General features: G+C 39.7%; 2 protein-coding genes across 3 annotated transcripts; one reads left to right on the top strand and one right to left on the bottom strand.

Annotated features, from left to right (window-relative positions):
* Window positions 1-25,249: 25,249 nt before the first annotated feature.
* On the bottom strand, window positions 25,250-28,783 carry LOC107806707 (uncharacterized). 2 transcript variants are annotated; one of them, XM_016630927.2, is made up of 5 exons: window positions 28,462-28,783; window positions 28,158-28,205; window positions 27,925-28,047; window positions 26,351-26,594; window positions 25,250-26,273 (listed from the first exon to the last, which is right to left on the bottom strand). In XM_016630927.2, the coding sequence occupies exons 1-5, from the start codon at window positions 28,509-28,511 to the stop codon at window positions 25,458-25,460; spliced, it is 1,281 nt and encodes a 426-aa protein (XP_016486413.2). In that variant the 5' UTR covers window positions 28,512-28,783; the 3' UTR covers window positions 25,250-25,457. The 2 variants fall into 2 exon arrangements, with proteins under 2 accessions (XP_016486413.2, XP_016486414.2); XM_016630928.2 differs by lacking the exons at window positions 27,925-28,047; window positions 28,158-28,205 and having other exon boundaries at window positions 28,462-28,647.
* Window positions 28,784-64,890: 36,107 nt separating this feature from the next.
* LOC107806706 (mitochondrial import inner membrane translocase subunit TIM17-2) lies at window positions 64,891-71,275 on the top strand. The gene is made up of 3 exons (XM_016630926.2): window positions 64,891-65,035; window positions 66,051-66,913; window positions 70,973-71,275. Exon 2 carries the CDS (start codon window positions 66,178-66,180, stop codon window positions 66,886-66,888), a length of 711 nt encoding a protein of 236 aa, XP_016486412.1. The 5' UTR covers window positions 64,891-65,035; window positions 66,051-66,177; the 3' UTR covers window positions 66,889-66,913; window positions 70,973-71,275.
* The last annotated feature ends 814 nt before the right edge of the window (window positions 71,276-72,089 follow it).

The raw sequence follows: 72,089 nt of genomic DNA on the forward strand, positions 1-72,089 counted from the left end.
GGGACTTACGCCCCGTGTCTCGAGACTTTCGCCTCGCCCCGTATTAAGTAAAACACCCCCGCCTTTTAAAACATTCATTCTAACCATTTCAAATGATAGCGTGCTCATTAAAACAACAGATGTTGGTCAAGTCGGGTTGTTAATTTCACTCATTCTAACCATTTCAAATGATAGCACGCGCATTAAAACAACAGATGTTGGTCAAGTCAGGTTGTGGTTGATTTTTCCTTTTTCCTTCAATTCTACGAATATGGTTTCGATAGTCATCACTGGCAGAGAGAATGTTAGATTGCCAGTACTGTGTGTGGAATGGGGTTAATATTATTGACATTTTTGGGAGGGTTGGGGAAATCTGTTAGCTATATAGTGGAGCTCTCCGTGTCCCTTGGTCCACTCTCCCTTTTCTAGTTTAATACCTCACTTTTTTCTTGTTCGGTGCGTTAAGAGACATAATGGCGGGTGGAACAACTGAGAATATTGATATTCAGCCTCTCATTTTTTGTTTTATCTATTAGTTTTAAAAGAGAACACAACAGTATTTAAGGCAGTCAAGTAGACTTATTTGAGGTCATAATGGACTCTATTCTGGCAGTATATGGTGACATAACTAGAATAGCATGAGAACCATGAGCTCTGATGAATCAATCTTGTTTGTCCTGTGGTTAATTAGTTGGACAACTTTTGTCAGTGAAAAAACTTGTAAATTTAGTGCTTTGAGCTTTCAGAAAATATTTTGAGGTTATGAATGCATATGCCCTTCTACACAAGGACAAGTTTATGTGCTGAGCTTCATCTTTCTCATTTCTATTACTCCTTAACTAATTTATTACATATAGAAGTTGCTGAGCAAGAGGAAGGAGGTGAAGACACGTGAACAAGAACGTGGCACAACCTGCAACAAATTAAAGCCTAGGATCCTGATAGAACTGGATCTGAATTCAATATAGCCAAGTACATTTTTTCTATTTCTTCTTATGCATTTTGCTTGTGGAAAATATGAATCAAACCAGTAGTACTGTTATATATGTTTGTCTGACAGATTATATCATTTTAAGGAAAAGGTCCAAAATTGCTCCTCTGCTATGGTATATTGTTTACTTCTGTCACCTATTATACTTTTCGTCCAAATCTATCCCTATCGTTAATAAAGTTTACATAATTTCCCCGGACCCTAACGGATATACACCGTTAGTTGACCCCTCAATTTTTTGCATGTCAGCTGCAAGTCAGTAGGTCCCATACCAATCCCTCTAATATTTTGCATTTGAATAGTTGACCAAAAAAAAAGTTCTCATTTCCCCGTACAATCTCCTTACCCCACCCCCTAAAAACAAAATCCTTTCCCAACACTTTTTCATTTGTTTTGATTCTTTGCCTTTAACCATTGTAGAGATTATACCTCCACCAAAATGAAATCTAGTCTTCTTCTCCAATTAACAAATCATCCCCCCAATTTTAATACCCGGTTCGAATTAAAACGGACCATAACTTTTACCCATAACTCGGACCCAGTTTTTCTCGAAACTTATTGAATTCTACAACCAAACACATGGAAGGTCCCACACATTGCCGCCGTGTAAGGATTTGGAAGCATAAGGTGGCGATGGAAGTAAAAAAATATTTCTGGTTCGTCGACTCATCTGCAACCGGTTCAAATCGGGGCCGGTTCATAGCGTCGACGTCGTGTTAGGCGGCGAAGTAAAAGATAGATTGAATAAGGAGGTAGAGGAAGATGAAGCAAGTGCTTGACGCTGCTAAGAACACCAATCCGTACAGAGTTCGAACCGCCATAGAAGAAATTCTGGATTTTGATTGGAAAGAGATTTGAGATTTAGATCTGGAAAGTAGTGGCGGGGAAGTTCAACTTTAATAGTTTAATGTATTAATTTCAAACTAATTGGATCGTAAGAGTTATATGGAGTCCAAAACTGGCAGTGTGTGGGACCTACTGGAATCATCATTGAAGGAGCTGTAGGAGAGATCGAAAACATAAGATGGGTATTCTGATTTGCTGAAGTTTGAGCTAAGTGTTTTGGAGTTTGTTGGGTATATTCATGTGGGGAAGTTGTGGATCATCTGAGTTTATTTGGTTAAAAATTTTGTTTGGATCAAAATATTTGAAGGAAAGATGAAGACGCATTGAGGAAGAAGAAGAAACAACCTTTTTGGGATTTTTTTAATTTGCTGATTTAGTAAATAAGTGTAATAAATAATATATAATTTTAAATCGTCACATGGACTCTTACATGACACTTTAATAAATGCAATAACTAAGATATTATTAAAAGTGGTGATATGGACTCCACCTTGGTATTTTATTTGGTGGGGTCGAGTGACTTGGCAGCTGATATGGAGAAAATTAAGGGGGTCAACTATCACGTTGTAGATCCGTTAGGGTTAGAGGCAATTATGCAAACTTTGTTAACGGTAAGGATAGATTTGGACGAAAAGTATAACGGGTGGCAGAAGTAAACAATATACTATAGTAGAGGGGTAATTTTAGACCTTTTCCCATCATTTTATCATATGATCCTTTGAAATACTGAGTAATTAACATAGGTGCCGGTTGCACGCTAATTTTGTCTATTGTTTACCGTAAAAATGGTAATAACAATTAAATTTGTTAATGGGACTCTAAAAATACGTGATATATTTTTATGCTAGTTGTTAGAGCAGTGGATGCTGGATATGTGAAGTTTAACGACGAAATACAAACTAAAACGAGGTTATAATCTAACCGAGGAGTTAGCCGTCCGAGCCTCGGGCTAACTGCTGAAAGGCCTCGAGGTCGATGCCTGGGCTCGAGCTCGAGCTATCGGGGGTAACCGGGAAGGGGATACAGTTAGGATATAATTAAAAGGAGGCTCTTTTTGGCCAATATCAAGCAATAAATGAAGAACAAGTATGAAAGCAATAAATGAAAGCGGTAGTATAAAATTGCAAGTTAGAGAGAGAGAGAGAGAGAGAGAGAGAGAGAGAGAGAGAGAGAGAGAGAGAGAGAGAGAGAGAGAGTTGTTATTGAATCTTGTGTAGCATAGTTGGAGCAACAGCCACCCCTTACAAAGTGGTGAGGATCCCCTTTATATAGGAGGGGAAATACAACATAGTACAGAATGCATTAATTGCAAAGACACGGAGGTGGGACGGCTAGACATGATATTAGGCTCTACCGATGTTATTTGCTCACCTCGGGAATCTCCCACCCTCGGGATTATCGTTGGGTCGAGCATAAATGAACCTCAAGGGAGAGAACTCGACCGCAACCCCACAGCCTCAAGATATCGATATGACTCCCCGAAGACACCATAATGGCGAGAAATTGGACCCTCCGATTTCATTGTATATAGATAGTCTCCGCGTTTCCTGGAATGAAGTAATAGGAAACGATTTTGAGCCGTCGTTAAGAGGACATCATTGTCCTTATGTCAACCGATAAGAGCATTAAATGTCATGTTCTAGAAAACCATGCAAAGGTCACCGTCAAATGCGATAATTGAGGAACCCACGAACTGCCATTGGCTCGTCCTTTTCGCTGCCCAAGTGATTCCTATAAATGCATCGACTGTTTGATACTTCTTACTTTCACCCCATCTCCAAATTCACGAGTCAGAATCCATTGTCTTTTATACTTTTTCATATTTTCTAGAGAAATTTTTACCATTGATATGGCTAAGACTTCCAGAATGGTTCCTCGGCAGAACGAAGTTGCATCATCATCTCAATCATCTAAAGAGAAAGCCAGAGTGATTCCTTCCTTGAAACAGTGTACCCCACCTAACCTCGATATATCAAAGGATTTTAACATGGATGCCACTTCATCCACACCGGGCCGGTGTGAACACGTGTCTCGATACATTAGCATCATGACCAACATACGAATGGTGAGGACAGACTACCGATGGAACGACGCAATGGAGGTGAAGATTCCCGGTTCTAACGAGAATATAACAGATCATAAGGCCGGCTTTCTTTACATGTATACATACCCGTTCACCTTGGGCCCTGACAATTCTTCTAAATCTTCTCCCCGGAGATAAACCCAGTCATTCTTGACTTCTGTGACAAGTACCAAGTGACGCTTGGTCAGATCTATCCTTCTTTTTGGAGGATAGTATTGATGCTCTGCCATTTCACCGAAGGGGCTGGGGGGTGAGACCTTTACCCTCAATCATCTGATCAAGATGTATAGCCCTCAATTCTATCGAGGTTTGATCAAGCTCCATCACCGGTCCAAGAAATCATTTTTCTCGAGCATCGACGAGGGAAAGGACCGAGGGTAGATGAGCAGATTTGTCCGGGTAAAGACCTTGAATATCATCTAGCCCGGAGGATTCCCTTTCCGGAGAGATGGAACATGCAACATAAGCAATTTTTCCCTTAATGACTTGTTATTACTTTTCTTTTGAAATAACAATCTCTTTGTGCATCCTGTAGCCGTTGCTTGGTACCCCGAGGTAGTTTCGGATTTGTCGGGGTGGATCGAGCGGTTGGACAAGGCATTCCCATATCTCGTTTGATCTTGGATCGGCCTGGCCAAGGGGCGATGGGTGGCCAAGAATCATGATAGAGTTTCTTTATCGCCTACACCTTGTATTTGTGTTTCTACCTGTGCCCTTGGTGTTGACATCTTGCGGTTACTGCGTTTGTGCAGGTCTTGGCAAGAATATGCAGATGAGGCCGCCCCCAGGCCTCAAAGTAGAGGCTTTGGATCCCGGCAAGGGCAAAAAGAGAAAAGGCAAGGCAATTAACGCCCTTCCTACGGTAAAGAAACCCAGGTCACTCAAGCATCGAGCTGTTGCTAGGACTTCTACTTCAACTTTAAGGGTGAATCCTGACACCGAGGAAGAGGATAATGATGAATGCCAGTTTTTGCGGAAGACGAGATCGAATGTGAGAGCCTCGCAGGTGTCTCAATCGGAGGCTGCTGAGTCCGGAACGGCTAACTCCGGTTGGTCTCGTAAACCTTTCCATTGGGGGGACCACTGCCATCGATCCTGAAGGGTCAGGACCCGAAGCTTTTCAGGAACAGGGGTTGCCTTTTGGAGAAGTCGGCGACATAAATGACTTTATCTTATTCTTCCAGGTCTCGTCAGGGGAACTGAGGGACGCTCAAGAAGTGGTCGGTGTCAAAGCAGGGATTCCTTTCCAAAGGGGAGGTTCTATTGCCAACATATTTGACGATGTTAGTGATAGTGCCGATCTTGATGTTCCCGACGCTGTCAAGGCGGTGGAGAAATTCATGCGGCAGGTGATAGCCATCTCTCATGCCTTTTTTTATCCTTCTGGCGTCATTCTCTGTCTTTCTAACTTTTCCGCTATGCCGCAGTGCAAGGATATGTACGATCATGCCTTTATTCGGCTCCACGAGGAGCTTTTTTACAATGAAAAGGAGTGTAAGAAACTTACCTCGATGTTGCGGGATTTAGAGGCTCGCTCTGCCCGGGGAGGGAAAGAACTTGGAGAGCTCTGAGCTGCTTTGGAGATGGCACTCCGGGAAAAGACCGACCTTGCTGCGCAGGTATTTTGCCTTGCTTGTACCTGACTTCTGCTCCCGTATTCCGACATAATTGGCTTACCTTTCTTTTGTTGGTCGAGCAGAATGGTTCACAGATTAACCAACTGAACACAGAGGTCTTTGGGCTGAGGAAGCAGAATGAAGTAGTGACTGGGGAGCTGGCAACATCCCAGGATCTTCTCAAGGATGCTCGTAAGGAGGTTGTCGCTTTGGCTGTGGCTAAGTCCGAGGTTGAACGAAACACTGCCACTTATCTGGAGGACGCATCCACAGCACATAAAATAGCTCGTGACATATCGATCGCAGCTGAGTAGAAGCTAACTTGAGCTATTAAGCATGCTAAGGTGGAGGCAAGGAGAGAGACCTTGGAGGAAATCGGAGCCAGAGGTATCGACCTATCAGCTGATCTCGAGGAAGCCGCAAATTGGAGAGAGAACTGGAACTTTTGATTACCCCCGATGAGGGCGAAACAGGTACCTTGTATTTCACGCTGCTTGCACTCCTTTTTTACCCCGGCGTCTTGATGTTTTGATATTTCAGTTGGAGGACAAGGCAAAGGAGCTGGGATAGCTCTGGGGTGAGGTTGGTCGAGCCAAACGCGAATTCAACGAGCTACATGCGCATGTAAGTGCCCATTTTGAGGCTAAAGAGAGGGCTCTAGACATGGTTTCTACTCTTGAGGCGCAAATCCAGACCATTCGCGCAAATGATTCTACTCGGGCGAATATGATCGCAAAGATCTCGTGCGAGCTTTCGAAGGCGAAGACCGGGGTGGTGAATGTACAGGTCGAGGTTGTGATGACCAATACCAGGGCGAGACAGAAAGTGGCGGCCTATTCGAAGAGCGCTGCCGTTGCTAAAGCTAAACTGAAGAGAACCCTTGATCGTGCAAGAAGTAGCAAGGAGTATGCAAGGTGCAGACCTCGAAGGAAGTTCTCGAGGATATTCATGCTAGGGATTTGATCTCTCGGGGGAGATCGAGCAAGCCAAAGGGGAGGAGTATGATGTCAAGTTCCTTCTGTCCGATACTGAGGATGGCGAGGAGGGGGCCGCCGGGCCGTAGTCACCGATGGGGGAACGTTTATTTCCTGCCTCGCTCTTGTGTACATAGCATTCATAATATGTTGTAGACGGAACTTGTTTTTCACCGCCTGTATGTAAGAAAAAGGGGAACCCCGCAATGTGCGTCTTCTGTATTTCTGTTTGCCAAGATTTCAATCGGGTTGATTCGACTTTTGAATTAGTAGGAATCTTCTAAACCCGTGATACGGTCTTGAGGTTCATTAGGTTGGAGACAACAACTTCTATCTTTTGCCCTTGGGCATACACATTTTAACTGTTTTGGGTTCAGTCTCCGAGTCGGGCTTTGACTCGAGCTCAATCGACCCTCAAGTTTTATATCTGCATGGGCTGGCGACAATGGCTCTTATGCTTTGGGTCGAAGCGACCTTTTATGTATGTGACCTTGAGGCTCATGAAGCTGGTGGTGATGGTCCTGCACTTTTGACCTTAGGCATGTATAGTTAGCTATTATGGATTCGCTCTCCGAATGGGGTTACAACTCGAGCTCACTTTGACCGTCAAGCTTTCAAATTTTTAAGTTGGCGACAGTGACTCTTACGCTTTTGATCGTTGCGACCGTTTAGTGTATGGCCCTGAGGCTCATTTGGCTGGCAACAATGGCTCTTACGCTTTTTCCCTTGGGCATATATAGGCTTTGTTTTCCTCTCGTTAAGGACTTTTTGAAATGATTTTGCCTGATCCGTCATCGGTTCAGGAAGAACCTCGATTTCAAGTCATTTGCGGCGCTGTTCGAGTACTTCGGAAGGTTTAGCTCATAGGCTGAGTAGCTCGAAGCCTTATGATTTGGAGCAGACATGGTCGAAGCTCGTTTGCCTATTGAGGGTAGCCTACTTTAATCGATTCTTTTCGAAGTGGATTCGATGTAATGGCCTGTGATTTTGTAGCGACGGTCGGGCATCCCCGAGTTGGGTTAATTTGGTTGGTGCAGCCGTATTGACCGTAGTCATTTGTGTTTGGCCAGAGCTATTTGTGATCTCGAGTGTGGTAGTTTAGGTGTCTACATCGAGGGTGTGCCCTTTCGGGAGTCTTACAAATCTGACATATAGCCTAAACTTCGGGATCGAGTTTTATCATGTAGTAAGGTCTTACAAAATTTTCATGCCTATTAAGCTCTTACAGTTTTTTCATGCCTGTTGAGGTCTTACAGTTTTTTCATGCTCGTTGATGTCTTACAGTTTTTTCATGCCTATTGAGGTCTTAAAGTTTTTCGTTGTCATGTAAAATAGATCTTGCTAGATCGAGTTTGCCCGCTCGGGGTCTTACGACCTCGGGTTTTTTAGTGAATGGAGATTGGCGACAGTCTTCGAGTCATCGAGTTTGCTTAGGATCGAAGGTCGTTACTCATGAGCTTGGAATTGCCTCATTGAGGACTTATGAGCATGGAGTCCCGACCCTGAGGCCATGCGAGTATCAAATTGTTGACGCTAGTCTCCGAGTATTTCAGGACGTACTCGATGAAGGGATCCTTGCTATGAACATGCTGAATTTTCTTTGGAGTACGAGATGCTTTTGGCGAAAGATATTCTTTGATTGTTTGGCGTAAATACATATCCTTGTGTCGCCGTAAGCCCGACTTATGCGGACACGGTTCGTTCGACCATTTGGCCCGGTACATTATTTCCTATTGGAACCTCGTTTGTCATTTCCTGGTACAAGGTTGATTGCGAAGGAAACCCTGTAAGCTTGTTGAGTTCTTCTTAGGTAGCGCGCGGACATTGCCTCATTAAAAACCTTGCCGGCAAAAACCCATTTCGGGATAAAAACTCGATCGAAGGAAAAGAGTGCAATGGAAGCTTTGAAGCCTCAGGGCCCTGGAGCCGGATCGACGTCCCGACTGCCTTAGTCATTAGCCTGCACAAGAGTTACCATGAAGTAAAAAATAGAAAGAGGAAGATATTATTATACCTTAGTGGTGATGGCGCTCTTGGGTTCATGCATTCGTTTGGCGGATGCAATGTGGTCCTTTATTTGAATATGGCCGAGGGCGTGCATCAAAAAATCATGTGGATGACATGTTGGGGCTCGTCTACTTTGTTCTTTTTGGTTGTTTCTCTTTCTCAGGACTGGTTTTTAGCTCGGTTGCTAAGGAATTCCCGAAAGTGCCCGTTATCAAGTAGTCGGGACACTTCCTCTCGGAGTTACCTGCAATCCTCAGTTTTGTGCCCGTTCGAGTTGTGAAACTCGCATATCAAATTGTAGCTCCTTTGGGAAGGATTCAAGTGTATAGGCCTGGGCCATCTGGCGTCCCTGATTTTGCTGATGGCGAACACGATATCCGATACATCGATGTTGAAGTTGAATTCTAATAGGCGAGGTGCCCCCGCTGGCCTCGTATCCCCGTCGAAGCCACCTTTGTTGATGCGTCCCCGGGGGTTCTATCCTCTGTTCACCAATCGATCGTTGCGAGTTAGATTGCATCTGGGAGCATTACTCCTATCATCGGGGTATGGCTGGTACCTCTCTTTATTCAATTTTTACTCATTCGCTAGGAGTCTGCTCGGATATACTGAGCCCGATGGGGCTCCCAACTGGTCATCCTCGACCCTGATCTTTGAATGGTACCGATTGTGGACGTCTGACCAAGTTACGGCGGGATATTTGATCAGATTATCTTTCAGCTGCCATAAGGCCACTGAGATTCGTTCATTCAGGCCTTGAGTGAAGGCCTGCATGGCCCAGGCGTCGGATACCGGGGGTAGTTCCATTCATTCCGTTTGGAAACAAGACACGAATTCCCACAGCATTTCGTTCTACGTCGGACTTCCTTGTTGCTACCTTGATGGCACCGGCGTGCGCCTTTATGAAGGAATCTGCTAGCATGGCAAATGAATCTATGGAGTTGGGAGCTAGGTTGTGATACCACATCATGTCCCCCTTCGAGAGCGTTTCTCCGAACTTCTTCAGTAAGACGAAATCGATCTCGTCGTCTTTTATGTCATTGCCTTTCACCGCGCACGTATATGCAGTGACGTGTTCGTTGAGATCTGCGGTCCCGTTGTATTTTGGTAGTTCTGGCATTCTGAAGTTCTTTGGAATGGGTTTCGGAGCCGCTTCCTCTAGGAATGGCCATTGTACGAACTTCTTCGAATCTACACCCTTCAGGACCTGGGGTGCACCCGAAATTTGGTCGACTCTAAAGTTATAGGTTTCGACCTTCTTATCGTTGGCTGCTATCATTTTATCGCCTGACTCAATCCGTTTGGTGAGGTCCTCCAGCATTTTCACGTTGGCAGGATCGGCTACTGATCCGTTGTTGATCAATCTCTCCGGTACCTGTTCGGCTGGGGGAGTAGTTTCCGATGCCACTGTGATGGGAGTCTTCGGGTGGCTTTGCAACTGAGCGATAGCCAACTGTTGTGCCTGCAACATTTTCGAAAATAACATGAAGACTAACTTCCTGTTCTTCCCGGGCTGGGGTTTTTTGGGCTTCCTGTTAGTCGTCATGTCGTATGCTCCCACCGGTGTGCGAGGTTTCGTCGACCTGTTGTGCGTCCTGCGGATTCGCATTCGCTGGAATTGATCCGGGCGCGTTATCAGGGTTCTGCGGTGGCGCGCCAATAACTGGAACAACCACACCGTTTTTCCCGTGGTTTTCGAGGTTGTCATTCTCGACTCTTTTACTGAGCCGGACATTTTGACCTGAAATCAAAATATCTTGGACAAGAAAAAGTGTGAAAGATAACTTGCGTTGTGTAACGAAACCAGCAAGAAAAAAATCACTATTATTTTTAGCCCCACGGTGGGCGCCAAATTGTTTACCCTGAAAATAGTAATAACAATTAAATTTGCTAATGGGACTCTAAAAATACGTGATATATTTTTATGCTAGTTGTTAGAGCAGTGGATGCTGGATATGTGAAGTTTAACGACGAAATACAAACTAAAACGGGGTTATAATCAAACCGAGGAGCTAGCCGTCCGGGCCTCGGGCTAACCGATGCCTAGGCTTGAGCTCGAGCTCGAGCTATCGGGGTAACTGGGAAGGGATACAGTTAGGATATAATTAAAAGGAGGCTCTCTATGGCCAATATCAAGCAATAAATGAAGAACAAGTATGAAAGCAATAAATGGAAGCGGTGGCCCCGAGTGAGTAAGTTGCAGAGAAAAGAGAGAGTTGTTATTGATCTTGTGTAGAATAGTTGGAGCAACAGCCTCCCCTTACAAAGTGGTGAGGATCCCCTTTTTATAGGAGGAGAAATACAACATAGTACAGAATGCATTAATTGCAAAGACACGGAGATGGGACGGTTAGACATGATATTAGACTCTATTGATGCTATCTGCTCGCCTCGGAAATCTCCCACCCTCGGGATTATCGTTGGGTCGAGCGTAAATGAACCTCGAGGGAGAGAACTCGACCGCAACCCCACAGCCTCGAGATATCGATATGACTCCCCGAAGACACCTTAATGGAGAGAAATCGTACCCTCCAATTTCAGCGTATACATCTATGAATGATTTTACAATTGTTGGGATTTGCTGTAGAACTGTTAATGTTAATAAAGGTGCGTGTCTTTTCCCTTTGCAGTGTCTCAACGTCAATGGAAGTGACCTAATCAAGTGTCAGTTTTACATGGATATGTTGTGCGAGTGTCACAGAAACCCTACCACTGGATTGATTGCTTAGTCTTGCAAGCCGAATGGACCTTGACCCACCTTAATATTGTGATGACGACTAGTTTCGTTTGATAGAGTAGCTTTGTTTAGCTATCACTAGGTTGTCATTTATGGTTGGTACTGTCATTTAAGTATATCCGCTAGTTGTTTAGTTAGTGAAGAGTCTCTTATAATTCTTATGGTTGGTTGGCATCGGCATCGCAATAAATTTATGAATTGGTCGTATTTCAGCGGCTATTTGAATATATCTCGTTTGCAATGTTCCTTTTATGCTTAATCTTTATGCATCCTCCATCAGCTCTAGATGGAGCCTGCATAGCAAAATGAATCAATGAGAATTAATCTACACAACGTTTAACCGTGTATTTAGGCCCACCAGTATTTTCCCTTGTACTTCTGCTGGGTGTGTGGAGTACGGAACCTAAATGTTGTTTTTGACTCAAAATATATTTTTAAGTGTAAAAAAAGTTATTTTTCTATATAAAATGCGGTACTATACCGCGTTTTACGTTAACGGCTGTTTGGACCGTTAAGATAAAATGCAGTATGTAACTGCGATTTATATAAAACGCGGTTATATACCGCGATTGATAGGGAGCTGAAAAGACTGGTATATAAAACGTGGTCTATTACTACGATTTATATAAAGCGCGGTAATGAACCACGTTTTATATGTTAAGTGGGCTTACCAATAATTATTCTGCACTTAACTGATATAACAAAATTCAAATATGTAAAACGCTTTTTAAAACCGCATTTTAGTTCCAAAAATTTGACCCCCCGGATTGGGCATTGCCTTATAGAAATGCATTAAGGGTTATGAGAATTATCATTCAGAAATACTCCAACTTCTTGATAAATTTTTCTTGTTGTTAAATTCACAAGGTTTGTTCATAATGTCTGAAGAGCAAAAAGTAAGGATTTCATTATATTGGGGGGTGAGGTTGTGGTGGCGAATAATTCACTGAGCTATAATTTATCTCCAAAGAGTCATGTTAAGTTGCCACTTACAATGGAGTACGATAGACTGGTATCATTGTTATGCAATAAAATGAGATTGAGCAAATGTTCGGTGAATCTTAAACTAACCGGAAGATATCCGTATTATGTGACTCCGCAGGGATTTGCTTGTTATTCTGAGCTTAACATCGAAGACGATGAAACTCTGAGAAATTTTTTGGGAATTCCGGATGAATACAAGGAATTTATTGTGATAAAAGTGTTGGAAATGTACGTCAAGGCTGAAGACATTCTCAATAATGAGATTGCGCAAAGCAGAGATAACCCTCAATCATCGGGTGGTTATTATGGAGCAATTTTAGCCGAACAGGTTCCGGCTGAAAGAGTTTAATCGGATCTTAACTTATCTCCGTGCGCGAACGAGGAGCGAGGAAATAATTTCTCTCCTACTTTACATAATCCACAAGATGACTGGTAAACTTCAATTTTCTTTTTTGTTACGATGTTTTTTTTTGTTGAATTGAATTTGTATTAACACTCATATATTCCACAGAGGGTACCGTCCGGATATGAATTTTACAAGTTATGACCCCACACCCAGTTGGAATATGCGTAATTTTGGCGTGTTGGATCACTGTGGTCCATCCGGGAGTCATCACCAACAGGAAAATGTCCATCATGGAATGTCAACACTGTACGACTTTTAAGTGAAGTGATATAGCTATATGTAAAGTATTTATCAATTTGAGTAGCTTATCATTTTGTTATTTGTGTAGTGAAAACGAGCAACTTGATGGTCCTGACCTTACTCAATTTCCCGTAGACGACGTATTTACTCGGATTTGGCAGATACGTAGAGTCAAGAAGATAATAGTAATTTTGACAACAACGCCAATGAGTCTGGAGATGACATACATTTCCCTGACGAAGGTGATGATGATGAGGAAATGAATGTCGAACCTGAGCTGACGAGGGAGCATGCTCTTCCACCCCCCGTTAGACCAAGAGTGTACGAGTCCCACGTGCTATTTCATTCAAGGCATATTCCCTACCTTGGATAATTTGCCAAGTATGCCCGATGTAGATGCCCTCACAAAGGATGCTGACGAATTTCAGTCAGCAAAGTGGGATGAGTCTAGGTTAACGCTATTGGTAAAGGGCATGTATTTTTCCGATAAAGCTCGCCTAACCAGGACTGTAAAAATGTACAGCGTAAGAGAGTGTCGTGAGATGACGGTATGTGAGTCAACTCCGAAGGTATACAAGGTCGTATGTCGTAGATACCTTATGGGTTGTAATTGAATGTTGCGTGCGAGCAAGAAGGAAACAGGGTTGTGGAAAGTGGGTAAATATATTAGCACCCACGTTTGTGAAATGAACACATTCAATGAGAATCACTTTAACTTAGATGTAGACTTGATTTCTCTTGTCTTGATTCCACACTTGGAAGTGTCCATTAGGTACAAGATCAAAGCGTGTATTATATCCGTCCACCAGGAATATGGGTGTACTATTACCAAAAGAAAGGCATATCTCGGGTGCAAACATGCATTTGAAATTATTTATGGTGTCTGGGATAAGTTATTTTCATCTCTACCCAAGTACATGGCCGTACTGAAACAATTTAACCCCGGGACTGTTGTTGAATGGAATCATGAGCGAAGTCCGAGAATACCAGAATATATATTCAGATACGTGTTCTTGGCATTTAAACCAGCAATTGATGGTTTTGTGCATTGTAGTCCGGTAATTTTCATAGACGGTACTCATGTCTATGGAAAGTATGATATTAAATTGTTGATCGATGTTGCAGTAGATGTCAATGGACAAATATTTCCACTAGCTTTTTCCATTTGTGCCAATGAAAGTGAAGAGAAGTGGATGTTATTTTTGAACCACTTGAAGCAGCACGTTGTCAAATACCGTTCAGATATTTGTCTAATATCTGATTAGCATGGTGGTATTTTAAGTTCTATATGGAATTTGCCTGAATGGCAGGAAACCTATGCATACCACCGTTACTGTGTGAGGCACCTGAAGGCCAGTTTCCAAAAGAAATATCCCACCAAGGAATTGCATGATTTAATGTGGATGGCTGCAACTGAGCACCAGCAGTGCAAATTCAGGAGGCGCATGGAAGCGATCCGACAGTTAGACGAAAGAGCTTATAATTGGGAATTGACTGATGGGACATGAGCTTCACCAGTGGACATTGCATGATGATGGTGGCAGACGATGGAAAGCCCTGGTCGGAGTCATTCAATGAGTTATTGAAGTTTGCATATAGATTGCTTGTCACTGCCATGGTCCGGTTGACATTCAAACAGATGGCGGAGAGGTTTGTTGAAAGGCATAGAGCTACATGGGAATTGATGGATAGGGGCGTTGAATTTATGCCAATACCGATAAGAAGATTTGAGAAATACAGGAGGCGATTACATTGACATTCATATTTACAGTATGATTACGATCGTGGTGTTTTTGAAGTTTTCATCGCTATCCGTGGACACAGGGGAAATAATCTACACACCGTGAATGAAGCCAGCAGGTTGTGTTCATGTGGAAAATGGACCATATACCACATGTTGTGGGCACATGCCATGAAGTGCTTTCAATAAGTTGGTTTAGGGGCAACCAACTATGTTGATAAGCAATACAACATTGCTGCATACGTAAACACATATAGTGGAAAGTTGCAGTCATTGGGTGCTGAGCATTATTGGCCGTCGGAACCATTTAAAATGTTGTGTTACAAGGACTATTTGTGCAAGCTGCAAGTACAAAAAAGAATGCGTATACGAAACCAAATGGATATTAGTGATACTGTTTGTGTGCGTAAATGTGGCATATCCTCACAAACAGGACACGACCGTCGTAAATGTCCTTCAGCTGGTTAGGGTGGCGGTGGTAATCCAGCGCCTGGTGTATGTTTGCCTAATGTACCCAATTATCAAGGATACACCTAGTGTTTTGTTTTCGTAATGTTTTTTGTAATAAGTGTCTGTACTTGTTTATGTTGCAAGATGTATCAAATAAAATTATGTTCCACAACTTTGTTACATCTTATTATCTAAAATTATTAGAAAACTAAAATGTCAGAGGAGGAAGATGTTTGGGATGATGGCCTTTTGAATTGGGATGATGATATGATAGTTCCAACATTCAACTTATTAGTGTTAGTAAAGAAGAACAATATGAAGATTGAAATTTCATAACATAATACTTCAAGAGAAAAAGCACAACAATCATAACTAAAGCAACATACATGAAAATAAAAGATAATAAAAGGATAAAACAAAACAAACACATCCTAGTACTAAGTAAAAAATGGATTAGTACAATCAGGATATCTGTCTCCCTTCACGTCCACAATGAAGATAGCACGCAATGGTGAAACATAAACCAACGTAAATTTGACGATAAAACATCGACTGATAAAATTCTCCAACACAAAAAGTCTCCAGCCTACCTTGAACCTTCTTTGATCACCAACACTCATATTTACATACCACTCTTTGCCACAATGGTGAAGATACGCGTGTTCTAATATTGGAGGAAGATGCTTGCAGATTTTTCTTGGAATATACTTTTTAAAAATATGCATTACTATTAAGTTACGAAAAATATGAAACTGAATAAAGATATACAATGCTGATGTATATATATTTTCTGGAGTTAAGGTATAAGAAACAAAAATATTTTGTATCAAAAAGAATCTTTAACACCCCAAGCATATCGCGGTTAAATACTACATTTTGCGTTAAGTACTACGTTTTCTGGGTTGCCTTGCCTATAAATAACGGGCGCATTCTAGTTATTTTATGTGCTTAACAATAATCAATAGCAAATATTTCCATAAAAGTAAGGTTTTTTATGCTTTAGCAAATGTCCGATTCCCTTTATGTACCAAGGTGTGAGTGCGGAAAAAATTGAATGATGAACGACTGTTGGGATGATGGTGAAGTTGGACGCCACTACTCGATGTGTATGAACAAGTTTTATAGGGTTCCTGACGAATCTGTTTGCAATTTTGAGGTATAGATTGATGAACCCTGTCAGCAGGAATATTACAAAGAAAAGTTGTAGTATCTTCATTATTTGACCAGAAAACAGTGGGAATATAAACGACAATACAAACGAGAAGTCTCGGAGTTGAAGGAGAAACTCAAAGAGGTAGAAGAAGAAAAAATAAGCTGGAAGAAAACTTTATGTGGTTGGAGCAGAGAATACTAGGCGGTGTTGACTATACAATGACATGTACGTGTTGAGCGTAGTAGTGTATCTTTATGTTTCCCATGTCATGTGTTTTTATTAGTTGTACTGAATTTAAGTTATGTTAAGTTTCTATGTTTGTGTTTGTGTTGTAGTGTTAAAATAAAGAAGAAATGGGGTAATAAAAACATAATGCACATATTATGTAAGCATAAAAAAGTATTGTTATTATTTACATAAAATAAAAAAATCAATGTGTCCCACAACCTTTTTGCTTCAATGCAGCCGTTGGCCTGAGGCATACCCCCTCCCGCCCGGATACACTATCAGGATCATCCTCATCATATTGCCTCTTTGTATGAGGATGCGCTGCAGCATGATCGTCAGTTGGGCTAGCAGGATTAGTAGAAGGGGTCATCGGTCTATCAGCAACCTACAAAACAATAAGTAAGCTTAATATATGAAAATGTATATTAGTAATGTACGTGTTAAGTCAAAAACATTTTCTTACCATGGTCTTGTCGGGCTCCTGAATATAAGCATTTGTGGTGTCCTCAGCTATAACGACCCGGCCGATCGTTTTTAGAATTAATGACCTGATCCCCTATTAACTGCTTTTCCCGTATTTATTTCTGCTATTTTGATTTGTCGGAATGTTCAGGTTTGAGTTTCGGAGAGTTTTTAGACACTTAGTCCCTAAATGAGAGCTTAAGTTTGGAAAATTTGACTGTAGTCGGAATAGTGTGAAGATGACCTTGGAATGAAATTCTGATGGTTCCGTTAGCTCCGTTGGGTGATTTCAGGTTTGTGAGCAGATTTTATTTTAGAGGCCCGTAACTAATTTAGGCTTGAAATGCCGAAAGTCAAATTTTTGAAGTTTCCGGTTCGATAATGAGATTTTGATTCGAGGGTAGGAATGGAATACCAGAAGTTGGAGTAGCTCCGTAGGATTGAATGTGATGTGTGTGAAAAATTTCAAGTCATTCGGACGAGGTTTGATAGACTTTTTGATCGAAAGCGTATTTTGAGAGTTTTTGAAGTTCTTAGGCTTGAATCCGATGCTAATTGGTTGATTCGATGTTGTTTGAGGTGTTTTGGAGATTCGTATAAGTTTGGATAGTAGTATATGACTTGTCCGTGCATTTGGTTGAGGTCCCGGGGGCCTCGGGATGATTTTGGGTGGTTAACGGGAAGTTGGAACTTGGAGTTTGCAGCTGAAGTTCTTTGGGCTGTTGTCATAACCGCATCTAGGTTGAGAGGCCGCAGATGCGGAGTAAAGCTGCAGAAGCGGACAAACAAAAAGTAGGGCAGGGACCATAGAAGCGGATGGATTAACACACCTGCGGGACCGCAGATGCAACATCTGGGTCGCAGGTGCGGATATGGAACTTTTAAGTGAGAACCGCAGAAGCGGTATCGCAGATGCGATGGGTGGACCGCAAATGCGGTGTTTATGGGCAGAAAATAGGAATTTTGAGGGTTTAGTTTCAAAAGTTGGAAATTCGATTTGGAACTCGGGAGAGGGAGATTTTGGAAGGAATTTGAAGAAGAAATCAGTGGGTAACACTTCCTTAACCCTTTCTAGTTGTATTTCACTAATCTATTGTTAGTTTTATCATTTAATTTCGGATTGGAGATGAAATTTGGGGAAAAGTTGGAAGAAAGTTCTTAGACCTAGAATTCAAATTTTGATTGAGAATTTGACATTGGATTTGGATAATCTTGGTATGCATGAACTCGTGAAAGTATGAGGATTCTGAAAATATAAATTTTACCCGATTCCGAGACGTGGGGCTGAGGGGCGTTTTGGTCATTTTACCTAATTTCGCGTATTAGCTTAGAATTTATTTGTAGAATCAGTTGCTTGAAGTGTTATTTACAGTATGCAATTGAATTTAATAGATTCGTGCCATTTTGAGTCGAATACTCGTGGCAAAAACGTGGTTTCGGGTTGATTTTGAGCTGATTCGAGGTATGTGGCTTGCCTAACCTTGTGTGGGGGACATTTTCCTTATGATTTGGTATTATTGATAATTGAAATGTCTTGTACGTGAGGTGACGAGTGCGTACTTGTGCTAATTGTTGAAAATCCGGTTTTCATTAAGTAATTACTAGCATGTTTCTTTTTCTGTTTATACTACTTGCAAATTTAAGCATGTTGTTAGCTTAGAAAAAACATGTCTAATTGACTTAATTGCCTTACTTGCTCAAACTGCCTTATTTGGATTATGTGCAGCATGCTAGGTTAGAAATACCTGTCTTACATTAGTATGGAACTTGAATTGAACTGTGTACTATTATTGTTGTTGCTGTGTGTTTACTTTGGGACTATGAGACGGTATCCCGGGAGATCCCCCTGTATGTTTACTTTGGGACTACAGAATGGTATTCTGGGAGATCTCCCTGTACATTTACATTGGAACTACGGGACTGCACACGGTAGATTCCCCCTGTACTGAGTATTTATATTTGGGACTATGGATCAGTATTCCGGGAGATCCCTCGCATTATGAGATGGACTATGGGACGATATCCCGGGAGATCCACTAGATATTTATGTTTGAGACTACAGATTGTTATCCTTGTACTAAGCTATATCTCTTTCTATGTTACTTTGCCTCTGTGGTAGTTGTTGTTGTCCTTATTATTCTGTATTTAATTCTTATTATTATCTTTCAACATGACTGCTCTATCGTATGCTGTCATACCTTATATTTTAGTTTAACCTAAGTAGGGCCCTGACCTTCCTCGTTAATACCCGACCGAGGTTAGGCTTGACACTTACTAAGTACCGTTGTGATGTACTCATGCCCTTTCTGCGCATGTTTTTCATGTGCAGATCCAGGTACTTCCACTTAGACTTATCACGCTTGAGACGAGGCGCTTGTAGAGACTCCGAGGTATATCTGTCGCGTCCGCAGACCGAAGAGTCCCTTTCTACTCTGCCTTTTAAGTATTAGACCTTCTATATTTTCTTTCCTTTGTTAGCTATTCTAGAGTTAGATACTTGTAGGCATTCAAAGGCTTGTGATCATAAGATTCCGGGTTTTGGAAAATGTATTTAGATTTCGAGAGTTGATATTATGTATGCCGAGCGGCACTTTTAAACACTGTTTTATTTCACTATTTTGTTATTATTATTTCTTCTGCAAAATTGGTTTATTTTTTGCATTGTTAGGCTTAATGAGTTGTAGAGACTAGGTGCCGTCACGATGGTTCACGGAGGGTGAACCGAGGTCGTGACATCAGCATCGCACAAAATGGCCTCCGTGACGGGCTAGGATGAAGCCTTAATAAGAAAATTTAAAAAAACATTATGGAGAATCAAAGAGAAAAAAAATTAAAATTTAATAATAATACAAACATACTTGCGCCTGTGATAGAACCACAGCACCTATCAACAATGAACCAAAACTCAACCTGCACCCACCATCCACGTCTCGAGTGGCCAATCCTCAACTGCGGTCGATGGGCCTGAAAAGAACTGCTCCCAATCTCCGGTGAAGCTCGTGCGCATAATCAATAATGGATCTGACAGGGTCACATGCGATGCTGGCAGCACCAACTGAAGGCTGTACGAGAGCATGTTGCTGGGATGATCGTCTAGCTGAGGAATGTAACCCGGCAGATCAGCTCCAACCTCCTCATCAGATGCCTCAACAGGTGCCTCAACGCTCCTTGTTGGGGACCACCTCCTCGCCGGCCTCACGACCCCGTGGGGTAGCCTTGCCTCGTGGGACATCCCTGCCTCGTCCCCATCCCCTCGGGCGTGCCACAAGCCTACCCCGATGGTAGTGCTCTGGTGCCATATAACCAGGGTCGTGATCTAAGCACTCGCCCTCTCTGGCTCGCTGTAGTGTTCGGGCAGCCAGCTCTGTCACCTATCGACCATACTGCTGCAAAGTGACCGCTTGATCGCTGTCATGTTGCTGCATTTGCAATCCCAACTGGTGGACTAAATGAAGACCAATATCTTGCACAACATGTAAAATATAAATTACATAACGTTATATCACAGTTATAAGTAAGAATGTCAAATAACATACCAGTGCCTCGTGCCACCCATAGTATGGAACGTACTAACCGCCAGCTCGATGGTTGGGGTTCCCGATGATAAATCGGGTAATGCCGCGATACTAGGGCATATATTCATGCTCAGTATCTTGCAGACTCGGTGAAGGGGGGAGGCGGAATCAGGTTAGCTCGCCAGTCCCATGTATCGATCTGCTCCTCTAGCCATGCCAAAAATACATTGTCCACTTTGGTCTAATCATCCCGCTGGTAATGTGTGGTCTCCCAGGCGGGCGGTTTCGGTGGGAGCTTCGGCCTGCCAAACTGGTGAAGTACCCGCTCAGTGGCATGATGCTCCACAATATCAAGGCAGAACAACGGGACGAAATCACCCCACAGAAGTCGGCCGGTCGAGCAATAATCGGGCAAGCTAGCTATCATCGCATCGTTGTATGGCGTCCAGATGAACTATTAACGAAGAACAGGAAAAGTCAGTACACGGCATTTGTGTTTGAAGCAATGACAACTAAACTTAGATATACATTTACATGTGCGCCATCCAGCAAATCCAATATATCTCTACACAAGGAGAAATTATGATAAGCCTCGTTCTCACGCGTATGTCCCTGTCGGAGTACCCACCTCCTAGCTAGAGGGAGCAACTTCGATGGTACAACTGGAACTAATGGTGGTAGAGGTGGCTGGAATTGCAGAAACCTCTCCCAAGCCCAAACCTAACATAAAAACTTGACGTCAAATTTAAGATATATTTTTACTAGGTATGTTAAAATGAATAGAGTATTCGAATATGTTGTCACCTGTAGTAGCGGCAAGAATCCAGCAACCTCACACTAGGTGCCCATACTCACCCAGCACTTGCATCTGTACAAGTAGGAGAGAATAGCAGAGCCCTAGCTGTACTGGGGTAAATCATCTAGCCGCTCAAGATGATAAAGAAATCTCAAGTTGACTAGGTTCCCCGAAGTGTTCCGGAACAAGACCTCTCCAAACAACAGCAGTAGAAGCAACCTCGTATACCGGTCGACATGATAATCCGGTATATCGTCATCGATCAGAGGATGCATTTAGTCATCAAGGGAAAATGACTGGCCCCATGCAGTATAGTCTCATCCTCTGGCCGGAAAGCAGTGAGCCGCTGCAGCGTGTCCAGGTATATACCACGTGTTATCTCTCTCATGCTAGACAGCAATGAAACGGTCAGTCCATCAATGGGGATCCCATGCAAAACTTCCACATCCTGCAGTGTGACAGTGGCCTCGCCAATGGGCAGGTAGAAAGTGTGCGTATCCAGCCTCCACCGCTCTATCAGGGCCGTGATCAAAGACCAATCGAGCTGCAGCCGCCCGATCTCAATCATCCTGTAGAAACCAGTGTCCCGCATGCACGCGACTACACGGGCATGGAGAACTCTGCCATGCAGAAAATCCCACATATCGTCCACTCTCCTGGCGCAGAGAGTCTGGGTCAGTAACTCACCCTCCCATATGTGGGTTGACCTATGGTCGCCTTGTAACGAGAGTAGTTGATCACTAAAAGGTCCGGGATGAATAGGCGGCGCCTCCATGTCGTCTACTGTAAATTAAACAATATTAATTAAATGTTAGTTTTATAATTTTATATGTTTGTTTTTGGATTGTAGTTTTATTATAATTTTATATGTTTGTTTTTGGATTAAATAATTAAAATTTTATAATTAAATATTGACATATTGGTTCCAGGCTCCATATTTGGAGCCCAGTAGCACCAATTCTTTGATGTGTTAGTTTTATTATAATTCTATATGTTATGTTTTTGGATTAAATAATTAAAAAAATTTAATTAAATATTGACATATGGTTTGCAGCCTAGTAGCACCCATTCTTCGATGTGTTAGTTTTATTATAATTTTATATATTTGTTTGTGAATTAAATAATTAATTTTTATAATTAAATATTGACATATGGGTTCTAGGCTCCATATTTGGAGCCTAGTAGCACCCATTCTTCGATGTGTTAGTTTTATTATAATTTTATATATTTGTTTGTGAATTAAATAATTAATTTTTATAATTAAATATTGACATATGGGTTCTAGGCTCCATATTTGGAGCCCAGTAGCACCAATTCTTCAATGTGTTAGTTTTATTATAATTTTATATGTTTGTGAACTAAATAATTAATTTTTATAATTAAATATTGATATATGGGTTCCAGGCTCGATATTTACGGCCCAGTAGCACCAATTCTTCGATGTGTTAGTTTTATTATAATTTTATATGTTAGTTTGTAAATTAAATAATTAATTTTTATAATTAAATATTCTAGTCTCGATATTTGCGGCCCAGTAGCACCAATTCTTCAATGTGTTAGTTTTATTATAATTTTATATGTTAGTTTGTAAATTAAATAATTAATTTTTACAATTATCCAATATTTAATTATTAAAGATTCATATGGGTTTCACGCTCGATATTTGCATCCCAGTAACACCAAATATAGGTTGACTATAATTGACAGAGTTTGTGTTTGATCTATCAGTTATTTGGCGTATTTTTGAGTATAAGAGATACTTAAACTACAAGGAAACTACGCTAAAAGGCACTACATTTTACTACGCTAAAAAGCACTACATTATACTACGTTAAAGGCACTATATTTTACTACGCTAAAAGGAATTATATGTTACTACCCTAAAAGGCACTATATTACTAGTCTTTAAGCAAAAAAATAATTTAAACCAAACAAAACACAACAAATACATTTTAATCACAAAAATACATATAAACAATAATAGTAATTTATTAACATTTTTATTAACAAATAATAACGATTTCACAATTATATTATATTTTTTTACAACATTAATATCTTAGTCCGGATAAAAATAATATAACAATTTAATCGCAAAAAAAACACAAAATAACATACAACACATTCAAAACAACTAATATGCATTTTTATACGAGTTTTAACAAAAACTAAGTTGGAATACCTCGATTTAAGGTTTTTGGAAAGTTAAAAATTTGGCGATTTGAATCCGAAACGAGCAACCCACAACGAAATATTGTCTTAGCTAGGATGTAGGACGGGGAATTTTTACTTTTTGTGGGACGGGTAGGCTCCACACGAGGTTTTTTTTGTTGTTAATGGAGGGGGAGACCTTTTTAAAAAAAAAAATTGAAGAAGATGACTCGGCAGAAACGGTGGGGAAAGGGAAGAGATATACTATTTTTGTATATAAAACGCGGTCCATTACCGCGATTTCTATAAAACACGGTAATGGATCGCGTTTTATATACCAGTCTTTTCAGCTCCCTATAAATTGCGGTATATAATCGCATTTTATATAAATCGCAGTTATATACCGCGTTTTACCTTAACGGTCCAAACGGCCATTAAGGTAAAACGGTACAGTACCGCGTTTTATATAGAAAAGTAACTTTTGTTTATACTTAAAAATGTATTTTGAGTCAAAAAGAACCACATTTAGGTTCGTGTGCATGTTTATTCCTGCCTAGCCGGAGTCACTGGACAGTGAATGATGATGTTCCTCAAATAGCTATGTTTTCCTATAAATAACAACGCTCCCGTTTGGCCATAAGATTTGGGAGATTTTTGGTTGATTTTGAAAATAAAATCTTCAACTCCAAAAAACAACTCTAGAGTAGTTTTTGGAAGTTCTGAAGTTTTTTACTCATAAAATTTTAATTTTTTTTAATCTAAAGTGCATGTCCAAACATAATTTCAACTTTCAAACATTATTCTTCAAAAACTCAATTTTTTAAGTTTCAACTAAATCTATGTCCAAACGCTAGCTATGTACCTCTTGTTCCGAAGAAGATTATTACTCTCTTCGTTTTATTTTATGTACATCAGAATTTATTAGAGGTGTGTATAACATATTAAAAATATCGTTTAATCTTGTGGTGCGTTGTTACATGACAAAATGTCATGATATTCCATGTTTGTTGTTACAATACTCAATATAGTTTAATTAAAATGGTCTACTTGTCATAAGTACGTGAAAGCTCTATATAAGTTCCAAAAGTTGATCCGAAATATATTTTGTAAGAAAGTTGAGTAAAATGATAGTAAAATGGCCACTCGTTTTAAAGTCCATTTCAATATTATATGTTACTCCTGTGATCGTATACTTTAATTTGCAAAATATCATGTTCAGGATTACTACTTGGCCATAAAAAAAGGGGAGAAAAATGCACAGCTGCAAATGTTATTCAATTTCAGATTCTGTTGCAAATCGCTCGTGGTGGAGCTTTTTCCTTTTTTCAAATATTAATATTCCTGGTTTTCTTTCATTCATTTTTTTTTCTTGTAAGTACTGTTATGCTACGTTTTAAATCTGATTTTAAAAAACTGAAAATTAGGATTTTCGGAAGAATTTTGACCCTTTTCAAAATGTAAAGGGGTTAAGAATTCTATTTTTGAGTTGGACTCGCTTTAAAATTTTTAGAATATAGTTCTGCTCAATTGCCAATGTTTGAAATGCTTGGTTTTGTTTACTTATTTACAAGAAGCACGTCACAAGACTAAGATGCATTTGCCAACATATGGACCTTCTAGTCCTCCTTCAGAGTTAGAGAGTGTAGTTACTTCATAATGTGCCGGTAGGCAGCGTTATCCGGTACTGATAGGAGGTAGTAAGTATCCAGTAAATTAGTCGAGGTTCTTACAAGTTGGCCCGGACACCACCACAACTGTTTCAGAAAGAAAGAAAAAAAATACCGTAGAAATGACACCAGTTTGCCACTCTAAAAGTTTGTTCTTTAGAGTGCATTCTGAATTTCATTTTTTCAGGACAACAATTGTCCTGAATTGTGCTGAAGTTTAAAATTTCAGGATAAAATAAGTACCGATTAATCTCTAAATAGTATTCCTGAAAATGGCTTGCCTCAAAAATACCTTATAATGTACCGCAAGCCTGCAACTTTTCAGGTGGTAGTCTTCTGTTAGCAACAACAGTTGATATATATATAACAGCTTTGCTGTAATTCTAAATCTTGTCCTAAATATGGTTTTGCTCCAGCCACATTTGATGGGCTCACCGTCTAAGGTACCAACTTCCCTGAGCATCTTCTGCAATAAATTTGCAAAGGGAAGTAGAAAAATCTCTAGGCCAAATAACAATGTCACTTCCTGATATATCCTTCTTTGATAAATAATCAGCTGCTCTGTTTGTTTCGCGCCACGAATGAGTAACTTGGTACTTCTGAAACTTCTTCAAAATTTTCCAAATGTGTATGAGACAGCTACTAGCCTTCTGACTAAATGGCTGCTCTTTGTTAATGGCTTTCACTGCACTCATTGAGTCGGATTCTACCCATATCATTTTGATCCCTATACTCGCAGCAAGTGTAAGACCTCTCCAAATAGCTAGTAACTCAACCAAGAAGATATCTTCACATGGAACCTTAGAGATGCAAGCACATAAAGGAACACCTTCATCATCGCGAAGCAAACAACCAAGACCAGAATTTTTTCGGTCTATAGATCCATCTGTATTTAGCTTTATCCATCCAAACTCAGGCTTTTTCCAAGTGCAGTACTTAACTGGTCGTCCCATTGGCAAATTAAAACCTCTTAGTTCCACAAACTTTTCAGATTTTAGCCGGATCAAACTCTTAAGTAGATCTGTTAAATAATTTCCCTCTAACTTTGAAGCAAATTTGGCTTTTTTACTTGCCATCATTTCGTGTTTCCTTTCTTCTTCTTCTTCCTTCAATTTGTGCTTCCTACCTTGGATGTGTTGCTTTAGACATTTCTCGCTAGAAGTGCTCACAAGACATAAAGCGCAGCTCCAGTCCATTTGAACTTTCTTAGGATAAATTGGCCAATCACTCGTAGGAGAAGATTCAACCTGAAACAGAATTATAAACAACAGAATAACCAAAAGGTTCATATGAGAAGGAGTTTGCAGGGGAAAACTATGATTACCTCATAAATGACCAAACTTTGCAGGTTGTCCTTTTCCTTCTGTTCAACACGTATCGGTGCTGCATCAATATAATCGCTGATCTTCATGGGCATGCAATCGTTATTTTCCGTGACCTTTTCCGCGCGTGGATTTGGGGAAACACATGGCTTAACAAAGTGCATATACACATAAGAAGCAACACTAAACTGAGGCATCACGAGCAAGAGGGATGCTAATCCTTTTGCATAAAGCCAAAATGAAAACCTGAAGAAAGCAACAAAGATAAACGCTTGGTGAGAGTCATGAACTGAGTAAGACCAGAACAGCCGAGAGATCAACTACGACTTGCTATAAGGTTCTGAATTTGTAATTGCTAACATAAATCCATACATTTTCTCATCAAAAAAGATGTCATCTCTAAGTGAAAAAGTTAGCAGTCAAGAGAACCAAACACTTTGATATTAAGTGAAGCTCTAGCCAAAACAATCTTTCTCTTTCATTTTCATGCAAAACAATCATACATTTTTTACTTTCTAATGGAGTTCAAATTAGTGCCTCAAGGAGGGCTTTTGTTAGAGGCCCCACCCAACAGGTAATGGATAGATTAACCAATGCAATGATGTTGCATTTGAGCTCTTTATATTATCATGTAAAAACATGAGATATGTGTTATATTCGTGTAGTGGTTAACACATTATCTGGGATCAGGGGCGTATACACTTTGTCCTATGCAGTGTCCTCTTCTTTGAAATCTTTTACTAGATAAGTATAAGAAAAATAAAAATATTGGGGATAAGTATAAAATATGACACAGCTTACCATTATAGTAATTAATCTATTTGTACAGTTTTTCAAATCGTGACACCACTTATGAAAAACTTGCATACGCCCCTGTCTGAGATGGAGTGACTACTCAGCTGTTATTGCAGATGCTGAGTGTTCTCTCACCCATCCAAACAAATGGTAGTTCTAAAATGAGCCTTTGCCACAGCCTTGCCTGCATTTTAGAAGTTCTTATGCCTATATAGTATCGATTTGTAATGAGCAGTTTGGTTTCAGCCATCAGTTACAGCTGGTCTGCACAACTCGAGAAACAAATATATGTCCCACATAAGCTGATACTGTCACACTTACACAACTTGCTACAACAAAGTAGAACTAGATTCTTACCCACTAAGTAAGCATGGGATTTCTTTTGCAAATAATGTCTCACTAGATAAACAAAGAATGCAGTTCCATCTGTTATAGCAATCACATAACATAAATTACATTCAAAATACCAAGCATTCGAGATGTTCCTATAATTTAACCACCAATGTTAATCGTCCGAAGGTGGACAGCTTGCATATAAGAAGTCTAAAAACATTTCTGTATAAACGGCAGCCAGGTGCATTAAGCTCCAGCTATGCGAGCGGTCCGGGGAAGGGTCGGACCACAAGGATCTATTGTACACAAACTTACCCTGCATTTCAGCACGAGGTTGTTTCCACGGCTCGAACCCGTGACCTCATGGTCACATGGCAACAACTTTACCAATTACGCCAAGACTCCCCTCAAAAACATTTCTGTATACAAAAGCAAAATGAAAGATTACCCAGTCAAAGGCTTTCCAAGAGTCAACTCCAATACAGTGGTTAATCCAAATAGAACCCAATATTGAAGACACTTTTGGTAGCTGGATGCTTTATCACTCTCTATCGCCCGAATTGATGCATATCTGCTTTGCCAAGAATAGCACAACATATAATAGCCTAAGTATCCCAGTTCACATATCCAGCAAAAATTCAAAGAAACATTAGAAAATTAAGTAATTCTTTATTAACTTACAGAGGACATAGCAATGTCACTGATGGTCTACAAACTATCCAAAAAGAACTGTTGCAAAAAAAAAAAAAAATTAAAGACAAGAGCAGCTGATCTAAACAAAACCCAAAGGCTTAACAAATAACAAATTCCTGAAAAATAGGACAAACAATTGACAACCTCACAAAAGAACAATGTGCCACAACTACTAACTAACTCCAAAATCTTAAACAAAGCAATCAAGATTGTGTCTTTTGGTCAAGAAAAAGATTAAAAAGTAGGAAAACTTAGTTACTGGAAGAGAAATGGAAGCTAAGGAAATACTTACCAAGAGAGCAAAATTTTGGCTGAAATCAGAAGAAAGTTGATCAGACCCATTGTTTACTGCTGTTTCCAAATTCTTGCTTCCTTGTTATGCAAAATTTTAAACTTTTTATCCAAATTTTTTTTTATTTTTTTTATTATTCATGCATGTCTTAAAATTTGATTGGTCTTGGAAAAGCGAAGGGCAAATTAGTTTGCAGTGAGAAAGGAAAACGAATAGACTTTCTGCCTTTTAGGCTAAGAGTCAATGGTTGGTCAATTATTCAATCCAATAAGGAAAAAGGTGTGGTTTTCGGGGGGTTGTTTGGTAAGAAACTTAATTTCATAGCAAGCAAACAATAATTCTGACAAAAATGAAGGAACTCTGAAGAGAAATTACCACATAAGGGAAGGTGTATCAAGTTGAGATACACCGTCAGTTTTCTACCAAGCCTTTCTTTTTCCCTTGTGGTTTTTCACCCGTGTCAGGTAACATTAGGAGCTCGACAATTAAAGATTCACACTTTGTAAGTGATGTTTGAGTATAATTCTATATTTTTAGTGTATTACTTACTTGATATTTTGGGGCTTTAATACTAAACTATAAAGGTGATTGGTTAAGCTTATAAGCTGGTCAAACTGGCTTATAAGCACTTTTTAACTTATCTATGCGTTTGGTAAAATTAAAAGTGTTTATAAGCCAAAAGTCATAAGTTGATCTCCCCCAACTTATCAAATTTCAGCTTATAAGCACTTTTAGGTTTGACTGAAATATTTACTATTCTATCCCTAAAATACTTCTTTTTAAAACAAAACTCTTCATACAATTTCTCTATCCCAGTTCTTCAAAACCTAAACAGTCGTTGCCTCTCCGGCCGCACCATTGCTTCCTTTGTTACGTGGAATTCCCTTCTTTTGTTCTTCTGTACAAATTGTTATAAGGTCATTTAAGTCATTGTAATATAAAAAGAGCTTATCAACACTTTTTAATCAAACAGTTTCAGGTGCTTATTATTAATTTCAGCATTTTTATTCAAATATATAACTGCTTATTTTTTAAATCAGCTTTAACACCTAAAAATATTTTTTAACACCTAATGCTTATCAGCTACTCTAAATCAGCTAAGCCAAACGGGCTCTATATTTGTGCTTAATTAAATTTATTTTATGTGTAAGTACGTTAAAAATGAAATTAAGAGCAAATTAGAAATTTTATGTGTATTTTATACACTACAAGAATGATAACATTACAAAGAAAGACAAAAGTCAATTGAAAAAGAACACAAAAACGTGAAATTGGGAGTACGCAAAGCAACTCAAAAGTGAAGCAGAAAGAAGTCAAGCGAAGCGTGCCATTTTGCTCGCGTTAGAGCAGGCGAAGCGCGTTTGAGCTCGCTAGGCGCGGTCTGTAGCAGGGTGCTTCGCGTGTTCCGTGTTTCAAGCCTATTTTGTCTTCTTTTTTGGCTTTGGACTTGGTTATTTCGTCTAGGTCTTTTCCCTACACATATAAATAGTCATTAAATACTGTTTTTAGAAGAGATTGGACGAAGGGAGGACACAGAGCCATCGTGGAGGCCGGAATTCATCGGATTCCATCTTTCTTCCATCAAACTTAGTAATCTTTACTTTTTCTTGATGATTTGTTGTTTTGCTACTGTCACGACCCTAAACCTAGACCCGGTCGTGATGGCGTCTCTCGTGAAGACAAGGCTAGCCGACACACACCCCATTCATTTTTAAGCAATTAAAATAATACAGATTAAGTCTTTAACATAATAAAAATCCCAAAATAAAGGTGAATAATACAATTTACGGAATAGACATAGCCCGACATCGGGATGTCACCAGTCATGAGCATCTACTATCCGAATAAAGACAGAAAAAGTCTACATAGTCTATTATAGAACTAAAACAGAGAAAATAAGATAGGGAGAGAAGCACTGGGCTGCGAACGCCGAGCAGCTACCTAGTGAATCTCCGAAACCGCCTGAGCTGGAAGAAATCAACACTCGCTAGCGGGACCTGAAGTGCCTGAATCTGCACACAGGGTGCAGGGAGTAAAGTGAGTACTCCAACTCAGTGAGTAATAATAATAAATAAAGACTGAGCGATAAGAAAGCACGTAAAAAGCACATCAACATACTATAAAGAAGTAGTATAATACCAGTAAAAGCAATAAAACAGTGAAAACATATAACGACACATTGGTTCAGAAGAAGCTTCTTTAAAACACTTTTTTAACAGTTAAACAATTAAATGAAAAGCAGTTAGAACAGATAAACACATAAAATCCGTCCCTCGGGCTCAATGTCAACAGAATCCGCCCCTCGGGTAATATCATGGAACAACATCAGCCCCTCGGGATATATTTCATATCACAATGGGTACCCATGCTCACTAGGGGTGTACAAACTCCGGGAGGGGCCCCTTACGGCCCAACCGCAATATCAAGTCATCTCGTGGCATAATCAATAGGCTCTCGACCTCATATCAACAAGCCACCTCATGGCGTACAATCTCAGGCTCTCGGCCTCATAATCATAAATCAGTGTATCCTCACAACACAGGTCATCGGCCTTACTCAGTCATAATCTCATAAGCTACTCGGGCAACAGTAAAACATGATGCTCAGCCCAATTATCATTTAGAATATAATTAATGTGTTAAACAAAGTAAACATGGCTGAGTTATGAAAAAAGTAGAATATAGCATGATTGAGTACAAGTATAAAGTCAAAACAGTGAGGAAATATCAGTAAAAATCCCCTAAGGGTCCAAATAGTTGGCACGAGGCCCAAATATAACATTCAGCCCAAAACATGATGATAGCAAATAGTTTTCAATCTAATACGTGGTAAAACAGTCATTCGGGATGGACTAAGTCACAATCCCCAACAGTGCATGATCTCACGCTCGTCATGTAGCGTGTGTGTCACCTCAATATAACACAACAATGTGTAAGCCGGGGTTTCATACCCTCAGGACAACATTTACAATCAGTACTCACCTCTATCCGGTCCAAATCTCTAGCCCGCGATGCCCTTGCCTCTCGAATCGTCCTCCGAATGCTCCAAATCAAACCAAAATCAATGTAAAACCATCAAAATATACTAAGGGAACAAAGCCCACTCGAAAGAAATTAAATTACAACACAAATCTCGAAATTGGCCAAACCCGATCCTCGGGCCCACGTCTCGGATTCCAATAAAAATTACATCAATAGACTCCTTATCACTCTCCGAGTTTATTCATATCAAAATCACCAAAATACAACCTCAAATGATCCCTCAAACCCCAAATTTTAGGTCTCCAATTACAAGCCCTAGTTCTTCAATATTAGGCTTAAATCCCATGATTAATTAGGTAGAGTTCACATTAGAATCGAGTATTAAGTCCATAAATCTTACCTCCAAGAGTTCCGTCCCTCTTCAATCCTCTTCAAAAAGCTTCAAAATCGCCCAAAAATGGTGAAAATTAGCCCCAAAATCGCGGACAATGGCTATTTAAACATTCTGCCCGGACATTCAAAGCCTTCTTCGCGAACGCGGTCAAAGCCTCTCGTTCGCGAAGCACAAACTGACGTTGACCACAAATTCCTCTTATGCGAACGCGACCACTACCTCGCGAACGCGATGATTCCACAGCTCAAACCATCGCGAGCACGTCTGATACCTCGTGAACGCGATGCACAACGACCCCAGCCCTTCGCGAAAGCGAAGGCTAAATCTTCAGCCTCACCCGCTAATCCTTCGCGAACGCAAGGGTCTACTCGCGAACGCGAAGCACTACTGTCTGCAACACTTCAGCAGATTTTCTACAATCTTTCACAACATGAAATGATTCGTTTAACCACCCGAAGCCCCTGGGACCTCAATCAAACATGTCAACATATCCCATAACATCATTCAATCTTGTTCCAACTTTCGGAACGCTCAAAACAACATCAAAACACCAAATTTGCATCGGATTAAAGCCTAAGAATCCCAAAATCTTCCAAATTCCGCTTTCTATCAAAAAGTCTATCAAACCATGTCCGAATGACCTGAAATTTTGCACACACATCCCAAATGACACAACAGACCTACTGCAACTTCCGGAATTCCATTCTGACCCTTATATCAAAATCTCACCTATCAACCGGAAAACGCCAAAATTCCAATTTCGTCAATTCAAGCCTAAATCTACCTCGGACCTCCAAAACATATTCTGATCACGCTCCTAAGTCCCAAATCACCTCCCGAAGCTATCCGAACCATCTGAACTCACATCCGAGCCTTTTAACACCTAAGTCAACATCCGGTTGACTTTTCCAACTTAAACTTCCTCAAAAGAGACTAAGCGTTTCAAACCTTACCAAAATCTTTCTGAACCCGAGCTAACCAACACGATCACACATAGAACCGATAAATAAAGCAATAAGAAGCATAAATGGGGGAAATGGAGCAGTAACTCATGAAACGACCGGTCGGATCGTTACATCATCCCCCTCTTAAACAAATGTTCGTCTTCGAACGAGTCAAGAAATATACCTGAAGCCTCAAACATGTGAGTATATCTGCTCCGCATCTCCCATTCAGTCTTCCAGGTAGCCTCCTCCATGGGCCGACCTCTCCACTGCACTTTCACTGAAGCTATATCCTTCTATCTCAACTTTCGAACCTGACGCTTCAAAATAGCTGCTGGCTCCACATCATAAGTCAAATAACCATCTAACTGCACCGTGCTGAAATCCAGAACATGAGACGGATCCCCAATATACTTCCGGAGCATAGAAACATGAAATACCGGATGCACAGTCGACAAGCTGGGTGGCAAAGCAAGATCATAAGCCACCTCCCCAATCCTCCGAAGCACCTCAAAAGGCCCAATGAACCAAGGACTCAATTTACCCTTTTTCCCAAACCTCATAACACCCTTCATGGGTAAAACTTTAAATAGAACCTTCTCACCAACCATGTAGGACACATCCCGAACCTTCTTGTCAACATAACTCTTTTGTCTCGACTGCGCTGTACGAAGCCTCTCCTGAATTACCTTCACCTTTTCTAAAGCATCCTACACCAAGTTTGTCCCCAATAGCCTAGCCTCACCCGACTCAAACCAACCAACTGGAGATCTACACCGCCTCCCATACAAAGCTTTATATGAAGCCATCTAAATACTCGATTGGTAGCTGTTGTTATAAGCAAACTCTACGAGCGGTAGAAACTGATCCCATGACCCTCCAAAATTAATGACACAAGCACGCAACATATCCTCCAATATCTGAATAGTGCGCTCGGACTGCCTGTCTGTCTGAGGGTGAAAAGTTGTACTCAACTCAACTTGAGTAGCCAACTCTCGCTGCACAGACCTTCAAAATTACGAAGTAAACGGAGTGCCTCTATTTGAAATAATGGAAACTAGGACAACATGCAACCGAACAATCTCCCGGATATAGATCTCTGCCAACTGCTCGGAAGAATAGGTAGTACACACAAGAATGAAGTGCGCAGACTTGGTCAGCCGATCCACAATCACCCAAATAGCATCGAACTTCTTCAAAGTCCGTGGGAGCCCAACTACAAAGTCCATGGTGATCCGCTCCCACTTCCACTCTGGAATATCCATCTGCTGAAGCAAGCCACCCGATCTCTGATGCTCATATTTCACCTGCTGACAATTGAGACACTGAGCTACAAATCCCACAATGTCCTTTTTCATTCTCCTCCACCAATAATGATGTCTCAAATCCCGATACATCTTCGCGGAACCCGGATGAATAGAATACCGCGAGCTATGGGCCTCCTCCAGAATCTACTCCCGAAACCAATCTACATTGGGCAAACATATCCGGCCATGCATCCTCAACACCCCATCATCACCAATAGACACATATATGGCATCATCGTACTAAACTCTGTTCTTAAAGACAAGCAAATGAGTATCATCATACTAGCGCTCTCTAATGCGATCATATAAGGAAGACCGAGAAATCACACAAGCCAATACCCGACTGGGCTCCGAAATATCTAACCTCATGAATCGATTGGCCAAGGCCTGAACATCAAATGCAAGAGGTCTCTCCCGAACTGGAATATATGCCAAACTCCCCATACTCACTGCCTTTCGGCTCAAATCATCGGCTACCATATTGGCCTTCCCCGGATGGTACAATATAGTGATATCATAATCTTTTTGCAACTCCAACCATCTCCACTGCCTCAAATTGAGATCCTTCTGCTTGAACAAGTGCAGAAGGCTACGATGATCCGTAAACACCTCACAAGACACACCATACAAGTAATGCCTCCAAATCTTCAACGCGTGAACTATGACAGCCAACTCCAAATCATGAACGGGGTAGTTCTTCTCATAGGGCTTCAACTGACGAGAAGCATAAGCAATAACTCTACCCTTCTGCATCAATACATACCTAATACCAACTCTCGAAACATCACAATACACGGTATATGAACCTGAAGCTGATGGCAAAACTAATATTGGACCTGTGGTCAAGGCTGTCTTGAGCTTCTAAAAGCTCTCCTCACACTCATCCGACTATACAAATGAAGTACTCTTCTGAGTCAATCTGGTCAAGGGTGATGCGATAGATGAGAATCCCTGAACAAACCGACAGTAATAACCCGCCAAACCAAGAAAGCTGTGAATCTCTATGGCTTAGGACGGTCTGGGACAACTCTAAACCGCTTCTATCTTCTTCGGATCAACCTGAATACCCTCACTGGACACCACGTGCCCCAAGAAAGCCACTAAACTAAGCCAAAACTCACACTTGGAGAATTTTGCATAAAGCTTCCCGTCCCTCAATCTCTGCAACACAACCCTCAAATTCTCCGCGTGCTCCTCCTGACTATGTGAGTATACCAAAATATCATCAATGAAGACTATAACAAACGAGTCGAGATAAGGTCGAAACACGTTGTTCATCAAATGCATGAATGTTGTTGGGGCATTGGTCAGCCCAAAAGACATCACCAAGAACTCATAATGACCATATCGGGTCCTGAAAGCCGTCTTAAGAATATCCGAGTCCCTCATCTTCAACTGGTGATAACATAAATGGAGATCAATCTTAGAGAACACTCTCGCTCCCTGAAGCTGGTCGAACAAATCATCAATACGAGGCAAAGGAAACTTGTTCTTAACTGTTACTTTGTTCAACTGCTATAATCAATGCACATCCTCATAGTGCCATCCTTCTTCTTTACAAATAGAATCGGCGCACCCCAAGGCGACATACTAGGCCAATGAACTTCGTTGGTGCCATACAATATAGTGGAATAGAGATTGGCTGAGTGCCCGACACCAGGTCAATACCAAAATCAATATCCCTGTCCGGTGGCATGCCCAGTAGGTTTGCATGAAACATATCGGGAAAATCCCTCACGACTGGAACCGAATCAATACTAGGAGTCTCTGCACCGACATCCTTCACAAAGGCTAGATACGAAAGACAACCCATCCCAACCATACGCTGGGCCTGCAAGAATAAAATTACCCTACTAGGAACATAATCAGTCAAACCTCGCCACTCAATCCGTGGCACACCCGGTATAGCCAATATCACTGTCTTAGCATGACAGTCCAAAATAGCACGACACGGAGATAGCCAATCCATGCCTAATATAACATCAAAATACACCATACATAACAACAAAAGATCCACTCGGGTCTCCAGACTCCCAATAGTCACCACACACGACCGGTACACACGGTCTACAATGACAGTATCGCCTACCAGAGTAGATATATGAATAGGTGAAATAAGAGACTCACGGGGTATATCCAAATAACGAGCAAAGTATGATGACACATAAGAAAAGGTGGAATCGGGATCAAATAATACAGAAGCATCACCGGAATGACTAGCAGATGCACCTGAAGAGCCGTAAATTGATGGAGCACTGGATGAACAACGAGCTGGAAGGGCGCTAAGTGATGACTGGCCCTAATGAGAACCGTGAGAACCATGACCCGATGACGCCCCATGATAAGCTGGGTGAGCTGGCTGAGCATGCCTAAATGGATGGCCTCTACCGTGTTGAAACTGACCTCTTGAAGGAGCACCACCATAACTACCAGATCCTCGAGGCCTCTTGGCCTCCCTCTCATCTCGTTCCTAGCGACGAACTGACTCAATCTCGCGAGCAATGTCACAACCTCCTCAAAAGTAGCACCAGACACCCTCTCACTGGTCATGAGAATACCAAGCTGATAAGTGAGGCCATCCACAAACCTCCTAATCCTCTCTCCATCTATCGGAACCAACCAAATAGCATGACGATCTAACTCGGAGAACCTCATCTCATACTGCATCACAGTCATCTCTCCCTGATGCAACCACTCAAACTGCATGCGCAGCTCCTCTCTGCGAGACTGCGGCACATACTTCTCCAAAAAGAGAATGGAGAACTGATATCAGGTAAGGTGTACTGCACCAAGAGGCCTACACCTCTTATACGACTCCCACCAAGTGAAGGCAGCTCCAGAAAATTGAAAAGTAGTGAAAGTGACCTCGCCAGTCTCCAGAATACCCGTTGTGCGAAGAATACTCTAACACTTGTCCAAGAAACCCTGGACATCCTCGCCCTCTGCACCACTGAAAGTCGGAGGATGAAGTCTGTCAAACCTCTCCAACCTACGTTGCTCGTCCTCTGGCATGGCAGGAGCTACATAGTCCTGAGCAGTTGCAACCAGCTGGGCTAGATGTGCCCCCGGTGTCTGAAGTCCCTACACGACCTACTCAAGTGTGCGAGCAACGGGAGTTTGAGTGCCTCCCCCGACCTGATAAGTAGTTGCGACTGTAGTAACTAAGACCGCCTGAGCTAGGCTAGTGCATATTGATAGAATCTGAGCCAAGGCCTCCTGAAGACCCGGAATCACAATGGGCACAACTGGTGCCTGAGCTTGTGCTATTGGAGCGTCCACAACTGGGACCTGATCTTGAACTGGGGCAGCTGATGGATCTGTAGGTGTTGCCCTAGCTGTTTTGAGGGCCACACCCCTGCCCCGCCCACGACCATGACCGCATCCTCGGCCTCTAGTGGCCACAACTGGTGGTACTGGTAGTTGTCCATCCTGACCGGTAGTGCGTGTCCTCACCATCTGTGAGAGAATAGAATAATAAAAGTTTAATACTCAGATCAACAAATTCGCACGACAGGAATTTCAAGAATATGAAGTTTTTCCTAAAGGTTTTGCAGCCTCTCGAGGAAAAATACAAACGTCTCTATACCGATCCGCGAGACTCTACTAAACCTGCTCATGACTCGTGAGACCTATGTAACCTAGGCTCTAATACCAACTTGTCACGACCCTAAACCCGGACCCGGTCATGATGGCGTCTCTCGTGAAGGCAAGGCCAGCCGATATACCCCCCATTCATTTTTAAGCAATTTAAGTAATACAGAGTAAGTCTTTAACATAATAAAAATCCCAAAATAAAGGTGAATAATACAATTTACGGAATAGACATAGTCCGACATCGGGGTGTCACCAGTCATGAGCATCTACTATCCAAATAAAGACAGAAAAAGTCTACATAGTCTATTATAGAACTAAAACAAAGAAAATAAGATAGGGGAGAAGCATTGGGATGCGAACGCCGAACAGCTACCTAGTGAATCTCCGAAATCGCCTAAGCTAGAAGAAATCAACACTCGCTTACGGGACCTGAAGCGCCTGAATCTGTACACAAGGTACAGGGAGTAAAGTGAGTACTCCAACTTAGTGAGTAATCATAATAGATGAATACTGAGCGATAAGAATGCACGTAAAAAGCATATCAACATACTATAGAGAAGTAGTATAATACTAGTAAAAGCAATGAAACAGTGAAAATATATAAAGACACCTTGGTTCAGAAGAAGCTTCTTTAAAACACCTTTTTAACAGTTAAACAATTAAATGAAAAGCAGCTATAATAGATAAACACATAAAATCCGCCCCTCGAGTAATATCATGGAACAACACCAGCCCCTCGGGCTATATCTCATATCACAATGGGTACCCGCGCTCACTGTGGGTGTACAGACTCCGGGAGGGGCCCCTTACGGCCCAAGCGCAATATCAAGTCATCTCGTGGCATAATTAATAGGCTTTCGGCCTCATATCAACAAGCCACCTAGTGGCGTACAATCTCAGAGCCCTCGGCCGCATAATCATAAATCAGTGTATCCTCACAACACATGCCCTCAGCCTTACTCAGTCAGAATCTCACAAGCCACTCGGGCAACAATAAAACATAATGCTTAGCCCAATTATCATTTAGAATATCATTTAATGTTTTAAACAGAGTAAACGTGGCTGAGTTATGAAAATAGTAGAATATAGCATGATTAAGTACAAGTATAAAGTCAAAACAATGAGGAAATATCAGTAAAAATCCCCTAAGGGTCCAAATAGTTGGCACTAGGCCCAAATATGGCATTCAGCCCAAAACATGATGATAAAAAATAGTTATCAATCAAATACACAATAAAAGAGTCATTCGGGATAGACTAAGTCACAATACCCAATGGTGCACGACCCCACGTTCGTCATCTAGCGTGTGCATCACCTCAATATAGCACAACGATGTGTAATTCGGGGTTTCATACCCTCATGACAATATTTACAATCATTACACACCTTTATCCGGTCCAAATCTCTAGCCCGCGATGCCCTTGCCTCTCAAATCGGCCTCCAGATGCTCCAAATCTAACCAAAATCAGTGCAAAACCATCAAAATATGCTAAGGGAACAAAACTCAGTCGAAAGAAATTAAATTACAACACAAATTCTGAAATTGGCCAAACCCGATCCCCGGTCCCACATCTCTGATTCTGATAAAAATTACATCAATAGACTCTTTTTCACTGTCCGAGTTTATTCATATCAAAATCACCAAAATCCAACCTCAAATGGTCCCTCAAATCCCAAATTTTAGGTCTCCAATTACAAGCCCTAGTTCTTCAATATTAGGCTTAAATCCCATGATTAATTAGTTAGAGTTCACATTAAATTCGAGTATTAAGTCCATAAATCTTACCTCCAAGAGTTCCCCCTTAAATACCTTTTCAATCCTCTTCAAAAATCATTAAAATCGCCCAAAATTGTGAAAGTTAGCCCCAAAATTGCGGACAATGACTATTTAAACATTCTGCCCAGGCATTCAAAACCTTCTTTGTGAATGCGGTCAAAGCCTTGCGTTCGCGAAGCACAAACTGACGTTGACCACAAATTCCTCTTACGCGAACGCGACCACTACCTCTCGAACGTGATGATTCCATAGCTCAAACCATCACGAACACGTCTGTTACCTCGCGAATGCGATGCACAACGACCCCAGCCCTTCGCGAACGTGAAGGCTAAATCTTCAGCCTCACCCGCTAACCCTCCGCGAACGCGAAGCACTGTTGTCTGCAACACTTCAGTAGACTTTCTGCAATCTTTCACAACATGAAAATGGTTCGTTTAACCACCCAAAACTCACCCGAGTCCCCCGGGACCTCAACCAAACATGCCAACATATTCCATAACATCATTCAAACTTGTTCCAACCTTAGGAACGCTCAAAACAACATCAAAACACCCAAATTTGCATCGGATTCAAGCCTAAGAATCCCAAAATCTTCCAAATTTTGCTTTCGATCAAAGTCTATCAAGCCACGTCCGAATGACCTGAAATTTTGTACACACATCCCAAATGACACAACGGACCTATTGCAACTACCGAAATTCCATTCCGACCAATATATCAAAATCTCACCTATCAACCGGAAAATGCCAAAATTCCAATTTCGCCAATTCAAGCCTAAATCTACTCCGGACCTCCAAAACACATTCCGATCACACTCCTAAGTCCCAAATCGTCTCCCGAAGCTATCCGAACCATCGGAACTCACATCCGAGCCCTTTAACACCTAAGTCAAGATCCGGTTGCCTTTTCCAACTTAAACTTAATCAAAAGAGACTAAGTGTCTCAAACCTTACCAAAACCTTTCCGAACCTGAACCAACCAACCCGATCACACATAAAACTGATAAACAAAGCAATAAGAAGAAGAAATGGGCGAAACAGAGTGGTAACTCATGAAACGACCGGTCGGGTCGTTACATCCTCCCCCTCTTAATCAAACGTTTGTCCTCGAACGAGTCAAGAAACATACCCGAAGCCTCAAACAGGTGAGGATATCTGCTCCATATCTCCCGCTCGGTTTCCCAGGTAGCCTCCTCCATGGGCCAACCACTCCAGTTCACCTTCACTGAAGCTATTTCCTTCGATCTCAACTTTCAAACCTGACGCTCCAAAATTGATGTTGGCTCCACATCATAAGTTAAATCACCATCTAATTGCACCGTGCTGAAATCCAGAACATGAGACAGATCCCCAATATACTTTTAGAGCATAGAAACATGAAATACCGAATGCACACTCGACAAGCTGGGTGGCAAAGCAAGCTCATAAGCCACCTCCTCAATCCTCCGAAGCACCTCAAAAGGCCCAATGAACCGAGGACTCAATTTACCCTTCTTCCCAAACCTCATAACATCCTTCATGGGTGAAACCTTCAATAGAACCTTCTTACCAACCATGTAGGACACATCCCGAACCTTCCTGTCAGCATAACTCTTTTGTCTCGACTGCGTTGTACGAAGCCTCTCCTGAACTACCTTCACCTTTTATAAAGCATCCTGCACCAAGTCTGTCCCCAATAGCCTAGCCTTACCTGGCTCAAACCAACCAACTGGAGATCCACACCACCTCATATACAAAGCCTCATATGGGGCCATCTGAATACTCGACTAGTAGTTGTTGTTATAAGCAAACTCTGCGAGCGGTGGAAATTGATCCCATGACCCTCCGAAATCAATGACACAAGCACGCAACATGTCCTCCAATATCTGAATAGTGCGCTCGGACTTCCCATCCATCTGAGGGTGAAAAGTTGTGCTCAACTCAATCTGAGTACCCAACTCTTGCTACATAGACCTTCAGAACTGCAAAGTAAACTGAGTGCCCCTATGTGAAATGATGGAAACTGGGACACCATGCAACCGAACAATCTCCCGGATATAGATCTCTGCCAACCGCTCAAAAGAATAGGTAGTACACATAGGAATGAAGTGCGCAAACTTGGTCAGCCGATCCACAATCACTCAAATAGCATCGAACTTCTTCAAAGTCCATGGGAGCCCAACTACAAAGTCCATGGTGATCCGCTCCTACTTCCACTCTGGAATATCCATATGCTGAAGCAAGCCACCCGGTCTCTGATGTCATATTTCACCCGCTGACAATTGAGACACCGAGCTACAAATCCCACAATGTCCTTCTTCATTCTCCTCCACCAATAATGCTGTCTTAGATCCTGATACATCTTCGCGACACCCGGATGAATGGAATACCGCGAGCTATGGGCCTCCTCCAGAATCAACTCCCGAAGCCCATCTACATTGGGCATACATATCCGGCCCTGCATCCTCAACACCCCATCATCACCAATAGACACATATATGGCATCATCGTGCTGAACTATGTCCTTAAGGACAAGCAAATGAGGATCATCATATTGGCGCTCTCTAATGCGATCATATAAGGAAGATCGAGAAATCACACAAGCTAATACCGTAGTAGGCTCCGAAATATCTAACTTCACGAACTGATTGGCCAAGGCCTGAACATCAACTGCAAGAGGTCTCTCCCCAACTGGAATATATGCCAAACTCCCCAAACTCACTGCCTTTCATCTCAAAGCATCGGCCACCATATTGGCCTTCCCCGAATGGTACAATATAGTGATATCATAATCCTTTAGCAACTCCAACCATCTCTGTTGCCTCAAATTGAGATCCTTCTGCTTGAACAAGTGCTATAGGCTATGATGATCCGTAAACACCTCACATGACACACCATACAAGTAATACCTCCAAATCTTCAATGCGTGAACTATGGCAGCCAACTCCAAATCATGAACGGGGTAGTTCTTCTCATGGGGCTTCAACTAACGAGAAGCATAAGCAATAACTCTACCCTCTTGCATCAATACACACCCAATACCAACTCTCGAAGGATCACAATACACGGTATATGAACCTGAAGCTAATGGCAAAACTAACACTTGAGATGTGGTCAAGGCTATCTTGAGCTTCTGAAAGCTCTCCTCATACTCATCCGACCATACAAATGAAGCACCCTTATGAGTCAACTTGGTCAAGGGCAATGCAATAGATGAGAATCCCTGAACAAACCGGCGGTAATAACCCGCCAAACCAAGAAAGCTGCGAATATCTGTGGCTGAGGACGGTCTAGGAAAACTCTGAACCGCCTCTATCTTCTTCGAATAAACCTGAATACCCTCACTGGACACCACGTGCCCCAAGAAAGCCACTGAATTGAGCCAAAACTCACACTTGGAGAATTTTGCATAGAGTTTCTCCTCTCTCAATCTCTGCAACACAACCCTTAAATGCTCCGCGTGCTCCTCTTGACTATGTGAGTATACCAGAATATCATCAATGAAGACTATGACGAATGAGTCGAGATAAGGCCGGAACACGCTATTCATCAAATGCATGAACACTGTTGGGGCATTGGTCAGCCCAAAAGACATCACCAAGAACTCATAATGACTATATCGGGTCCTGAAAGTCGTCTTAAGAATATTTGAGTCCCTTATATTCAACTGGTGATAACCTAAATGGAGATCAATCTTGGAGAATACTCTCGCTCCCTGAAGCTGGTCGAAGAAATCATCAATACGAGGCAAAATATACTTGTTCTTAACTGTTACTTTTTTCAACTGCCTATAATCAATGCACATCCTCATAGTGTCATCCTTCTTCTTCACAAATAGAACCGGCACACCCTAAGGCGACACACTAGGCCGAATGAACCCCTTATCAAGGAGTTCCTGAAGTTGCTCCTTTAACTCCTTCAACTTAGCTGGTGCCATACGATACGGTGGAATAGAGATGGCCTGAGTGCCCGGCACCAGGTCAATACCAAAATCAATATCCCTATCAGGTGGCATGCTTGGCAGGTCTGCAGGAAACACATCAAGAAAATCCCTCACGACTGGAACCGAATCAATACTGGGATTCTCTGCACCGACATCCCTCACAAAGGCTATATACGAAAGACAACCCTTCCCAACCATACGCTGGGCCTTCAAAAATGAAATTACCCTACTAGGAACATAATCAGTCTAACCTCGCCACTCAATCCGTGGCACACCCGGTATAGCCAATGTCACTGTCTTAGCATAACAGTTTAAAATAGCACGACACGGAGATAGCCAATCCATGCCTAATATAACATCAAAATACACCATACATAACAATAAAAGATCCACTCGGGTCTCCAGACTCCTAATAGTCACCACACACGACCGGTACACACTATCTACAATGATAGTATCGCCCACCGAAGTAGATACATGAACAGGTGAAACAAGAGACTCAAGGGGCGTATCCAAATAACGAGCACAGTATGATGACACATATGAAAAGGTGCATCCGGGATCAAATAATACAGAAGCATCTATGTGGCAGACTGAGACAATACCTATAATAACAGCATTGGAAGCAATAACATCGGATCTAGCTGGAAGTGCATAGAAACGGGCCTGACCGCCACCTAATCGACCTCCCCCTCTAGGGCGACCCCTAGCTGACTAACCTCCACCCCTAGCTGGGTGGGTGGGTGGTGGTGAAGTAACTGGCGCTGAAGCCGTTAGCTGACTCCTCTGCTGAGATGAACCCGCAAGATGACGAGGACACTGCCTCCACATATGATCCATCTCTCCACACTCATAGCAACTTCCGGGTGCTGGAGACAGGGATTGAAGGGAACCCCTAGCACTGGAATGACTAGCAAATGCACCTAGCATAGAAGAGCCCTGAACTAATGGAGCACGGGACGAACTCTGAGCTGGAAGGGCTCTAAGTGATGACTAGCCCTGATGAGAACCGTGAGAACAATGACCCGATGACACCCCACGATAAGCTGGGCAAGCTGGCTGAGCATGCCTGAATGGACAGCCTCTGCCATGCTGAAACTAACCTCTTGAAGGAGCACCACCATAACTACCAGATCCTCGAGGCCTCTTGGCCTCCCTCTCACCTCGCTCCTGGTGACGAACTGACTCAATCTCGCGAGCAATATCAACAACCTCCTTAAAAGTAGCACCAGGCACCCTTTCCCTGGTCATGAGAATACGAAGCTGATAAGTGAGGCCATCCACAAACCTCCTAATCCTCTCTCTATCTATCAGAACCAACCAAATAGCATGACTAGCTAACTCGGAGAACCTCATCCCATACTGCGTCACATTCATCTCTCCCTAACGCAACCACTCAAACTGCCTGTGCAGATCCTCTCTGCGAGACTACGGCACATACTTCTCTAGAAAGAGAACGGAGAACTGCTGCCAGGTAAGGGGTGCTGCACCAACAGGACTACGCCTCTCATATGCCTCCTACCAAGTGAAGGTAGCTCCAGAAAACTAAAAGTAGTGAAAGCGACCCCCCTGATCTCCAAAATACGCGTTGTGCGAAGAATCCTCTAACACTTGTCCAAGAAACCCTAGGCATCCTCACTCTCTGCACCACTGAAAGTTGGAGGCTGAAGTCTACCAAACCTCTCCAACCTACGCTGCTCATCCTCTGGCATGGCAGGAGCTATATAGCCCTGAGTAGTTGCAACCGGCTGGGCTGGATGTGCCCCCGGTGTCTGAAGTCCCTGCACGACCTGGTCAAGTGTGTGAGCGGTGGGAGTCTGACTGCCTCCCCCGGCCTGAGAAGTAGTTGCGGCTGTTGTAACTGAGACCGCCTGAGTTAGGCCAGTGCATACTGATAGGATCTGAGCCAAGGCCTCCTGAAGACCTGGAATCACAATGGGCACAGCTAGTGCCTGAGCTGGTGCTGCTGGAGCGTCCACAACTAGGACCTGATCCTGAACTGGGGCGGCTGGTGGATCTGTAGGTGCTGCCCTAGCTGCTGTACGGGCCACATCCCTGCCCCTACCGCGACCACGATCGTGTCCTCGGCCTCTAGTAGCCACAGCTGGTGGTACTGGTGGTTGTCCATCCTGACCGGTAGCGCGTGTACTCACCATCTGTGAGAAAATAGAATAATAAAAGTTTAATACTCAGATTAACAAATTCGCACGACAAGAATTTCAAGAATATGAAGTTTTTCCTAAAGGTTCTGCAGCCTCTCGAGGAAAAATACAAAGTCTCTGTACCGATCCGCAAGACTCTACTAAACCTACTCATGACTCGTGAGACCTATATAACCTAGGCTCTGATACCAACTTGTCACGGCCCTAAACCCGGACCCAGCCGTGATGGTGCCTCTCGTGAAGACAAGGCCAACCGACACACACCCCATTCATTTTTAAGCAATTAAAATAATACAGATTAAGTCTTTAACATAATAAGAATTCCAAAACAAAGGTGAATAATACAATTTGTGGAAAAGACATAGCCCGACATCGGGGTGTCACCTATCATGAGCATCTATTATCCGAATAAAGACAGGAAAAGTATACATAGTCTATTACAGAACTAAAACAGAGAAAATAAGATAGGGGGAGAAGCACTGGGCTGTGAACGCCATGCAGCTACCTAGTGAATCTCCGAAACCGCCTAAGCTGGAAGAAATCAACACTCGCTAGCGGGACCTAAAGCGCTTGAATCTGCATACATGGTGCAAGGAGTAAAGTGAGTACTCCAACTGCATGAGTAATAATAATAAATGAAGACTGAGCGATAAGAAAGCACGTAAAAAGCACATCAACATACTATAAAGAAGTAGTATAATACCAATAAAAGCAATGAAACAGTGAAAACATATATAGACACCTTTTTTCAGAAGAAGCTTCTTTAAAATACCTTTTTAACAGTTAAACAATTAAATGAAAAACAGCTAGAAAAAATAAACACATAAAATCTGCCCCTCGGGCTCAATGTCAACAGAATCCACCCCTTGGGTAATATCATGAAACAACACCAGCCCCTCGGGCTATATCTCATATCACAATGGGTACCCGAACTCACTGGGGGTGTACAGACTCTAGGAGGGGCCCCTTACGGCCCAAGCGCAATATCAAGTCATCTCGTGGCATAATTAATAGGCTTTCGGCCTCATATCAACAAGCCACCTAGTGGCGTACAATCTCAAGCCCTCGGCCTCATAATCATAAATCAATGTATCCTCACAGCATAGGCCCTCGGCCTTACTCAGTCAGAATCTCATAAGCCACTCGGGCAACAGTAAAACATGATGCTTAGCCCAATTATCATTTAGAATATCATTTAATGTTTTAAACAGAGTAAACATAGCTGAGTTATAAAAACAGTAGAATATAGCATGACTGAGTACAAGTATAAAGTCAAAACAATGAGGAAATATCAGTAAAAATCCCCTAAGGATCCAAATAGTTGGCACTAGGCCCAAATATGGCATTCAGCCCAAAACATGATGATAGATAATAGTTATCAATCAAATACACAATAAAAGAGTCATTCGGGATGGACTAAGTCACAATCCCCAATGGTGCATGACCTCACGCTCGTCATCTAGCGTGTGCATCACCTCAATATAGCACAACGATGTGTAATTCGGGATTTCATACCCTCATGACAATATATACATTCATTACTCACCTTTATCCGGTCCAAATCTCTAGCCCACGATGCCCTTGCCTCTCAAATCGGTCTCCGTATGCTCCAAATCTAACCAAAATCTGTGCAAAACCATCAAAATATGCTAAGGGAACAAAGCCCACTCGAAAGAAAATAAATTACAACACAAACCTCGATATTGGCCAAACCCGACCCCCAGGCCCACGGCTCGGATTCAGATAAAAATTACACCAATAGACTCCTTATCACTCTCCGAGTTCATTCATATCAAAATCACCATAATCCAACCTAAAATGATCCCTTAAATCCCAAATTTTAGGTCTCCAATTACAAGCCCTAGTTCTTTAATATTAGGCTTAAATTCCATGATTAATTAGGTAGAGTTCATATTAGAATCGAGTATTAAGTCCATAAATCTTACCTCCAAGAGTTCCCCCTTGAATCCCCCTTCAATCCTCTTCAAAAATCTTCAAAATCGCCCAAAATAGGTGAAAGTTAGCCCCAAAATCGCGGACAATGGCTATTTAAACATTCTGCCCAGGCATTCAAAACCTTCTTCAAGAATGCGGTCAAAGCTTCGCGTTCGCAAATCACAAACTGACATTGACCACAAATTCCTCTTACGCGAACGTGACCACTACCTCGCGAACGCGATGATTCCACAACTCAAACCATCGCGAACGCGTCTGATACCTCGCGAACGCGATGCACAACGACCCCAGCACTTCACGAACGCTGAACCCCCCTCAGAAACACGAAGGCTAAATCTTCAGCCTCACCCGCTAACCCTTCGCGAACGCAAGGGTCCACTTGCGAACGCGAAGCACTGCTGTCTGCAACACTTTAGCAGATTTTCTGCAATCTTTCACAACATGAAATGGTTCGCTTAACCACCCAAAACTCACTCGATCCCCCTGGGACCTCAACCAAACATGCCAACATATCCCATAACATCATTCAAAACTTGTTCCAACCTTCGGAACGCTCAAAACAATATCAAAACACCAAATTTGCATCGGATTCAAGCCTAAGAATCCCTAAATCTTCCTAAATTCGGTTTCGATCAAAAAGTCTATCAAACCACGTCCGAATGACTTGAAATTTTGTACACACATCATAAATGACATAACGGACCTACTGCAACTTCCGAAATTCCATTCCGACCCCTATATCAAAATCTCACCTATCAACCGGAAAACGCCAAAATTCTAATTTCGCCAATTCAAGCCTAAATCTACTCCGGACCTCTAAAACACATTCCGATCACGCTCTTAAGTACCAAATCACCTCCCAAAGATATCCGAACCATCGGAACTCACATCCGAGCCCTTTAACACCTAAGTTAACATCCAGTTGACTTTTCCAATTTAAGCTTCCTCAAAAGAGACTAAGTGTCTCAAATCTTACCAAAACCTTTCTGAACCCGAGCCAACCAACCCGATCATATATAGAACCGATAAACAAAGCAATAAGAAGTAGAAATAGGAAAAATGGAGCGATAACTCATGAACCGACCGGTCGGGTCGTTACAACTACCATGTCTATATGGAGCTAAACTTCGCATTCTAGGATTGTGGTTTCCATGAATATTAAAGTTTATTAATTATATTACCGTTAATTTGAGTTATCATCTTTGATTGCTTCTATAATTCTGTGCATAATTGCTTAATTATTTGGCCAGCAATTGAGTTCTATTTACTACTACCCCACACTTAAATGTTGCTCATCCTCGAGCAATCAAACTACACTTTATATAGACACGACCTTTTTAAACATTTCTCCTAACTCATCACACTAAGAATCTTTAAGAAAGATTTGACTCACAAGTACCATGCATTATTCACAACTCACCCACTTACTCTAATGTAGAGGTCCATGACATCACCTTTCCTTCATGAATCAAGTGTCATCACGCAACAAAAGAGAGTAGTTCCACACATAATAAAATTTATGAACAATTAGCAACTCAAGATAAAAAGAATTCACTCACTCTCATAAATAACATTCATATGCTACAAAAGATGCACCATAAGTTTGCCCGTAGTGTACTACTCTATTAATCGAGCTCATTCAGTCTAGGATCAAGTAGGACTTTAATTGGTTGTAATGTAGGATGCGGGTCGGGTAGAATACATTTGGATATAAGAGTGACTACACCTCCCTAAGCACCTTAATACATATTATGTACCTTATTTAATTATTAAAATAGTTGTTTTTACAATCATCTTTTGTTCAGTTTTTGTTTATTATTTATTATACATGATTTAATTCAACATAATATTGTTAGCATGATTTTCGACAAATAGTTTAACTTTCGTTTAGATTCAAAAAACAATTATGAACCCGTGTGACATTAGATGTAGATACAAAAAAATTCGATGAATCCATTCAACGAATTTTTTTACTGTTCGCTTCTTTACAATATTGAAATCTCCTACTTAGAATCCTAGATCAACTGGTGCAATTACTTATTTGATGTAAAATTCCAATTTCCAATTGTTTTTGCTGATGCATCCTCTTTATGCCTCTTTGAGTGTATTATGGTCTTGACCTCTTGATACAATCTAGATAGCCATCAAGCGTTGGAGGCTACTTTCATAACGGGATGACTACATATATAATTTCGCCAATAATTAAAGATTATACTACATTTGGTGGCTATATTGTAATATTTAGCTCCCTAGTATAAACAGCCCTTAAGGCTCTCATTTTAGGGTTAGATTATTTTGATATTGTGAATGAAAATTCATTAAGAGTATTTATGATGAATTCATATGTTGGTTGATTACTTGTTAAGGTGAACTTGCAAGGGGATTACTTTTCCTTGAGGGTTGTTCCAATAGTTTTGGGTCAATTAAGTCTTAAATTGATTGGGTATTTATTTATTTTAAATATTTTTTCAATTTCCTTAGTTGGTTCTCTACTAATAACCTGTTTGGCCAAGCTTTTTTCTGGGTCAAAAGTGCTTTTGACAATTGAGGTGTTTGATCAAACTTTTGGAAGGAAAAAAAGTGCTTTTGAGGAGAAGCAGAAGCAGTTTTTGAAAAGCAGAAAAAAGTAGCTTCTCTCCAAAAGCACTTTTCTGTTAAATACTTTTGAGAAAAATACACTTAGAAGCAGTTTTCAAAAGCTTGGCCAAACACTAATTACTGGTCCAAAGTGCTTTTCAAATTAATTAGTCTAACACAAACTGCTTCTCACCAAAAGCACTTTTTAAAAAAGTACTTTTGAGAAAAGCACTTCTCAAAATAAGTTGATTGTAGAAGCTTGGCCAAACAGGCTATAAATCTTTATCTTTCTATCATTTTATTCGTGTTCTTATTATTTTGCTTCCGTGTTCCTATCATCTTGGTATCGGAGCGGAGGTTTTGGATTGGTCTATCAGTCTTTGTTTTGTTATCATCATATATGAAAAATAAAAAAAATCCCAAAATAACTAGTTCACTGTTCATCTGATATTGTTAACACTGTTTTTTGCGTGTATTGTGCTAAAATTTGAATTCCTTATTCTCTCTAAGGATTTTGATTCTAAAAATTCTGATTCCTTCATTATTTGAGTTTAATTACCGATTTTGAGCTTGAAATCATTGGAACCCTAGCCGAAATTGGGTGTAAATTGATTGGGAGGCTGCTCGTTAAAGGTGGAGTTCAAAATTGCCTAATCTGAAAAATTAGGGTTTGAATTCAATTGGGTGTTTATGATACTAGCTAGAAACTTCATTTTGAAGCTAAATCTGAAGAATGGAAGCTGGTTTGACGAGTTTTGGTTCGAAATTTTGAACTGCTTGCGCGAAAAAGAAGACGACCTGGGGCTCTTCGATTTTATCAGTGTTTGAACAAATTGATTTCGAAGTTTTGTTCGAGTTGTTGTTGAGAGTTTGTGGCTAATGTTTGGGTCCAGTTGGAAATAATTTGAGTGAGGTTTACCAAAAATTTTGAGCCGAACTTGAATCAGTCGAAGAACACTTGTTTTAATTGAAGAACTTCCCAAATTGATTTGAGTCAATTAGATTAGCTGGTAAATCGAAGAAGAATACTTGTAATGCTGATTCGAATTGATTTTTAGCTTGTTTTGGATTCAGTTCTCTCAAGAAGACGAAGAACAACAGCTGTGTTCTTCAATTATTTTTTTGAGATTCATTTACAACTGATTAGGCTCCACGAAGGCAATCGCCTCGATGATTGAACTTTATGATTACATTGTTGATTGAATTCAGAAGAAACTCCAGGTTCAAATTCTCTAAGCCCTGAAGATTTGAATTTCTGAAATGAATCTTAGCTTAATTTCTGAGTTTTAAACTTAGACTGATTTCTGAAATTGTGAAGAGAATTTGAGTTTCAAATAAACATCGACTCGATCTTTCTGAGTTGAATTCATAAGTTCGACTCGAGTTCCTTAACCGAATAGTGAATGAGCTTCTGGTTTTTGAACATCTGAGAGGGGAGTTGAGATTAATCTGAAAGGTGTTTTGGAGTTGAATTTTGATTCTCTGAGCTTAGCTTGAATTTGTATGCTCCATTCGAGGTGTGATTATGTCGTGCTTGTTGTTCTTGTTGTTGGTAGTTACAACTGAGTTTCTGACTCTCTAAGTTTCATGTTTCTGAGTTTTGACTGTACAAATTCCCCTCTGATTCTACAATCTTTTGAAAAGTGATTTAGGTGGTTTGAGCCAAGGTAATTGAGCCATGAATCTGCAGCAAAGAGCAACAGTTTGTAGTAGTGTTTGATAGTATGTTCTGCATAGTTTGAGAGCAAATTTCTGCCCCGTTTCTTTATAACTTAAGTTGCAAGTTTCAACACTGCTTCTGCTCTATTTGGACTGCTAAATATTTGCAAGTTTTGGACAACATTTGGGGCGGCATTTGGTTAACTGAAAACTCTGATTGTTCTTTGGTTGAAGTCTGCGTTTGGTTCTTTCTTTTTCTTTCTTTCTTTTCTTACTTATTCTAGCTAGTTTACTTAAGTATTAGTTCATACATAATGATAAACTAATTTTTTGTGTGCTTTATTTAACTAGTTTACTTAACTAGTTTTTTTGTGTACTTAAACATGAGTCTTCCATTATCATCAAGATTGGCTCTAACCCTAGTGGTCTCCAACTCTTCAAAGTAAGCCTCCACATTCTTGTTTCCTTGCTTCATATTGTAAAATTTGATAAGCAAGTCATTAACATACTCTTCGAGCACAAATCTTGCTCTCATATTGTGCTTTTCTCTTTAGTTTCGTTGTTAATTTCTTGTTTCCATTGTCCTCTAGTTATTTTAGCTTCTTTGTTGAGTCACATAATGTAACGACCCGACCGGTCATTTTGAGAATTTACGCCCTGATCCCCTATTTACTGTTTCTCCCATGTTTATTTCTGCTATTTTGATTTGTCGGGATGATTCGTTTTGAGTTTCGGAGTGTTTTGTGATACTTAGTCCCTAAATAAGAGTTTAAGCTTTAGAATTTGGACCGTAGTCGAAGTAGTATGAAGATGACCTCGGAATGGAATTATGTCGGTTCTGTTAGCTCCGTTGGGTGATTTCGGGCTTAGGGACGTGTTCGGATTGTATTTTGGAGGTCCGTAGCTCATTTAGGCGTGAAACACCGAAAGTTGAAATTTGAAAGTTTCCGATTCGATAGTGAAATTTTGATATCGAGGTCGGAATCCGATTCTGAGAGTTGGAGTAGCTCCGTAGTGTTGAATGTGACTTGTGTGCAAAATTTCAATCGGACTTGGTTTGGTTGGTTTTATCATCGGATGTAGGATTTTTGAGATTTCTAGTTCATAAGGCTTGGATTGGAGAGTGATTTGTGATTTTAGCGTTGTTTGATGTGATTCGAGGGTTGGAATAAGTTCGTATGTTGTTTTAGAATTGGTTGGCATGTTTGTTTGAGGTCCCCGGGGCATCGGGTGAGTTTTGGGTGGTTAACGGACCTTTAGACTCAAGAGGAAGATTGCAGAAATTACAGCAGGTCTCCAGTTCTGGTTTCCTTCTTTGCGTTCGCGAGTGGGGTCTCGCATTCACGAAGAGGAGCTAGGGTAGGTGGAGGCTTAACTCTTCACGTTTGCGATGTTGGTCCCACATTCGCGAAGCTGAGAGGTCATATGCCTACACGTTCGCGAAGAGGATCCCGCATTTGCGTAGGAGGGAGAGAGTGGCTACCGCGTTCGCGACAGGGTCATCGTGTTCGCGATGAAGGAATTATGGGCCAAGCCAAGTTGTGCTTTGCGAACGCAATGGGACTTCCGCATTTGCAAAGAAGGAATCACCTGGGCAGATTATAAAGTTTCAAAATCGAGGGTTTAGCCATTTTATCAAAACTAGAGTTTGGGAGCTCGAATTTGAATGAGATTTTGGGGGATTTTCAGATATATCAATTGGGTAATGATTCTACACTTGATTTTGGTTATATCCCACTAATATATCATTAATTAAAACATTTAATTTCGAATTTGGGGTGAAAAATTTGAAAAAATGGAATGGAGTTCTTCAACTAAGATTTCGAGTTTTGATTGGGATTTTGACATCGGATTTGGATAGTTTTGGTACGAGTAAACTCGTGAGTGAATAAGGGTTCATAATCCATAACTTTTACCCGATTCCGAGACATGGGCCCGGGGGACTTTTTGGGCGATTTTCTTAATTTCGCGTATTCGCTTCGAATTAATTAGTTATATTAGTTACTTGAAGTTATATTTACATTATGCAATTAATTTGAATAGATTTGGGCCATTTGGAGTCGGGTACTCGTGGCAAGAACGTGATTTCGAGTTGCTGGTTTGAGGTAAGTGGCTTGCCTAACCTTCTGTGGGGGAACTCCCCTTAGGATTTGGTATTGTTGTTATGTAAGTACCGTGTACGTGAGGTGACGAGTGCGTACACGTGTTAATTGTTGAAAAATCCTATTTTCATTAAGTTAATACCTATGTTTTCTTGTAATTGAGCAATATTTTTACTTGAATCCTCTTGCTTAGTTTAGGAAAAACATGCTTATGTGATTTAATTGTCTCACCTGCTTTAATTGCCTACTTGTACTCCGTGCAGCATGTTAGAGTAGAATTTCCTGCTTAATTCTAGAATAGAACTGTAAATTCTTCTGAGATTGTTGTGTGGTTACTTTGGGACTACGGGGCGTTATTCCGGGATATCCTCATGCATGTTTACTTTGAGACTACGGATAGGTATTCCGGTAGATCCCCTTACACATTTATATTTGGGACTACGGGACAACACCTGGTAGATCCCCTGTATTGGATATTTACTTTGGGACTACAGATTGGCATTCCGGGAGTTTTCCCTGCATAATTATGATTCGGACTATGGGACGATATATCGGGAGATCCTCTAGACATTTACATTCGGGACTACGAGACGATATCCTGGGAGATCCACTGTTGCCATTTATGTGCACTGAGTTAGATTCTTTCTGTGTTTTTATTCATTATAGAGTGCTAGCATTTTAATTATGTTGTCGTATTCTATACTGCTTTATCTTGTTTTTCATCTATAATCAGTAGGGCCCTGTCCTTCCTCGTCACTACTCGACCGAGGTTAGGCTTGGCACTTACTGAGTACCGCTGTGGTGTATTCACGCCCTTTCCTGCACATATTTTTCGTGTGCAGATCCAGGTTTGTCGGCTCAGCCATACTTCTAGTGAGGTGAGGCGATCTTCAGAGACTTCAAGGTATATCTGCCTCGTCCACAGGCCGAGGAGTCCCTCTCTATTCTCTCTTCTAGCTTTAACTCTCCTGTATTTACTTTTGTTTAGACATTATGGAGTTAGAACACCTTGTAGTTATTCCACAGCTCGTGATTTCATAAGATTACGGGTTTTGGAAGTCGATTCAGTTTGAGAGTTTATATTTGTATATGCCGAGCGATATCTTAATCGTTTTATTTATGTTTTATCCGCAGTTCTACCTAGTTTTATTTTTCGTTTTCTTTTTCCGCAAATGGTTAGGCTTACCTAGTCGTAGAGACTAGGTGCAGTCACGACAGTTCACGGAGGACGACCTTGGGTCATTACACATAAACTCCATTCTCGCCCCGAAGTTGGAAGGTCCACTTGAAAGCACCTTAATTGATTTTGATATCAACTTTGGGTATTCATCCAAGAGTGAAAAAAAGGCTTGAGTGGTGAGATTCTTAGAGTGTGTGCCTAAAAGTCGAGGGCACAAGAGCGATACACGAGTGGTAAAATTTGAGTGCAATTTTTGAGGGATACACTAACGGAGTGAATTGGAGAGGTCCTTTTATTTTTAACTTATTTTTTTTGTTTGTAGGTACTATGTCTTTGAATATTGGAGGTACTTCAACTCTAAAAGAGGGAGTCTCTAATGAGACCATTTTGAAGGCTTTACAAGCTTTGATTATGAAAGTTGACAACATGAAAAATATGGTCAAGTCTCATGAAAACCTTCTTAACCAAAGGCTTTTCACCTAATCCTAACCAAGGAGTGAGAACTAGTGCAACACCACAAAATAGTTCTAATCCTACCGCACCACATGTTGCAAGGCTTATCAATCAACCATAAGTTAATAACAATCAAGTACCTAGACAAGGTCCACTTCCACAAGGTAGACAAGCAAGAGTTGGGCATCAACAACACCTCTTAGGACACAACAACTGCAAAATGACTTTGATGATGAATTGGACTATGACGAAAAATATGATGAACCGGTTAGAGTCCAACCTATAAGGATGGACAAGGAGGCTTTCGAGGGAGAGGTGGAAGGCATGGTAGGAACTATCAAGGTAGAAACTTGAATGATGCTTATGATTATGGTTATGATGGAAATGTTGGAAATGAAGAACATGGTAGAAGATAGGGAGATGAAGAAAACCGGGGTCTTAATAACATCTAGACTTCACTTCCTACTTTCAAGGGAACTAGTGACCCCGAGGAATTTTTAGAATGGGAAATACAAATGGAAAGGATATTTGAGCTTAACAATGTATCCGATACAAAGAGGTTTAAGCATGTCATTTCTAAACTTGTTGGTTATGCTTCTTATTGGTGGGAGAAAGAGAATGGAATAGAAATAGAAATGGAGAAATTAACAACGAAACTAAAGAGAAAAGCACAATACGAGAGCAAGATTTGTGCCCGAAGAGTATGTTAATGACTTGCTTACCAAAATTTACAATATGAATCAAAGAAACAAGAATGTGAAGGCTTACTTTGAAGAGTTGGAGACCACTAGGGTTAGAGCCAATATTAATGATAATGGAAGACTCGGGATTTCTAAATTTTTGGCGGGGCTGTAAGAATGAAATTTCTAGCCAAATGACTTTGCACAAATTTGTTACTATACATGAGGCACTCCAAGGGACTATCAAGGTTGAAAATAAACTCCAAGAAGAGAGTCAACTCAAAGAGAGCAAATCCAAAAATTACAACACTTCATGGAGCAAAAACAAGGAAACTTGGCAAGCTCTTTCAAATGAAAACAAGCCAAAAGTTGACTCCAAGTGGCAAAATAACAAAGGCAAATCAAAGGTGGATGCTAACGAGGGAGGTAAAAATTCTAAATCTTATTTCCAAAATCCTAACTCTAATAGGTGCTAAAAATGTCAAGGATATGACCATAAAATGAGTGAATGTCCTAATAGAAGAACCATAATCCTTATGGAGGAGGCTTATGAAAGGGAAGAAAGTAGAGAATCATGTGAAGAAGAGGAGGCCGAATGTGATAATGAAGTAGAATATGACACTACTAATTTAACTTTGTATGTTGTTAGGAGAGTGTTGAGTGCACAAGTGATGGAAGATATGAACCAAAGAGAGAACTTGTTCCATGGAAGGTGTAAGATTAAAGATCAAGTGTGTTCTTTGATTATTGATGGTGGTAGTTGTACTAATGTTGCTAGTGCTTCTATGGTCGACAAATTGCACTTGAAGACTCAAAGACATACTCGTCCTTATAAACTCCAATGGCTTAATGAATGTGGTGAACTTAAAATGACTAGACAAGTCTTGGTGAGTTTCAAAATTGGACTTTGTGATGTGGTACCCATGCAAGCATGTCATTTATTGTTGGGGAGGCCATGGCAACATAACAAGAATGCTCTCCATGATGGAAGGACTATTAAATATTCTTTTGAGAAAAATGGCAAAAAAAATAGTTCTTACTCCTTTGACTCCGTGTCAAGTGAGTGAAGACTATAGGCATATGAAAGAGTTGAGCGCGAGAACCAAGAAAGAAGGAAAAGAAAAGATTGAAAAGAAAGTGTGAGCACGTGATTTTTGCCTCACATAAAATACTCCTATAAAATAAAAAAATAGATTTTTTCCAATTACTTGCCATTTTATAGGATTTTGTAGGATTTTTATTAATTGTTTGCATTTTTGTACAAGTTTAATTTTTATTTTAATTATGAAAAAATATCAAAAGTATCATGCATTGCATTTAGGATTTGTTTTTATTTTTAGAATTAACCAATAATTATTTGCTTTATAAAAATTTGAAAATCACAAAAATAGCCCATTTTTATATTTTTTTCTTTTACTTTTAGTTTATTGATTTTCCTCTTTTAATTAGAATTAAGTAATATTTATAATATTTATAATTAGTTAATTAGTTTAATTTCACATTTTTAGATAATCTAGGATTTTAATTTCTAGGATTTTTAATTAAAAAAAAGAAAAAAAAATAAGGAGTTTAATTAATTGGGTTTAAATTCGGAACTTAGGCCATGTTAAAGCCAAAATCACTCCAAACAAATTTCCCCAGCCCAAGTCAAAATCGGCCCAATACCAGCCCATTTCGCTACCTGGCCCAATTATTTTTTTCTTTCCTTTTATTTAAACACCTAAGACCTAATAACCTAGAGATACAGAAAAAAATATCAGGAGCTCCTGGATTCCAAACAGAGAACAAACGACGCATTTTACGCTGGAGCTCCCTTCTTCTTCTTCTTCTCGATTTTTTCTAAAAACCACAAACAAAATCATACACTCCAACCTCGCAGAACAACAATGCCGTTCCCCTCTGAAAAGCTCTAGAAAAAACTAAAATTCTGATTCTTCTGTGTTCATAACTGTTGGGTTTTCATTTTTGATATCTGGATTTAAAATTGAAGTTTGGTTGCTGGTTTCCTGCTATTGAATCTTCTGACTAGCAGCTGAACTCTCATTTCCATTTTTGACCTTTATTTGGTCGAGTTCTTCTGCTTATTTCTGCTGCTAGAGGATTTTGAGGTTCATCTTCCATTTCTGGATTTACAACAATTAGAGGTTGTTGAGGAGTTCTTTGTTGCTGGTTTAGCTTGCTCGAGTTTGCTTGTCGAATTTCCTTCTTTGTAATCCAGAAATTTTCATATATAAAAGCATTTATTTGGTTCCTTTTGCTGCCATCTTCAGCTTAGATGTTGTATTTGTTGCTCAAATAGTTGTCGTTCATTAGAGGTGTTTCGGTTCATGTAAGAATTGAGATGGCGCAACATCATTTGATTGCAGACATACAGAAACGGGTACTTTTTCTATCGTGCAAGTAAAATATTTTCTTTTATGGAGCAAAATTTGATATGATTTATAATCACTTGATGTTATCTGCATATTTAGAATCTAAACTTCACTATTCTTATCTTATTATATGGTGCTGGTGTTCTGATTAGTTACACCATGGAGAAAGAGAATGCTGGACAATAGATCTTATTAATTTGATTCTATATTAAAGTTTTTATTTCCTATCTGGCATCTTGTTTTGACAATTAATTGTATCTTTTATGTTATCGCTAGTAAAGGGAATTTGCGGTTTTACACATAAGTTCCAACTCTAATATTGTGTTTGTACTGTAAAATACTAAAGGTCCGAATGAAATGCTCTAGGATTTATTTTGTCCCTCTAATACGAATATGATGTTGCATACAAAAATAAATGTAGCTACTGAGCTTATCGGAAAAAGAATTAACTGTGGCTATAATTAGTTATTCGTTAATGAATTTGTATCCATAAGCCTTACTCTGCAGATATTTTGGTTTCTTGATTTCTATAAGATGGGAGATCATTATTAAAAAGACTTTATAGGATAACAGATTTTGGTTTCTTGTTTACTCTTTAGCCATAGTATGATTACTTCTGTTATCAAGTGTTAGATGTATTCGTAGTGATCAAATTCCCATTTTCTTCTACGAATAACTCCATAGTTTATGAACTTACAAACGATGTCAAATTTAGTAAAACCAATAAATCATGAACATCGTAGCTTGCTTTAGACGCGACTAATAAACCATCGTGACTATGGGTACGGTTCCTGTGGCATAGTCAGGATACCTAATTTTCAAATTCGGGGATGCATTTCATGTAACCCGATTATAACAACTTCGAATAATAAAACCCTTTGAAATAATTTGAGGCGTGCCATGCCAAACAAAATTTATAATCCATGGCCCTCATAAGATTAAGTCAAGAGTTAACGCTTATAGAAACAGGTTTGAGGTGTGCCATAAATAAATTAAATCATCCATGGCCCTCACAAATGTTGCTATTGAAAATTGAATCTTTGTAGTTCTTTGGGCGCATTATTTAAATAATTCATCATAGCTACGAGTACAGTTCCCGTGACGTAGTTGTGATTTTTAATTACTAAAATCCGGGTGTACATTTCATGTGACCCAATTTCAATCTTCAACAATGTTGAATAAAACATGTCGTGAATCGCGGGTGCATTTCATGTAGCGTGGTTTGCCATGTATTCCAAAACAAACAAGTGTATGACAATCATAACTTGTACAAAAAAATAAATCCATAAATCCTAAAAGCAGTTAAAATAATTAAATAAATAAGTTAAAATGTACCATAGGTTAAAACATGTATTAAAATCAGACAATAGACCAATTATAATAGTTTAAGCGACCGTGCTAAAACCACGGAACCCGGGAATGCCTAACACATTCTCCCAGGTTAACAGAATTCCTTACCTAGAATTTCTGGTTCGCAGACTTCAAAAGGAAAGTCGAATCTCCTCGATTTGGGATTTTAAAATAAACCGGTGACTTGGGACACCAAATAAACTATCCCAAGTAGCGACTCTGATAAATATATAATCCCATTTCGAATAATGTCACATAAAGTGGAAAAACTCCCTCATACCCTCGGCTGTGTAAAAAAGAAGGTGTGACAGAAAGAGAGAGAAAACAAGAGAGTTCAAGTGAGGGACATTCTTCTTATAATTCTTTCATGACTAATTCTTTTCTTGCTAGTTGTTTGGCTTATTGTGTAGATCCTTTGAAGAAAAATTCAAGTGGAAGTCTTCAAGAAAGAACTCCAAGTGAAGTGACCGAAGCCACCCTAGCCCAAAATGAAGATTCTTCCATTCTTTAAGGAGGTAAAATAGAATCTTTAGAAGTGCATCAAGATATGATTGCAAAGCCTAACACTCTTTCTTCTTGTGATGAGCATAGTGATATTTCAAGTGTTAGTTTGGGTACATTTATTGATTCTAATGATTCTTTGAGTTGTGGAGATACACTAGATAGTGATTCTAGTTGTTTTGATGGTTTGAATGACCTATTTGCTTATGAAGAAGCATTAATTGAGGTAGAGGAAAGCGTAAAGGTTGCATCTTTATGTGATTTTATTGAGTTTGATCCATTAATTCCTATTGTTCATGCTTTCTATTTTGAGGATCTTTCTTTAATTGATGATGGTTGCTTATTTGAAGGTGAATTGAGTGGTAAGTTTCAAGCTTTAAGCCATTTAATTCTTTCTTGTTTGATTGTGAGATAGAATCTTTTGAGTTTGATTTGGATTTACCAATCAAAGGTTCCATTTTTGAGAAGTCGTTTGAGATTACTAATGAGATTGTTTTGGAAGCTAAACTTTTTGAAAAAGAAGAAAGTTCTTTACTTGGTGTAAACTTTCTAACTTATTCCACTCATATATTTGATAGAGCTAATTTGTTCCACTACACTAGTGCTTTGAGTTTAAAGCAAGTCGATAACTTTCATGTGGATTGGTGTTATGAGTTTAAGAAAAAACATGCTAAATCTTTCTTGAGTGATAATATTGGTGAAGCCAAGAGGCTTATTTTGTTTCAATATACCATTCATATTCTTGATTTCTCATGTCGGCTTGATTTCAAGAATGACTTGTTTATTTGGCTTATGCTTATCCTTGGACTTGATAAAGCTACGAGAGTTAATACTTTTCTTGATGATTCTTATATTGAGGCACACTTAGTGTGTAGATTGGAGGTATCTCATGACAATTCTCATATTTTGGGTAGCTTTTATGCTTTGTTTTGTCCATGGGTATCATTAGATTTTGGTTTGAATGGTACATTTATCTTACTTATTAGTTTGGATGCTTGGATTTACCATAAATTTGCTAAAATATAGTTTACTTGTTAGTTTGAGGCACTTGCTTATGTCCAAGTTAAAATTTTACTAATGAAGCTCCCTTTCTTTTGTTTAAAGGTCCAAATTTGAGGACGAATTTCTTTTAAGGGAGGGAGGATGATACAATCTAGATAGCCATTGAGCGTTGGAGACTACTTTCATAATGGGGCGGGTACATATATAATTTCGCTAACAATTAAAGATTATACTATATTTGGTGGCTATATTTGTAATATTTAGCTCCCTAGAATAAATAGCCTTTAAGGCTCTCATTTTAGGGTTAGATTATTTTGATATTGTGAATGAATGAATAGATTATTTTGATATTGTGAATGAATGAATACTCATTGAGAGTATTTAGGATGACTACTTGTTAAGGTGAACTTGCAAGAGGATTACTTTCCCTTGAGGGTTATTCCTATAGTTTTGAGTTAATTAAGTATTAAATTGATTGAGTATTTATTTATTTCAAATATTCTTTCAATTTCCTTAGTTGATTCTCTACTAAATCTTTATCTTTTTATCATTTTATTCGTATTCTTGTTATTTTGCTTCCACGTTCGTATCACCTCTTCCCGCTGTAGTTACTCAAAAACTTTTCTGATTCATTATAAGCTGTTGCATTAATTGCTCTTTATGTACTGATGAAATCATCTTCTTTTATCCCCTGGTGCGGTAGATGGCAGTGTGCTCTACAATTCTATTACTTTTGGAAATTCTACATTTGATATATTTGAATTAGTAATCGGCTAGTATTTGCTGGTTTGCTTAATTGAAATATTCTTTCCTCTTCAATGTAGCTTAAGTTTTTTCAATGCAGGTTCTCTAATAACAAAGGTTTGTCTAACTTCCAAAAGTGATGCATCTTTCTTTTGTCTGGTATAGAAGAATGTACCAAGGAAGCAAGCTGAAGAATGTACTTTATTGCAAGTACATCTATCATAATCATTTTGTTATTTTGTACAAACTTTGTTCCTAGGCAGATGTTTACGGCATGAAGCGTTAATCAGGGGCGGATTTACATGGTGGCAAGCGGTGTCACAGAATACCGCTTCGTCGAAATTTTTACTATTTATATATATAAAAATAATAAGTAAAATAGAAATACAAGATAAAATTATTAAAAGTGACACCACTTGCAATAAAACATCTCAGTAGTCTAGTGGTTGTTAGCTTCAAGTATTATGTGAGAGGTCTTGGGTTTGAACTCCCTTGGCTCCACAAAATATTTTTTGACTGTTACGGCCCTTTTACTAGAAATAGTGACACCACTTATGAAAAATTTTGCGCGCCACTGGCGTTAATCTTTTTGGTATTTTTCTAGCTATACAAACACAAAAATAATGTTGTTGAGCGTATGCCCGTGCATAGGTACTGGCACCAGCCATCTAGTGAAAGAATAAATGTCTGTACACTCTTGAAAATGAAAACACAACTATGTCCAAGTTTTACTTCTGAAAATTAAGAAAAATATAAATTATGTATTAGATGGAGTAAAGATGAGGCTGGTTCAAATAACCCTATTAACAAGAAAACATTAACCCATAGATCATTTATTATTTTGGCTAAGCTTCAAACTCATTGAAATGTTGAAGCATATGCTTAATAGAAGCAAATGAAACAAAAGCATACTTTCATAAACTTTGCACATTCAGCTCAGGCGTTTGGTCCAGTGAAGAGTAACGTATGGGTTAGGCGCATGTAACGGGTTCGATCTTATCATGAGAAAATTTTACCATTACCCATCGAATTTCGAACCGTGTATCACTGACTCTAGAGATTTCTTGGCTAAGATTTTTTTCCCTATATAAATGTAAATCTAGTGATGAGGGGCGTGGTATACAACTAATCCAAATGTCTTAGCTACATCAAGTGCCCAAGGTAAGAAAACAAAGGCAACCCGGTACATTAAGCTCCCGTTATGCGCGGAGTCCGTGGAAGGGCCGGGCCACAAGGGTCTATTGTATGCAACCTTACCCTGCATTTTTGCAAGAGGTTTTTTCCACGGCTCGAACCCGTGATCTCCTGGTCACATGATAACAACTTTACCAATTACGTCAAGGCTCCCATTCAAGTGCCCAGGCAAGAATGCATCGTAAACTAAGCAATCAATTTTATAACCCAATCTCTCAAGTTTTTCAATAAGTTTTGCTAGTGTTTTTTATCCAACTTGTTTGAACTTCTTTAAGTAAACTTCATTGCTCTCTGCTTTTGCAACACCTCCATCATCATAACCATCTGAAATAGTGTCAATATTAATGGAATCATATGATTTTTCCATGGTTTTGAGTATATAAGGAGTAGTGACTAATGTAACTTTGATTCCTTTTGTTTCTAAACGTTTGGAAAATTGAAGCATAGGATTTATATGGCCTTCTATTGGAGATGGCAAAACCAAACAATGAGCTTTGTAAGAAACTCTCATGTTGACTGTTGCATTAAATAGTTTTTAATATAAAAATAGTGCTACATGAGCAACAAAGACTCTTTAGTTGAGTAGGTTCACTTTACATTTTCTTTGGATTGTTGTTATATTTTGTTTCCTATCATATTATATCGTATCGTTTTTAAAGAATATAATATTTAGATAAATTATATTATTTTTCGTTGTTTCATAATATCACACATTCTAGCATTTTAAAAAATAAGCTTCCAATATTATTTTGAAAAAGAATAAAGTATGTTGTAGAGTAATTATTAAAAAGGTAGGATAAAGAGTAAAATAAATTATAATAAGGGCTGGATGAAAAGATATCAAGTAACGATGTGGCCACATAACTTGTTTGGATGGTTGTTACCCATTGTATCATATCGTATTGTTACTTTAAATACAATGTTTGTTTTGATTGTTACTTAAATTTTATTGTATCGTAGCGTTAAATCCATCGTTACATAACGACGAAATGTGCCACTTTATGTAACGACCGATTTGGTATGGTCGCGTCGTCACCTTGTCTTTTTCTCTCAATCTCACCCTTTATTATTATTAAATTATTTTATTTTATCATTTACCCTACTTTTTTTATATAGTAATTTTACTTTGTATCATAAATTTTCTTTATAATATTGCAAATTTATTCTTCATATTGCTCGTGAGTGATATCATGAAACGATGGCAAACGACACAATCTATCCAAACATTGTATTTATCAAACGATACAGTACAATACAATGCAGTACGATACGATACATTATGAATCGGTCGTTACATAAAAAAGGGTCTTTTTATTGTTGCATAATAAATTTAACAATACGATACAATAAAATTTAAGTAACAATCAAAACAAATATTATATTTAAAGTAATAATACAATACAAAATAACTATTAACAACCATCCAAACAACCTGTTACAAAACAAAGGTTGTGAATTTGACAGATCAATTAACAATTATGACTAATGGAAATGGGAGTGTGTCTAATCCAATTAACACGTTACTTGATAAAAAAACCAAATAGAAGAAAAAAAAAGGAAAGAAAATAATAACCCGTTAACCCATATGGTTATCAGGTAATACCATGAAATATCAGGCAAATCCCTATTTTTGTAATTCTTCTAGGTTTTCCAGCTTCTCCATTTTTTCTGCGTCTCGCTCACCTGGGTCGGTGCCACTGACCTCCCTTCTACGTCTCTCTCAGGTAAATTAAAATATCTTTCTTTTAGCTCGCCTTTCTGTTCGCTAAAACTTTTGCTTACAGTGTTTAACTCTCAGATGTTTTGTTGATGAAAAAAAGAAAATTTTTGAACTTCAAAATGTCAACTTTTTTCACTGTTTTTTGTGAGTTTCGCAAATTAAGTCAGTTCTAGACCTAGTTAACGAAGAAGTGATACGGAGCATTTGTATAGATGACTAACTAATTTGGGATTGAGGTCTAGTTGATTGATTGGTTAATTAAAGATATCAGCTTATGTAGCGCAAGTTGTTGTTGTTTTGGTAATTTGCGTTTATGTGTTTCCTAGTTTTGTTGAAGGAGGCTTTTTTCTTTATTTATTTATTGAAAAGAATGCTAGTATTTGTTATTTATATGTTCGGTCCTCAAAATTACATTTGTTCCAACTTTCAAGAAACCTATAGATTTTTTTTCAATGTTAGTCTATGGAAGTTTATAGCTTGTGTTCAAACCCTACAACAACAGCAAACCCAGTCTAATCGGATAGAGAGGCTGTTTCGGTAGACCTTCGTCTCAAGGATGTGTGTTCAAACCCTACCGCTGAAAAAAGCCTGTGCACCATTGACCCTCGGAGATTTCTCGGTTAAATAAACAAAGTTTATAGCTTGGCTTTTTAGCTCGCTGAAATATTCTGTTGTTAAGATATCCTTTCCAAGAGTGATCTGAAGTTGTTAAGTAGCTGAGAAAGAAGTTATTGCCCTTTTTATATAAAACTGTTGTTAATCTTTTTGAAGAATAATGTTTTGGCTTATAAAGAAAGGGCGAATGGATAAGTAGCTGAGAAAGAAGTTATTACCCTTTTGTATATATAAAACTGGGCTTCCGTTGCTACTTAAGCTGAGTTATGACTTTGATAGCTATAAGACAAAAAATTGTTCTTGTTATAGTGTTCGATGCAAAGTTTGTGTTCATGTTAGTGGAATACTGTTGTTTTCAGTGCTCAAATGGATGGCACGGCTTGATGAGAACTGTTTTGATGCAGGTGAAATCTTTGCATTCTAATGTTATATCAAACCAATCACTTGTTTGGAAAGTGAAAACAAGTTTGCTTGGTCAGTGTCATCCCCTTTAACCTTTTTCCTCCCGGTTAGTGATCGTCCCCTTTAACAATGGGAACACCAGAGACCTCTCGTGAACCTTGCCCTGACCGTATACTTGATGATGTTGGCGGTGCATTTGGTATGGGCGCTGTTGGAGGTGCAGCCTTCCACTTCATAAAAGGCACATACAACTCACCAAAAGGTGAGCGCTTGGTTGGTGCTACACAGGCAGTGCGCATGAATGCTCCTCGTATTGGTGGTAGTTTTGCTGTGTGGGGTGGACTGTTCTCCACGTTTGATTGTACAATGGTTTATCTCCGTCAGAAAGAAGATCCGTGGAACTCAATCATTGCTGGTGCAGCAACTGGTGGCTTTCTCCAGATGCGGCAGGGATTAGGTGCTGCTTCTAGATCAGCAATGTTTGGTGGAATTTTACTTGCGTTGATAGAGGGAGCTGGAATTATGTTGAATAAAGTCATGAGTGCTCCCCAGAATTTCCCGCCCATGGATGAGCCATTACCAAATGCCCCTGGTGTGCCTGGATATCCAACCGGGCAGCTGCCTGGTCAACCAATGGGGCAGCTTCCTGGTCAAGCTCCAGTAAGTATTGATGGCATGATGGCTGAATCTTCAGCACCGTCCTCTTCTTCCTCAAGTTCCTGGTTTGGAGGGCTTTTTGGGGGTGGAAAGAAGGAGGAGACAGCGACAAACAGTGGTAGCAAGACACAGGTTTTAGAGAGCTTTGATGCTCCTAGCCCACCTACCTTTGAATATAAATGAGTTGAAGACCTGAAATTCTTTGCAGGTTGGTTAATGTTATTTTCTTTATTATTTGGATTCCTTATGTAGTATGAACCAGTATATTGATTTATCAGTGTGGCCAAGGTTTTGCTATGTTTCAAGGAAAGGATAGATTCCTGAATAAATGTCTTCCTTCAATAGCAATTATGTGCTCTAGTCTCTATAAAAACTGCGCCGGAGAAAGGAAATAAAATCTTGCTTTATATGCATTGACGTGTTCTTCAGAATGAAGATCACCATATAATTGAAACTTGTTATTGACTGCTTGCTAAGGTGTTGTGTCCTGTTAATTAGATGTGTTCTGATCTTGTATGTATTTGAGAGCCTGTTTGGCCAAGCTTCTGGGAGGTTAAAAGTATTTTTCCCCCAAAAAAGTACTTTTTAAAAAATTTAAGTTGTTTGGCCAAGACGGAGAAGTATTTTTGGCCAGTAGCAAAAGCAATTTTTCTGCTTTTTGGAAGAAGTCGAAAATTAATTTATTCAAGACAAAATTATCCTCACCATAAATATATGTTGTCCAAATTATCCCTTACTGATTTAAGTTTTTTCTTTTCATTTTGTTTTTAGTTTTCACCATTCTTTTAAAATTAAAGATATCATATACATGAATCATATTGTAACTTTCCAAATTCTTTATTGACTTTTCTTGTTTTTGATTTTTTGTTTGTGTAATGTCTTGTAACTTTCCAAATTATTTTTCTTTTTTCATACTAAAGCATATTATCTATATGTTTCTTTGGATTATCAATTCTCTTCTTACAAATAATCATTTATAATTTCTTCTGTTATAGACTATTAGTTCAACAATCTTTAAAACAATTATCAAATCTAATTTGTGAAAATTACCTACAAATAACTAATAAATTTACAATTGCATCGCATAATCTATCTATATATTATTAAAAGAAGAAGAAAAGCCATTCACATTAAGCCAAGTGGCAGCCTCACAATAGGTCACTTGGCAATTTACGACAAAGTTAGGTTAGATAATAATTAGTTTCTTTTTGAATTTAAATTTAAAAAAAAAATCAAATTATACATTATGTGTTGTTAATAATTAGTTACTCTTTTTGAATTTGAATTTAAACATACTTAACTATTTTTTTTATGAAAATAATTTTTGTATATATATTTAAAATTATTTTCTATTTTACGTTTAATGCCATTTCTCAAGTTTAACACTCAGAATCATCTAGTTACAACGACCATGGCTATACAAAATTTCACCCGACAATATTCTTCTACCAATAAAGAATTCAACTATTATGCTAATGAAGACATTACTTCAGAGATTGAGGAGATGAGCCTTCTGGTATTCCTTTAGAAATGCAAGACAGTCTACTAATATGGAGACGTTGTGTGATAGAAGTAGAGATGAAATTGTTGAGAAATGTTATCATGTTTGAGTGATTTTACTTATTATTTCATGTGGATTATCAATATATAGTAATTTGTGAAATAGACTTCTAATTCATAATGGATGATGTATTTTAATTATTTAAATCATCATGTAACAATAAGTTATTATACTAGATAATATTATATACTTTGGTATAACTATATATGTAAAATTGATTCAAATCTTTAATATATATGTTTACTTTATGTTTCATATTTTAATTAAATAAAATAAAAATAATAAAAGTATCTTACGATAAATATTTAAGTTTATTTTTCTCTTTAAAATAATTATAAGACCTTGGTACTATCTTTTTTGGTAATTTGACACACAAAATCACTTTTTAGAAAAATTGGCCAAACACAATTTGTTTATCAAATGTTGCAAAAAGTACTTCGTAAATGAATTAGTCAAACACAAACTTTTTTTTTTCTTTTCAAAAGTACTTTTGGAAAACGTACTTCTAAAAAAAATTACTTTTCAAAATAAGCAGATTTTGGTAGCTTGGCCAAATAGGCTCCGAATCTTGTAGGTTTTGCAATTCTTGAATTTATTATTGAACATGTATTATATCCCTAAAATAAACTTTGATTTACCTGTAGAAAACTGTACTAATCTCTCTGAGATGCCTCATCGTTGGTGCCTGCACTATAACTCTGTGCCATATTGGTATATTATGCGGGTGTAATATAGGAATAACTTGTGGCCCTTAGGGCCTTGGTCTAGTGGTAAAAGCGCAATATGTGATGTGTGGATTGGGCACACATCATAGTTTCGAACTCTGCCACAGACAAAAGCTTGGTATTCAAGTGGAGTAGGGATGATGGGAGGGCACATTATCCACCGAGTTCTAAACCGTGCACCACCGGTTCCCAAGGATTTCCTGGTTATAAACAATTATAGGAAATACTTATATGTGACACGAGTTTGTTATTTCTTAAAAAGGGAGAATAACATACATAACTAATTATACACTTGCTCATTTTTGGATTATCTTGAAGTAGAAATGGGAGCTATGATTAGTTCCTTTTCTTTTTGTGAGGTAAATAATTCAATTGATGCGGGACAACTCATGTGCAAGCAATATACCAAAGTAGAGGGCCTACACCAAAATGCCGTTCTCTACAAAAAAAACTGTCAATCTTCTATACACGGATCAATCTACAAAATGCTTAGACTAACAGGGACCTCATGGGTGCACTCAAAGTTAACTAAGCCAAATTATTCCTCAATGTATAGAGTCATGCTATAAACCTACAAAAGCTCTCCAATTTCCGTCCTTTTTAGGACACATAGGAGGGCTAGAGGGAAAACATCTCATGCCGTATATCTTTTTTCACTTCTAAAGGCTCAACTGTGTAGCACATCTTTTAGTGTGTTCGTTCTATGGACTAGTTTAGTACCACCCAACATAGTTGGGTTGCCACATGACAAATGCAATAGAAGAAAGTTCATATTTTCACCTGAGTATCTGACATAAAGCACCAACCAACATATGTGAGCCTCATCTTTCTCGTGATTTCAGCTATGAGCTATGCTCGGTTCTTTTATCCTCCTTCCTCCTGGGAGTTCTTATTGTCATTTTCTGTTTCAAGAATATAAGAGGGATGCTGCGTTCAACTTTATGGACTAGGAAATAGCAAGGAGGCAACTCCTTAATATTGCTTGAACTAGACTGACAATAGTCAAATGCTGTTAAATGCACTGCCCAAAAAGTTCAAAGTGATGCCTTGTAGAATCTCAAAGTCAAATTTGACAGCAGCTTTGAGTTTGAGCAAGCTTTCTCATGTGTTCACCCACACCCTCTACGGAGACTTGCCCGCTGGTCACTTCAGGGTTCCTTTGGGTTTGTTCTGACCTTTTTACCGCACTTATTGGGAGTGACATCAAATACATGTAATAGGTTGTTGGTATGCTAGGCGTAGTACTCTTTATCAAAGTTCCGTTCCCTCCTTTTGAAAGCTCTCTCTTTTGGGACTCAGCTCTTTTCTTAATCCTCTCTGTCTCTGGATTATACACAACACAATCCTTAAGAGATGCTCCGAGTGGTAAATCTAAACAGGTCGTCAGGTCAGGAGAGATCCTACCTTGCATCTAAAAACTTGTGCTAGTTGCTCAATGTTCTGCACTTCCAATTTATCTTTGTGTTTGCCACTTTTAGAGAAAAAATGCTGGAGTTCTTATCTACTGAGGTATTTATCTGCTATCTGTTGTATGAGACGCTAACCTTAAGTTCTCGCTTTCTTCTTCCTCTGTCTCATTTTTCCAACACTGAAACCATGAATTTCTTTCTTTCCTTTTCTAGTGAAATACCAAATTCACAACTCACAACCACCTACTCCAGCAGTGCATGTCTTCCTCTCTCTAACAATGTACTTTACATTCTGCTTCGCTCAGAGGATGAGAGAATTTTTTTTTTTTTTTTTGTTTCCACCTTGCTTTTGGCAGAGGCTGTATATCTAGTAGCAGAGGGCTCGATCCTTAGCCATTTCTTTGTTTTTTTCTTGTTTACATAGGTGAAGTTGACAACCTGATAGATCCTGGATGAGTAGGGTATTTTGATCTTCCGTCTTCATTGTTGCTTGACATTTTCTCTTGTTTCTCATTTCTTATCCTTTTATGAGCAAGTTATAATCATAGCATTTGCTTGAATCCGTTTTGTAGGGGGAGCATCTCTGGTGGTCGGTACACTTGTCACGCTTCTTGATCCGCGCCAATTTTTGGGATTAGTAAATGGCGTATTATGGATCTTAATGACATAGTGGGCTTGTTGGTGCAGGCAACTTAATCTACAGTACTTGACATTAAGATGTATTGCACCATAGATTTAATGGTATTAACTTCTGATTGTTGTATGAGTTGGCAATTTTTGTTCAAACCTGAATGATCAAACAAGTGCAAAAATAAAGTTCTTTTGTATATGGAAACACCTTCTTGGGCAACATATAAAGTTCTTTTGTAGGGCCACTTCTGGATAACTTTGTTTTTTAAGTTGCTCGACTACAGTAGATATTATATCTGGTGGTACTTTTTGTAGCGAATGCCCTTTTCTGGAAAAAGGGAAGCATGCTTAGATAGTAAAACCTTTTCTCAGAGAGCAAATGCCTCTAGAGAGGCTGCCCTCGAGGCTTTGGTTCAATGGGCCACGACATCTGATGTGAGAACTAGGCGTACGTCACAGTTCCAACCTTGCGACGGAAGAAGCATGGTATTAAAGTTGGGAGGAGGCTAAAGGGGTAGAGACATACTTTCTCTAGTTTCGACTCCTTTGGGGTAGGGGTAAGGTTTGCGTACACACTATCCTCCCCAGATCCCACGGTGTGGGATAATACTGGGTATGTTATTGATGTTGACTATTCCACCAAGTTGTGATTCTAAAAGAAGTTTCTCCTTTACTTAGGTTTATCAAAACAACAACAAACCTAGTATAATCTCACGAGTGGGGTTTGGACTCTAGGAAGAGTAGTGTGTGCGCAAACCTTACCCCTACCTTGAGGGTAGATAAGCTGTTTCCGATAGATCCCGGCTCAAGGAAAGAAAAAATTTAGGTTCATCGAAAAAGAACCAAAAAAATAAAAAAGGAAGAGTTAAAAGAAAGAAACCTTCCAATAAGTATATGCTAGTTAATATTTGATTAAGGTTAATTTTTAGCCCTGAATGGAGTTACATTATTAGTGAAAAAAGAATTAGTCAATTGTGTATTTTTTTTTAACCGAGTGTGCTCACCCCAATTTTAGCTTTACAGAAATTCTCAAGTTGATGTTCTTGAAATAGAAACTCA

The sequence above is a fragment of the Nicotiana tabacum genome, chromosome 16 (assembly GCF_000715075.1).
Source record: "Nicotiana tabacum cultivar K326 chromosome 16, ASM71507v2, whole genome shotgun sequence".
In the NCBI taxonomy this organism is placed as follows: Eukaryota; Viridiplantae; Streptophyta; class Magnoliopsida; order Solanales; family Solanaceae; genus Nicotiana; species Nicotiana tabacum.

What these genes read in the sequence shown, in the direction of transcription:
- LOC107806706 (XM_016630926.2), top strand. Translation starts at nt 66,178, where the DNA reads ATGGGAACACCAGAGACCTCTCGTGAACCTTGCCCTGACCGTATACTT.
- LOC107806707 (XM_016630927.2), bottom strand. Translation starts at nt 28,511, where the DNA reads ATGGGTCTGATCAACTTTCTTCTGATTTCAGCCAAAATTTTGCTCTCT. An exon ending in GTGACATTGCTATGTCCTCT is followed by an intron (nt 28,048 to 28,157) that starts GTAAGTTAATAA and finishes TTGGCAAAGCAG; the next exon opens with ATATGCATCAATTCGGGCGA. An exon ending in AAAGTTTGGTCATTTATGAG is followed by an intron (nt 26,274 to 26,350) that starts GTAATCATAGTT and finishes ATTCTGTTTCAG; the next exon opens with GTTGAATCTTCTCCTACGAG.